This window comes from Anticarsia gemmatalis, chromosome 14 (assembly GCF_050436995.1).
Source record: "Anticarsia gemmatalis isolate Benzon Research Colony breed Stoneville strain chromosome 14, ilAntGemm2 primary, whole genome shotgun sequence".
Classification (NCBI taxonomy): Eukaryota; Metazoa; Arthropoda; class Insecta; order Lepidoptera; family Erebidae; genus Anticarsia; species Anticarsia gemmatalis.
Genome location: NC_134758.1, coordinates 4306998 through 4379086, shown reverse-complemented (window position 1 = coordinate 4379086; position 72089 = coordinate 4306998).

Below are 72089 nucleotides of genomic sequence, written 5' to 3'. Positions count from 1 at the left end.
GAGGAAGTTTGTAAGGATCGTACTGAGTGGCGTTCTATGATTGCCCCTATAAGAAAAAAATGTTAAATCTTAACAATTATAATTGTTTACTTTTAAAAGATTTCAGTTAAAAATAAATTTCAAGTTAAATACTTGAAACATTAAATATTAAATTTTATTTAATTAAGGTTTCATACAGTACAAATAGGACGATAATATAGTCCAACATTTGCAGTAAATGAATACGTATCGTTGAGAAGGATACAGGCTACGATTTCCAATTTCAACGAATATCGTACCAGTAAAAGTGACCTATTTCATTTAAAATTTAACCATTCGACTTACCTAAACGCAATAATTCCTCCTATCTTCTTCGAGAAAACAAATCTTGCAACTGCATTTTCCAACTACACCACTGAGTTCACACGTACGAATTTTATAACGAGAAAACAATAAGTTTTTAATTTCCGAACACATTGTCGTCACGTTTTCACGACCTGTGCCCGCAACGTGTGTAGAAGAGAAAATCACTTTGCAATGAAGTTAGAGGCGCGCAAATAGCACCACTGAACCGTGAAATTAGTTCTGAGTTTCCTTAGATGTACCGTATGAAATGTAAAGTGTTGCCTTTTGCGTTTTAGAATAATTTTAAAGTTGGTTCAACTTTGGGGTTAGAAATAGGCTTTTGAATAAACAGATAATCAAATAACATACATACGTCACGCCTTTTCTCCATAGAAGTAGGCAAAGACCAAAGAATCTTTATAAATTACCCTTGCCTCATTCACATCCATACAACATCTTGTCATACAGAACGGGGATATAATCCAATAACATGATTCATATGTTTATGTATTAAAAAAGGTTTCATATTTCTAGATATTAAAAAGGATTTAAGTATTTACAAATATAATTTTTAAGCGCTTATTAATAACAATACTCAAAAGTTTGGTTGTGTAAACAAATTGATGTATGAAGTAAAATATGTATATTAATTTAAAAAATAATGAATTTCGAATGAGTACCAATATAATATTTTAATATCCAAAACGATGTTTAATTCATACGCTCAAAATGTACTTTAATCAGTAAGTTAATTTAATAATTATAAATAAAACCTCAACAAGCACATTAAAGCATCAACATATTGGTACGATTAAATCCATTTAACCACATAAAGTTACATTTAGCTCGATTAACTTGGGGTTGTCGCGAATTTCAGTTGTCAACTTTTCGAAAATCACTAAGCCGTATATTGTTTTCTCCCGTAGAATGTAGTGATTAACACGTTACGTCAAAGCAGCAAGGTACTTAATAGTGACAATAATTTGACGTACGGTTGTCAACTGAGATAAGTCATAAACCCGCAGACAATTTAATATCGTCTTTTTTTGCATTAAAAATCTGATCAGCGCCTCTAGCGGGACGGTGCCATAGGAACTATTTTTACGTACGTTTTTAAATGTCAATCTCTCGATGCTGGATGGTTCCAATCGCACAGACCAATCCTTACAATCCTTTTATATAATGAAATATCGACGCAAAAATAACTCGACTCTTTCGAAATATAAGACTCACCTTACATTGGAAGAGATATTTTTTAAGAAGAAAAATTATGTGAAGGTCTGAAGTGACACAAGTACTGGGACTATTACTCAAGGTGTCATCTCGTTTCGGCCGAGGAAACGGAGTGACGCTTGTTTTCCTCCTTCAGATAGTAGATTGGTACAATATGTAAGCGAATACAGACAAACATTCGTTTCTTTATGAAGTTTTTTTTTTAGTTATTACTTCCTACTGTTGGGTACTAGTTGTTTTGCAATGTGCTATATGAATAATTACCAAATTTAAATCAGATTTTTAAGTAAATGGAAATATACCTTTAACTATTCCAGCCTCATACTGATTACGTTACTATTAACATGAAACTGTATGAGTATTTCTGCGTAAACCGCTTATTAATAAGATTTGTTACTTTTATAGTTCTGTAAATGAGATGTATTTTTTTTGTTTTATTTAAAAATCATCTCTCTTTTTCACATTATTTCCAAGGTATCTCACGTTGGATCTGACTAATGATCGAAGTCTTAAGTTTCACGTGGATATTGCACAAATTTGTTATACAAGGTACTTACTATCGCTACTCGCTTCTCTCTTAGACCCTAACTCTACCGACAAAACGAAAGTATCTTTCGAGTTGTTACTTCGATGGTACAAATTAACTGACGGAAATTTTATGACTAGAACATTTTTACGATTAAGCTTGCCCACTTTATGTTACTACCTACTTTTTTCGAATTGAGGAAAATAGAAAATGAGTATTTTTGAGTGAAGGCAAGAGTCAGAAACGTCAGCAAAGGTGTATTAATCAAAGTTATTTTTTTCCTTGGAAATAAGTTAAGACAGCGGCAGGTATTTTTGTATTGCTTCCTATTTTGGCAAGAATAAAGGGGTTATGCAAAAATATGTTGATATAATGCTTGTTATACAATTTTCACGTTAAGATCTTTCTCAAATGTCTTAGAGTAAGTGCGGCTTGTTGTTATGCAACACTTTAAATTATACTACATTAATAAATTACCGTTTTGAACGAAATATTGCGTGCGACTGAAAAACATTTATTAACACTCAAAACTTTGTGACATGAAACATCTTTTCATCTTCATGCAAAATGTCACTGACAAAGAAATTCTGTAAGACAAACTGCAACATCACTTTCAAATCTCCTCAAACCACTCATCAACAACAACAAACCTTGAAAACTGTTATCCGAGTACAACGTATGACCCGGTAACCGACTAGCAAACGTTTCAAACGTTACGGTATAACCGTTAAAGCAAGGACGCCCGTTAACTTACATTTCTGCAACCCTAGTACAGGTTAACAAGAGAACGTATATGGACCATTACGCCCTGTAAAATGGATTGTGGGTGTTCGAGGGAAGTTACGAAATATTCTATAGAACACCGTGACTTTTGGATTATGGAGGAAATTTTAATGTCTACCACGTGTAGGAAAAATATAATAATAGTAGAAAGATCGAAATATGTTGATGCTATGACAATAGAAAAGAAACGAAACTTGTGAAGTGTTTATTATTAACAAAGTTAATAATTAAGATGAATGAATGTAATTGAAGCAAAGGAAGATTGTAAATATCGAACTAAGTTCGTTCGTTCGATCGTTCTTTGATTTTTGCCTCTATGAGAAAAAAAAATTAAATCTTCATAATTATAATTGTTTACCTTTAAACGATTACAGTTAAAAATAAGTTTGAAGCTCAGTATACGCTTGAAATACTAGATATAAGATTTAATTCAATTAACTTTCCTATACTAAAAATATATAATTGTAAGGACGATTATATCGTCAAACATTTGTAGTCAAGAAAACATATCGTAAAAGGATGCAGGCTACGATTTCCAATTTCAACGAATATCGTACCAGTAAAAGTGACCTATTTCATTTAAAATTTAACCATTCGACTTACCTAAAACACGGTACAAACGGTATTCAGCAGTTGAATAGAACAAAAATTCTAACAAAACCAATAAGTAGCGACCTCTATCGGATTGAATTACAAATGAGATCTGTCAGCGCACAAAAGAATGGTCTTAGTAGCTCGCTCTCTGGTTACAATGTTCTAATTTGTAATACCTTTCAGCTAATGATTGATATACCTAGTTTTTGTTTGGTAAATGGTTTCGTAATAGAGAATTTAATTTTAGAAATTGTTTTGGAGAAAACTTATCAATTTCACTTAATTCGAGCAAGTGGCATTAACTCCGCCTTTATACAAATTTTGTATAAGAAGTTTAAAAAAATAAATAAAAATAAATAATAGTGTCTCAAGAAATGAGTAGAGAGCCTGAACATGCATAACGTATCTAGGATAATTGTTCATAATATCGTGTCACTATGAATAAAAAAGCGCAATGTCAAAGGATAATATTATGGCTTTGGCTTTCATTAAAATTTTTCAACATAATTATACCTATATAACAATCTAACGTGAATGAATTCCTAAATATTTTCAATCACCACCAGTAAACCAAAAATCCGTAAATTAATTAATACTATTCATTGCGGTCAACATTCATGATGTGTGAAATCAGTTGCTGACAATGGATTTGTATCAATTACATTATAAAATAAATAATTTGAAACGATAATACTCTAAAACACACAACATGTGACATCATAAATATGTCCACGTTATACCATTTACAATGTTAGTCCCATGGAATAGAAGGCGAGCCAATATCGGCTCAGTTGCAAAACTGATGGCTATTCTTCACAATTTTCTAATACTAGCTGAACCGCGCAACTTCGCTTGCGTCACATAAGATAGAATCGGTAAAAATTTTCCCCGATTTTGTCACATTTTTTATTGCTACTCTGCTCCTATTGGTTGTAGCGTGATGATATATAAACTATAGCCTTCCTCGATAAATGGACTATCTAACACTGAAAGAATTTTTCAAATCGGATCAGTAGTTCCTGTTTGTTTGTTCCTGAGAACAAACAAACAAACTCTTCAGCTTTATAATATTAGTATAGATAAAATTTAAAAATACTTCCTTATCATCAGCTTCGACCATGAGACTCCGTGATAAACTATTGTATGCATCACCAGAGCAGCAGAAAACTATGCCAATATGTCTTATTTTAGCCAAATACTAAACAAAACCACGCACATTTTTCTTACTACATTTTCTTCTATGATATTAAATTGTTACGTACAAGGCATTGTTTTCATCGCAATGTTTCAATATCCTACTTGAGAACATCGTAATGTCTGATAGCAATTTTACTTGATATAAAATGTAAGAGTAATTCCTTTCAGAGATGCTATAAAAGAGGACGACTTTAATGCTGCAATTGTTATTCTGAGTCTGAATTGTAGTATTATTTTTTGATGAGATGAAAAGAAAAAGGTTAAGTTTTTTATTTTGCGAACCAATTATGAAGCATTATACTTATGGAATTGGAAATGGTGGACTTATTGTTGATTAAATAAAACAAAGTTATATTGTAGCAAGATTCTCTACCACTATCGACTATTGACAACCGGCTAGCTATCGAAAAATGTATGTAAATTTGATCAGCACCTCTAGCGGGCGCTGTACTAACTATTATTGCAGTACATTTTAAATGTACAACTCTTGATACTCAAAAGTACCGACTGAAAAGAATTGCGGTAGGTACAGGCTTGGTCTAAGATAATAAAGTCAAAAGATAGTTCGAGAGTCGATTCGAGCTTACTTCACCTATTTTTTTAATAAAGTATTAAAAGTCAGTAAACGTCTTTTCTCTTCAAAGTCTTTTTCCCTACCGATTAATATTTGTACTAAATCTATTGTTTTTTATGCACGCGTTCACAATACCCACTAATTAAACAAATACATATAGCTTTTAATTTTACAACTATATCAATTAACGCTTTAAACACATGAACAAATATTGCAATATAATTGTGAGTGTATTAACAAAAGCCCTCACGTATTGTCAATGTCGATAACTCGATAACTTCCCGTTAAATAAACACGTATAACTACATCACATAACAATTCACCAACCAAATACGAAACACTAAAATGTCAACGAAAAAAGTTTATTTAAACATTAATTTAACTGCATCGGCCGCATACAGAACGATTCAATCCGGAGCTTTATCAAAACCACAATCTAAATGGACGTATTCGGGGACGCCCGTATATTATTCAAGTGACGTTTTTGCGAAATAACGTGATGAAAGCCTATAATCCCCTTCCATTAAGCACTTATTGTGTGGGTGATCCCAACGCTCTTTTACGAAATCATTTTTTCATGATTAAACATTCTGCTTTTGAAGGGAATTGTATGGAACGATTAAAAATACGATGTTCGGCAATTTGTAAATCCTTTTCGATTGCTCATTTTTGTGTGTAAGTTCGCGGATTACTGGTTTATTTTAGGTTTCAATTTGAGTGGATTTATGTAAATGTTGCTGGGTGCGGAAGTTTGTTTAAACGCGAAGCTTTCGAACATGTTTTGACAGGGACCGATATCCTGTTACAAAAATATGTGATGTTATTACACCGTTTGGTATGAATTGAACAGAAATTATATTATGATATCTGTTTCTACATGCTTTAACTGTAGTACCCTTTCCTCAGAGAAACAAAAACAAGGTCTATATTGGTATGAGATATTTTATTTTAAGATTTAGTATTTATTACGTGCATTCTTGAGTTGAGTCTTTTGTGAGATAGAATTATGCAAAACCGTTCAAGCTGCAAGTATAACTTACGAATGAGTAAATATGATAAAAAAGTACATATTGTTATTTCAATTATACATGATATTACAAATAAACAGCAAAGATGTTTTATGAATTAAACAAGAGTCATATTTCTAGAATAATGTTAACAATCTACGACATGAGCTTCATCATAAAATTGGAAATGATCTAATTAAAACTGACAATGGAAGAAAAAACCTACGTTGAAATGCTTTAATTAAAAGTAGTATTTAAGTAGTTATGAATAAAGAACGTCCATATGATCGGCTTGATGCGAGGCGAACAGTGATTTCCGTAAAACGTACCGAATCGCTATTTTAATATTCATGTTGAAGGGAAGTGACCCGTGGCTTTACATAGCTCTTTATCGACGTTAATGAATCGATATGTTGACGGTAAACGTTGCTCGCCAACTTATAGGCAAATTAACTGCTTTATTACTTTTGTAATTATGTAAAGCCCGCGTTGATTTTGACCGGTCGACTATGGAATTTGATTTCCGTCTCATTAGGGCTTGCGAGATGAGAATTTTGTTGGCTTGGTATGTACATATATGTATATGCATAGTGTTGTTCGTAGTAAAGGTAAAATATTTGGAGTGCACCTTTAGTGAGGCTTGCGATTGGTGCGACTAAACCGAAAATATTATGTGTATTTTGCTATGTTGTTAGCAAATTTTGCCGCTTAGCTTAAGCCTTACTTTCAGTGGAAGAAACATATGAAATATTAAAAATCATAAACTTTGCCACCAAGCATATAAACCGACTGGCAAAATATTACTCTTGCAAAATAGCACCTTCTAAAAGGAACATTGTTTCGCTTGTACAATCTTAAGGTTAGTCGTATTTTACGATACACATCGCAAGTTACGTGGCAGTTCATTGCTCAGCCGGCAACGGCAACCTCATAACCCCATTTCAACAAAATAAAAATTTGAGCATTCAGAACTTGTTGCCTGTTAACTTGAAAAACAGCCAGCTACATAAAAAGTAGCACTTCCCGCTGCAATTATGAATAGCAATAGTGCCTACTAGAGCAAGCAGAAACATCGTTCATCCCGTTTCTTTTCAACTGAGGAAAAAAAACTAGAGAAAAACGAGTAAAACAACTTCTTTCGGACGACCCCAAAACAAAGGAGATTCATTCGTAGCCCACTCCTTACACGGTTGGGGACAATGCTTCTTTGTTCTTCTGCCCGTGATTATTAACATGAAAATACTTGATTTCGCTCGCGTCTCCGCTTGTAGACTCTTTGCATTTTGCTATTTGAGTGGTGACTTAACAAAGTTATGACACATACATTTTCTGCCATATATGACTACAGCATAATTGACCGCGAAATAGTATATTTAATAGTTTTATGTATTGCTGGTTACGCAAATCAAGATTGCGGACCGTGTTAAATTTGCCTAATTTTATGAATGGTCTTTATAACAATAACAACAAATTACTTTATTGCGGTCTAATGAAGAAACTAAAACATCTAGGGCTACGAACTGTGAAAGTAATATTAAATTATAATAACTCAACAAAACAAATTTATTTTACCACAAAATAGGAAATACACACTTTCCGACGTACCAAAACATACCGTCCGAGTCGAAAAGTCTCCTATTAAAGACGCTTAAAAACAGCAAAACATTAACAGTTCAGAATAAACAATTGTCTTCTTCAACTCAAATAAATATACTGATAAAACATATCACTAGCACTTCATTACCAAAAGTTTTTATCAAAAGATTCCTCGCAAAGACAAACAAACCCTCTTCATAATAAAAGATAAGCGTTGCAAATTACACGTGAGAAAATATTATTGTTTAAAACATTGTATTGCGACTCCATTCAACTGTGAACTGCTTTATTTTGCATAAAGAAATATAAATTGTACGGATTTAAGGCCTGTTTTCGGTTTCGGCTTTGAATATATACAGTATTAAATTCTTTTTTGGTTTTAAGTAGGGTTAAGATATTAATGAATCATGCAGCGTTAAGTTTATTAATATACTTGATACTTGATTGAGAAGTAGAAGTTATACATTCATAGTAGTAGTTATTATAGTTCTGCCTCGATCGTGCATTTTGTAGTGTATCGGGTTTTAAACCAGGGTCAATCCAAAAAGCATTTTCTGAGGTTTCAGGTCAATAATTTTTCAGTGATTGCCCGGAAAATAAGGTAGTTGACCTACGCGCCTTGGAGAAAGCCATCACATGCTTTCCAAACATCACCATAGCAGTCTCTAGTAGCGTAGGCATACTCGAGTAGATCGACTCGAGTATGACATATTCAAAATAGGATTCACATTATTTTTTTACCATGGGTCTGGTTGTAGCTTGCGCTTGGTACTTTCAACATCTCTACATTCAGAATAAATTATTTTCATTTGATATATTTCGGAGCTGAATAATAGATATTCAGTTCAACAAACGTTACCAATTCGAGCAAACGTTTTCATCAAGCATTCTCAAATCCAAATAAATTCAGGACCAACAATCCATCCAATTTAGTATTAACGTTTAAAACAGGTAAACTCAAGGATTTGTCGTGCTCAGTATAATGTAATTAAATGTGTTATTTAAACAATTATGTAAATGAAGGCGGCAGGAATTTCTCTCGAAGGTTCTCATTATCAAACGGGGGTTCCGTAGGCACTAGACGCAAGGAGTATTAGCTACTTAGATTAGTGAAACTGCTTTGTGTTGATTTAATTAAAAATTGTATGGCGGATGTGTGATTGTGATCTGATATTGCCACCAAAATTTTAAATGCTTTTAGTTATTTTTGTTAAATTTAAGCCATTATTCGAAGCAAAGATATTATTCTAAAATAAATTTATTCAATCAATTGACCATGCAACGACCGAGAATTGCTATTTTTACGTAACTGGAAGAGCTATTTAAGTTTATAATTTTAACATGTATACATACATGTACAATACGACAAAATAACAAAGTATCAAATATTTTGTTTCAATTTTGTATGTTGATTGTAAAAAGAAATAAAACTCTAACAGAAGATCTAAGTTGTAGAACATTAAAATATTTCCTACTTTTATTCACTTAACAAGTTTCCCCTTGCAACTAAAAGTAGCGTTTGATATAATTACTTTTTAATTCGTCCGCCGCAGATCGTTGTGAACAAAAACATTAATTTTGCAAAAATATGAAAAGCGCCTTATAAACGTCTTTTGCTCCTTGATGGGAATTTAGAAGTTGAGAAATTTTATTTCACTGCAACTGAAACGATTTAAATGACGCAAAAATATGTTCTACAATCTTCTGACAAAATATTGTTATAAAATTAGCGTTACTTCTTAAAAATAAATGACACGATAACAGAAATTTTCTTCTTGGTTGAAGTATATTATAGTTTCTATATCATTATATATCTTTAATCAAGTGTAGTTTAAGATTCTTGTAATCCATACAATTGAATTTACAGACCTTAACAGTATAATTTACGGTCTACTTCGAGTATTACTCTACTACTCTACGATACCCTACTTTAGACTTCGACAAAATTTAAGAAAATCGTAACGAAAAAAACTCAGTCTCATACAACTCTTTTACTTAAAATTGCTCTAATGTCGCGGGGACTTTTACAAAGATACAAACAACGGACACAAAGTACAACCAGACCCGAAACGACTATTTCTGGATCGCAAAATAAATTCTTCCATATGGGAACCGAACTCGAAACGGAAAACGGCTTTCATACCTACATTAAACTAAACCAATCACACACACAAAAAAGGCGTCATAGTAGCAGCGTAATCTAAATCGTAACTGAAAAAAAACAAATGAGTGCCATGCATCACCTCTGTCTTGATCTTCCACCTGACTGGCTTAATGGCTGATTTTTTACGTTTCCCCTCATTTACCTGTTTGATTTATACGTAATATCACTCAATTCTACCATTTCTGAAAACCATTTGTTTCAGATATGAATGTAGACTGAAAATGGTTTGGAGTTTTCTTTTAATGAAGAAATTTGATGTAGGTTTTAAGTCTGAAAGAAGATTATGAACGAAGGTTATGTAATCTTTATGAATGATATAAAAATAATTTTTATTTAAAGAGATGAAACAAAATTCAATGCCATAGATTTTAAAAAGAAATAGAAATAAATTTGAGTCGAATTGTTTAGCTACTTAATTAATTCGTTTTTGATTTACTAGAACTAATATTTATTTTACATATATTGCTTTTGACCATTCGGTCAGGATCGTGAAGAAAAAACAGTAGCCGCAAAATTTGGCCGGCTGATCGTTTAAACAATGAAAAATGTAGGTAATCGAATTGAACAAATATAAACTATTTTATTAACATCTGTTCCTACGTAACATTCCGACAATAGTTATAGATTTGAATTGGAAGAAACCCAGCCTACGCTTGACATTTTTTCTATTTCGGATCAAGAGATTATTTAGTAGCCTTACTGGAGCTTAGTATAGAATATAAATGACAGATTTAGCTTTACCTATTTATATTTTTATAAAGATAAGAGAACATTATTTATTTAAGAAAAATAGCTGCCACCTACTTAATGGTTTATATTATTTTTCGAATAATTTATTGAAATAGATTATTGAGTGGTAGTAGCCAGTTAACGTCCGGAAAACACAAATAAACAGTGGCTAAATCCTTATCTTTAGCGCGTGTTAATTCATTTTGTTTAAACAAAATCTAAGAAAATCGTTATTATCTTATTTATGCAAAAAAGATTCGTCTACTTACAGCACAACAGTCTACGTGTTTTGCTACAAAAAATTAACTACATATTGTTCTCCTGAAAGTACCTAGTATTAACTAACCCAAAGCAAAGCCACATAATTTGAGGTCAAAACCACACTTGTTACAATCCCAATAAGGCGGCTTAAGTTAACGTGGCAATAATTCCCTCCAAGTACCTCATACATCAAGTGTAACGTCTTAAACGATGCATTGAACCCACGTCACTACGCTCCTAATTACGAAACTTTTTAATATCCCCGCCTTTTTTTATTGTCTATGCCCGCTACCCATTGTTCACAGTAGAGTAAATTTTACAATTCCTCCATCCCGACAATTATAAAAGTTTTAATTGCTCGTACTTTTCTAATTACAAAAAATACAGTCTCATGACCGAAGGGAATATTAAAGGGAAAACTTAAAAAACGCGCCGTTACCATCACGTTCGAATGAGAACTTTGATAATTTAAGGAATAAAGTTTTCAACGTTTACCCGAATAATGTATGTTGGATGTTGGAGTAAAACATTTTTACAAATATTGTTCTAATTTATGTGTGTTTTTACTAGTACTAGTATAGTATAGTAATATGCTTAACATGCGATGAGATTCCGTCTCGGGTAGACAAAAGCTGAAGTTACGGTAACATAATAGTTTTTAATTAACCGTCGCGTCGTGGTTATCTTTTACAATAATAAAGTTGTAACCACACTACTATATATATACTTAATGCAGGAAGTGATGATTATAAACGACTTCTATATCGTAAGTAGGTACCACAAAAATAAGTAGAATAAATACGTGTTGAACAATATAAATCGAAATTACTTTAAGTTAAAATACATCATAACAAAGACCCGAAAAATCATTGAATCAAGGCATAAAGTCTTAAAGCCGTGTCTTGTTTAAATTTCACGGTTTTATTCCAGCAATACATGCATCCGTAATAACGTGAGGATTTAATGATTTTAATACTTCACGTTTGTTTATACAAATAATATATTATTGGAGGCATTTCCATGAACCGCGGGATGTTGTTTCAATCATGACTTTATTTTATTTTATTTCCAGGTGTTGTTTGCTTACTGATATGAATTTAAAGTACTCGGAATAAAATTATTTGTGTAAAATTAATCATTTTTGCATCAAGTAGCTTGTAATTGCAGTAATTTAAACATGAGGAATACGGTTTGATGGTTTGTTGTTGTTATTTGTTTTGTTTAATATTATGATGAATTAACTATTTAATTTAAAGTAGTGTTATGCTAAAATTACTTACATGAATTACATTTTTGAGGATTACATTTTTCAATCACTGACCGCCGGGTTCTGAGTACATTTAGCGGTAGTATATATTTTTTGTATGAGTTTTAACGCTATCGAATAGATAAACTACCGCTAAATGTACTCAGAAACCGGGGGTGACTGAGGTTTTCATAACTATGGATTGAATAGATTTGGGTGAGTACTACACTTTTAACGCTTTTAATCATTTCACCATATACTGTGAAGGCCAGCGCAATTATTAAAAAATATATTCCTTTATCCACTGCATGACTTAGTACAGCAGTAAACTGTCACACAATTTTCTCAAGTGCTTTAAGATCTACGTTTAAAAAACGTCTAAGACGTCTTGACATTTTCTCCAGTTTGAACCCTTTTCTCACTTATAACCGAGAAAGGAACAAACAAAGAAAGAAAATAATTCAAAGAGTTGACGAAACGACTTCGAACGAAGGAAACCGCATTTAAACGCCATTTTACTTTACGATACTATTTCCATTTAAATTGAGTTATGGTAAAATAACCCCTAATTACTCCGTCCCCTAAATATTTAATTAACAATAGCGAGGTTTATGTTGAATGAAAAATGTTAATTTACGAAAATGCTTTAATTTGTTTTGCCTTTTAGTGGATTAAAGTGTTGTTTTTTATTGAAGGCTTTGAGGGTCGAATCGATGACACTATTTTTAAATTAAGCTATTGACGGTAAAAAAGAGAAACAGAATTAAAATATAATTACTGATTTACAACAAAATGTATAAATAGAAATCAAAGTGATCGTACAATTTCTTTGACGTTTAGGCACTGGTTATATTATTCTTGGTTGCAAGATAACTCAACACAGTGGTCTCAACACAGATTATTTACAAGTTATAAAAAATATGAAAACATCTTCGGATACAACAAGCGTAGACACATCAAATAAAATACATAATTATGTTTGATTGGCACTATTTAATAAAACAGTCGTATTTTTCTTTCATTCTTATAACGATTGTCATGTCATTGTGTTTAAACGCGGAAACAAACGTGGGTGTGCATAGAGCTTTCTTGACTTAATAAATGCTGAGTACAATATTAAAGTTTAAAGAATATCATACTTTTGCATTTGTTCACTCATGACTAAATAGAAAACACGTGTATTTATTTTTAACTAGCTGACCCGCGCAACTTCTATTGCGTCACATAAGAGAGAATGGGTCAATTTTCCACGTTTTTGTAACACTTTTTACTTTTACTCTGCTCCTATTGATTTTACGTCCGTAAACAATAAATGAAGGTTTAGAAAGTAAAAATAAAAATTTTCGAGCGCAGGATGCGCGTTAAGATCTTTTAATATTTTTGTTTTAAAATCGGATTATTGCGTAAAGATCCATAGATTAGTTTTGGTTTCAATAGTATTGTCTTCTCAATTAGCCTGTCTAAAAAGTCTTCGACCTTACCTTAATCTTTTTCAGTTTTATATGGTGTACGTTTGACATGATTTAACTGACACCATATTGCACAGAAAAGTTAGAAAGAACGACGCACAATTATTCCCGGTAAAGCTTCATACAAACTGGGCGTTCTAACGCTGCGTTTTATAAGCGACAAACTTTCCACCCACGGCTTTGTCCGCGTTCGCTATTTACCACCTACAGGATGGAACTTCCAAAAATCCTCTCTTCGTGCTCCTCTACACTTCCTGAGGAACCTTCATACCAAGTCTCAATTTTCTACGCTCAGTAGTTTCGGCTGTGCGTGGTCCATCAATCAGCCAGTCACTCAATAACGCAAGACTTTTATATACATACTAGCTGACACGGAAACGTTGTTTTGCCATATTATAAATAAAAAAAAATGTCACTTAGGGGTATGAAAAATAGATGTTGGCCAATCTCAGACCTATTTAATAATATATGCTCACAAAATTTCAAGCCGTTTCGGAGGAGTACGGTAACTAACATTGTGACAAGGAAATTTTAGATATAAGATATTATATTGATTGATTGATTGTAAAAGTTTATAGTTCAATTTATTTTTAACGGAAATATTTTAGTGTCAATAATAAATTAATATGATTTATTTATTTCGTAAGTATGAGTGATTTATTGTTTATTTGAATAAGAAATGAGACATAAGACGGTCGTGTGGGCGAAATTCTCCGTAGGTGTTTATAATCGTGGTATAAATATGTTGGTTTATTGCAAAAGTGTTATGTTTCGTTAAATTCGAAGAACTGTCGAATAATATGCATCAATATTTTATTAACGGGTTGATTTCGGTTGATTAATAAAACTTAATAATGCAATGAGTGTCGTAATTAACAATTAAATTAATAATTGGATAATATAAGCGTAACGATCGATGTAGTAGTAGTTGTCCCACACGACTCCGCTTGCGTACAGCAGCTCGATTCTCTATTACTATCGACTACCGACAACCGACTTGTCATCGAGAAATTTTAAACGAAAATCTAATCAGCGCCTCTGACGGGCGTCGTAGAAACTTTTTAGGCAGTACATTCTAAATGTCAAATTGTCGATATCTAGCCAGTTGTCGGTATTCGATAGTGGTAAAGAATCGAGGTACAGCATATTGTATAAACGAACTATTTTGCTTTTGACTGTACAATGAACATAAATAAATCAGTTTTATGCTTTCTTTATTTCACGATGTAAAAGTTAAGGATATAAAAATGACGTAATGTGTCAACAAAACATTTTATATTACGTCCTTAAGGGACTGTTCATTCGAGATAAAAAGTCTTCTATGATTCCTTTCCGGGAAGAAAACTTTGTTTTTAATGTCAAAGGTCGGCCCGTCGAGACATAATCGAGTCAGCTTGGTTTATGCTTGTCAGTATACTTCATAAAACATCAGATTCTACAGTTCTAAGAAATAATTATTACTGGAAGAAAAACGTGCTTATCCTACATTTTCGACTTTTTGGCGATTATATGTTTCATTTTTGGGAACAGATAGCACTAGCGTTGATCGTAGACTTGCAGGCAAAATATGGTCAAATGAAAGTTGTGTGCAATAGTGTACTAAAATTTATACTATTTTGGATAGTTCTTGTTGCACATCCCAATTCATAGAATTCTATTTCTGGCGCTATGAAAGTGTTATTAGTAATTTTAAAAGGGATGTTTCAAAAATCATTTTCTTTCGTGGTCACAGATAAACTTACTTGAAGTTAGAAGTGATTTGATAAAATAGGAAGGTTTAAGTATTATTTATAAATAGGTAAATCTTATTATGTTTTGTTGCCTGGGCCACTGGCTATTTGAAAGACGGCTTTTGAAGCTTATGTAGGTACAGGGTACCATAAGTACAAAGACAGATACAATACAAAAATATCACGCGTCCCTTAAATTAAGGTTTAATGAATTACGAGCTACTGTAAAATATTATAATTCTCTACAATTGGAACCATCGAGTATCGAGAGTTTGACATTTAAAATGCCAAAATAGTTTCTTCGATGCCCGCTAGAGGCGCTAAACCGACTATCATACAACATTTTTCGATAGCTAGCCGGTTGTCGGTAGTCGATAGTAGTAGAGAATCGTGGTACCGACTTTTGAAATATACTAACAGCGTTTCAACCGTAACATACATGTTCGCCCTTAAGCTGAAGTGAAAGAATTCTGAAAGGGTTAGCGAAGTTCTTTGAGCCGTTTTGTCACTGCGCACTAGTGAAGCGTCTTTCATTCTTAGTGACAAAGTCGCGACCTCTGTTGCACCGGTACTTTTGTTGCGAACTCAAATTGCTTGCGTCGCGAGTGATACGCGTATTTTATGCTCTCTGCATTAAACGAACGAAACGTGTTTAAATAGTAGCTGGTTTTGTTCATAGTTATCTAGTGTTTAATTACAAAGCTTAGCTACGTTTCTAAGCTAGTCATTTGTAATTTAGTTTTTCGAAGTTTACGTAACACGTGTTACGTTTCAGATTTGAGAAATGCTTTATGTATGCTTTTTTTTTATTAAAATAATTTCATTTTTCTAGTTTTTTTTTTCAAGTAACAATAACAATGTTTTTTTATCTAGTAATAAAATATATCTTATAATATTAAAATTGGTTTTATTTATATACTTTTAGCCAAAATATAACCAAGAGAAAACCAAATTTAGCCCCAAATCGTTCATCGAAAAGCAAATTAATGTTAAAATAGCAATTGTAATTTATAGAATGAGAACGTATGCTTGTGAATACTAGTCCATAGCTTGGGTGAGTCCATACAGGGTAAACTGTCGTAATAAATATAGATCTGTACTAATCCTAATTTGTAGAGATTTTCACACAAATGTGACCAAGAAAACAAAGCCAACATTATAAATGAGAGTTGTTAAACATCTGTCTCGAAAGTCAGCTTAGTTTTAACAGAAGGTACTAAGCTAACTAGCTGATCTAACTACCACATATTATAGTTTTTATATAAAAGTTCTGCACAAAATACAAATCAAAGGATAACAGTATTATCATCATTTACGGTTCATGTTTAGCCTATACAGTTTTAACCCGCACTCATAAATCACTAGTTATCAATTTACTAATTCATAACAAAATAAGTCCACTCAATTCATAGAACGAACCCTATAATTTCAAATAAAAACGCCAAAAAAGGTATGCTGTGAATTCCAATACTATCGGATTTCCCTCACTGGCCGCACATAGATTTATGAAGAAATTAGAATCGCTACGTGACCAAGTAGTTGATATTCAAGAGCCGCTCACAAAAGGCAAGATGCGTTTGCGTTCAGAATTTGAACCACGTACAAACAGAACGCTCGGGGGAGTCTATTTCCACAAATATTGGACTGCATTACTCTAGAGATTCTAATATCTATGTAGATGTATGAGTTTGTAATAGCAATCTGTTCCTGTAATATTTAACTGAGAGCGGTAATTGGATCGTTTGAAGCGATTGATAATCATGAGTGTTTGTGCTCGTTTGCGATTTGAATGTTATAATGTTTTGAATATGACTTGATTGTTGTTTACATAGCAACTAGATAGAAATTAGTTTGTGATTGTAGTTTGATAAACGGTTAATGAAATAAAAGCGGAATATTGCTGCCTTTTCAGTGCTCTCAGGCATTATAATTTAACAGATAACTAAAGCAAAATGTTTCCAAATTCACACCTTTTTAAATACTCAAAGAGCTAAACAAACTTCAAACAAATAAACTAGCAAAGCTAGACCTCCAAAAAAAGCGTTATAACAAAAATTTTCATCAGTTTCCAAACAATAAAATTAATTTAATTCTCATTTCATTACCGGGTGCGCTCCATTTAATAAAATTTACGTATATTAGTTGGCTGGGTATCGCTCTAGATTCATGTCTCGGATCTGTATAGAAGGACGGCGAATAAAAGAGAACAATAATAATTTTAATCAAAAACAATGAGATTGTGCTCGACGCAAATTGGTCTTCTTTTGCCATTAACATGATGATGAAACGCTGTGATGCCTGGCCGAGGGAGGTGTTACGGTCCTCCTGTTACACCGGACTGTAGCTTGTTCTTAGACTATTTTTACAGTAATAGTCAAAGAACTATTGTTGTTTGCAAATTTGGTGTCACGTATAATAAATGGACACTTAGGTGAATTGTATTACTAAACGTGTCGATTACTATGGTCACGGTCACAGGCTGATTAAAATCAGTAGCTACTTGTTTACTTGAAACGTCAAGCATTGATTCATCTTGTTTCGATTGCAAATGCATCTTGAATCAGTTTGCGTATAATATTGTTTCTCATTTACTTTACTTATAAGTGTGTTACAAGGTACATACCTAATATGTTTGTGGTAAGTGACCTTTGAGTAATATAATATAAATTTTGACGCCCACATAGGTCATACAGGCATTAATTACATAAGTTTAATAACCCTATGCCTTAATGCGTGTTAACAAAAGTTATATTAATATTAAATGGATTAATTATTTTAACCATTAGCGTTAATAAGACATTATTTTTGGATCATTTGATCATGATTTTTCTTTTTTTAATAAAAAACTGCGTCCTTTTATATTTATTTCTTGTCTATTGATACGCAACGGTGTAAAAGCATTTGAAGGGAACGTAGTAAATCAGGGTTTAGCATAATTCCTTTTTTATTCGACCTGACATGAAAATCGTAAACTTGTTTAGAAGTGGGTATTTTTTTAGTTATTTTCCCGTTAAAACACGGCACATCATTAACTTTTCTTGACGTAAAAATGGGAGTGAATTTATTATGTTTAGTCAAGGGGGAGTTTTCCGTTATTAAGTGTATTTTATGGGATGATTGACTGTTATATCTCGTAATTGGTATTATGCGTTGATAAAATGGTTTTATTAGTATTAATGTTTGTGTTGATTTTACGGTGTTTCGTGATTTACGAGGTGCTTATTGAAGTTAAGGTAGAGGATAGTTAATGGTATAATGACATTCACACAACAGAATCTGTTTCTTTCAAGTATTAGTTTTCTGTAAAGCTATTGCCTAGAACTTAGAAATAAGTTTTCGTAATAGAAATTAAATAGTACGAGCAATACAGAGGGTATACCAATCGGGCCTGATCTACCAATCGGGTAATCGAAGTACAATCCAAAATAGCTAATAACGAAATAATTAATTGCATATTTTGTATAAGTGTGTTATTTTTGTAAATGTTGAACTTTTTAAACTCTAATACAATTTAAACACAATAAAACAAAATAATCAAAGAAACTTAAAACAATTCGATCTACTGAAACAATAGAAAATACTACATCTTATTTAACTTCAAAACTAAAATCCCGACTCAAAGTAAAATTATTCAAATACCCACAAAATAAAATCCACATACATTTTATCAACTATTCTATTTGCAAACATTTCGCAGCTAAATACGAAACAAAAGATGTGGAGAGAAAGAAAGAAAATGACGCGTCAGTGACTACCGGTCGACCTTTTGAGTACTGTCGGCGTACTCAAGAAACGTTTGAAGTAGTAGCCTACAGGCTGTTGAGGAGAAAAACCTGTATGGATTACGTGAAACGCCACTGAGACTCCGTCAAGTTGTGTTCTTGGGCATAAGATTGTTTTGAGAAATGAATGGTATTTTTGTTCGCCCTGTATTTAGTCAAGTGAAATGTTCTTGAGATAATAATGAGGAATGTAGGTTTAAGAAATAATAGTGTGCTGTAATGTTATATTATAAATGTGATTGTTCGTTTATTTGTTCGAAATGTTATGTCGAAACTGCTGAATTGTATCGGTTTAAATTTGGCATGACAATATATTATCGGACACACATTGGCTATTACTTTCTTCCGGTGGAGTTGCATAGAAATAACATTAAATGTAGAAACTAAGACATGTCTAAAAAATAAATTGTACTTACATACAAAGAAATTACGCCTCTTTCCATAAAGATAAAACAAAGAAAAAAATGTTGTAATATAACTAAAAGTAGAAAACAATATTATTTTTATTTCATTAGCATAAAGCTTGGTTTGATTACTTTAAAAGCTTAAAATAACTCGCAACGAACAATGTGCCGTAGGTATTCCAAAGTTTCTTATATCGGATTTTTTCAATCCAAAATACTTTCGTTAAATATTTGAATATTTAAAATGGAATTCCAATGTTCACAAATATAGATAGAAGTTCACAAATTCCACTGAAAGGTTGGAGAGTTTAAAATTTAACGTTTCATTTTAACCCTTTTAAGTCGGGGACGTTTTAAAAAGACGTTCGTCTAAAAGTAAATCACCAAAATGGTACCGAAGAGAAAAATGCGCTTTTGAATTCAAGAAAGATTTACCTCCTTTCGAAGAAAAAGGACCGTAGATAAATATTATATGGAACAAAGTAAATAAAGGCACACGTGCTCTTATATTGCGAGTTTAAACATATTGTTTTAAATTTTAAACGTCTACATTTTTTTGTGTTGGATTTAAAATATTCTTTGGTTGATTGGTAACGAATAAAAATGGGTAGACATAAATAGAAACAGAAGGTGTATGTGTTGAAAATAAATAATAAAATAAAACTACTACTATACAATGAATTGGATGAAAAACCAACACTAAAATAGGCGTTACGTATTAATTTTAATTTTATCGGTTCAAGTAGAAGTTAAAAATATCTATAAAGACAATATCTCTTGCGAAGATCAAACATGTATAATAACAGTTACACTGTTACTATGATTTATCAAAATAGAGCAACAACCTCCAAAAGAAATAATAACAAATAAATACAATATCACGTTTGCAGCTGATTAATGACGAAGGGAAGTCCAGAGAAACCAATTATATCGTTATTTGTGAACCGTGAAACTAATACACCAGTGAACAAGGGGGCCCATGGGAAATGCCATGCGACAGTTATGACGACATCAGAAAAAGGTTTATCATAATAATAGAACTATTTTTGGTTCTCTCTCTTTTGTTAGCTTGAAATCCTATTGGTCAATGTGTCTGGTCAGTTAGTAATCTTATCTTTATAATAGTGTTAGTGATTGTTGTCTGTATGCGCTTAGCTTTGAAATTATCAGTCCTTTTAAATATTTTAGAAATTTAATTTCGTAAAACAACTCTCAAAAAACATTGGTGAATAAGTCTATGACAAAATTGGAGCAAGTATCGTTATCAAAACCTAAGCGTAAAAATGTTGATTGATAAATAAATCAGTTAGGTTTTTGAGATAATCCTCCAACAACTTATTTTCCTTCCCGTGTCTGGATCATAATTTTCACCGAGATCCTTGTCATCCTAAACACTTGCTCGCTCTGCAAAATTGTATCACGTAATCAATCGCCTGCCTTTCTAGAACAAACCTAAAATTCCTTCTAAATTTTGCGTTGAAAAAGAATTTGACAAAACTTTTATCACCGAACCTAAGTTACGTCTCTGGAATTCCCACATCTTCTTCTACTTTATGAATCTTGGAAAGCAATGGGCCTTACGAAATATTACCCTGTTTCCAATACTGTTAGGAATTCGAATTTGCTTTGCAGTTTTTCGCTTATTTCCATTAAAATTCTCCGAGTTACAATCTGTGTTCAATTTATTCAGTTGCGCGTTACAACTGTTTCACATTTATTCACGGTTTGTGTTCGGTTGTGAATTGTGGACGTGGCGAATTCAATGTAAACTTTACTGCGTGTAATGGACATTTTTTGTTTGATAACATTGACATTTCAGATTTTTTTTTGGTAGATAAAGCTTGTAGTGATTGTTGTTTTTGAACGACAGGAATATACGGTTTAACAGTTGCAGCATAATATTAGACTTTTATTAGTACATCAATTGTGTTGTACAAATAGAAATATAAAAAATATCTAAATCTTTACTATAGATAAAAAGTGAATTAGCTTATAAAAAACTCAAAAACGAATCAAGCAAAAGTACTGAAAACTTAGCATTAATAATCTTATAACTAGACGAATAAAGTGGCTGTTAACGGGCTTCTAGCTGTAAGCCTGCAGCAAAGATTCTTTCCAAACATAAAACGCCTGTTAACGTCTTTAATGAGGTTGTAAAAACATTCTAGTTGTTACAAGCCGGTTGGATCCCAAACCGAGAATACTCTGTAATAACAAAATTATACAATTCATGAGGAAATCGCAACCGGTGTCGCTCGTTTCTATTCATCCGCTCGTGTTGACGCACCACAATGTTTTAAGAAAGGAATTTATGAAAAGGGTCGACGTGATGCGAATGTGTTATGAAGCCAGCTCCATCCATCGCGCTGGGAAAAAATTAAAAATAATAATTTTCGTAAACGACGAAAATAAATAGCATGAGGCGTTTATATGAGCGGACATGACTGATATGGCGACAATTTACTTAAAAGGAAAACACGTTTTGTAAGCCTCGTCACTTAAGGTCGAGATTTGTCAAGATTTATGTTGCCATTTTTTTTGCAATGCAAAGCGACGTTTTGTATACTAGTTGCGGGTGTGATTATGATTTGATTGAACGTATTAACTGTATTACTTTAGAAAAGCAGTATTATAAAAATACATTCAGAGAATTTATCCGTAACAAAGGGTTAAGTTAAATTTTATAGTACCTAAAATGTATCATCAAAAGTCCCGAAAATTTACAACATACTCGCTTTTACACAGTGAAAATTTGTAAACCACTGACGCGAAAAATGTATATTGAAATTATTAGGCGCTATGTTACGACCATTATGGAAACGAAATGGTATATTCGCTTCCGTATACAAGGATAAGGATAAATTCTCGTTTGTATCCACACAATTTACGTTTACACGTACTCATACAACTTGTAACAGATAATCAGTAGAACAGCCCTGAATCTTTTCAGACACTACACTATTAACATTGGGGCAAAGAAAAAACTTTTTTCATTATACTTACGTCTTCCAAAATGGTGTATAAAAGAATACAATCCAAGTAGATTCGAATTCTAAATTGCTAAGCCTATTTATTTTTCAGGAATGGAGGAATTACAGAATCCTTTCGTGGCAAAAAGTTTAAATGGGCTCTTAATGCGATTGGGTTCCGGCAAGAATTTCGCTAATGTTAAACGGAATCTGCACAATCTGATTGCTTCAATAAGTTCCGGACAGTTTCCTTTCATGCTTTAATACTTTGGAATTCCGAACGCTCCTTGCTTTGTACGGAGATTTTACTGCTGAACTTTATAAGATTCCCTTGGAAAGTTTTTTCTTGGATGTTTATGTGGCCCATTTTGGAAATTAATTAGGATCGTATGTAAGGAAAAGTTTCAATAAAGGTTAAGTAAAGATTAGATGGTAGTTTCGATAGTGCTGTGAATATGTTCCCGAGGTGTAAATGAGCCGAATATGTTAACAAAAGGTGTAGTTACGTAGTTGCTTTATGAAACTTCTTACTGCGTAATTATGTTCATAGGTATTTTTAACCCATTACTGGGCTACTGCCGAGTATGAGTTTTGAATTGAGACCATCACGCCGGCCAAGTGCGGGTTGGGGACCTTGCGTGCTATACATTTAATCACAGGTCTATAAAGAATCATTAAATAAACAAAGCAAAATAAATTAAAAGTCCAACAAAATTTCGAGTTCAATGACCGCCGGGGATTAAATTATTAGGCAACCTCACATTAGTGCTTGAATACTGGCTGTAGGTAGACCATTCACCCATAAAATCTTTAGCGAACAGTCAAATACAGATTCATACAACACATTGGTGAACTCTAATGACGCCCACACTCAAAATACTTAGGTTCGATCTATTGTTCAATAAATTTTACGGGTCATCAAACATTACATTTGCTACAGTGGTTGAGGTAAATACCCATACTTTTCAGTGGGCGTATTATTTTATTGCGTAGGTATTTAAAACGAATGAACTCGGGCTATGTTTGAACAACAGAATGTAATCGTATGTATCGTATATTGTATGTGAAATTTGTGCTTTTGCAGAACAGAATAAACTATTTCTCACTTGTATCAGTGGTCATTTGGAATTTCTCAAAATAATAGGTTTCCTACAGTGATTAATGTAATTGATGCGCATGCTACAGATACAATATTTCCTTTAATTTTAAGTATTTAAAAAGTCTCTTCAAAATATTATGTCTACTCACGCAAAGGATTCAGGTACCTCATCTTCTTTAGCCGTGGAACTGCAACAGACAAACAAACAGAAAAATTAGTTGTCCTCATAATAGTCGTATGCATCATGTTTACTGTATTATAATCTAATCTATACTTATATTATAAAGCTGAAGAGTTTGTTTGTTTGTTTTTTTGAACGCGCTAATCTCAGTGTTGGATAGTCCATTTATCGAGGAAAGCTTTAGGCTACTTATCATCACACTACGACCAATAGGAGCAAAGTACCAGTGAAAAATGTTACATAAACGGGAAAAATTATGATTCTCTTATGTGACGCAAGCGAAGTTGCGCGGGTCAGCTAGTTCATTATAATTTGGCAAGAACTTAGAGTATAACAAGAAGTGGGTGTAACATTACACGTAGGCTTAAGTAAACACCTATTTCGATTCATTGATAGGCTTAAGTAGGTGTATATGTTGGTGTTCTTTCTTCTAACATTTACAAACATACGTATTGTATAAAGGAATTTAACGAAACACTGAGAGTCTTATCCAGTTTATTTCATCTTAGTGTTGATATTTTTAGATGCTGAGAAAGGCAGCGGGTTTTTACGCTTTTAAAAGGTTGGTTCTGTAAATAGACATGCCTGGTTTTCGCTATATTCTCACGACTGTGACGTAATATCTTGAGTATGTTTGAAACTTTTATGAGAATGATAAGACAACTAGTTTTGTTGAGTAACCAAAAAGGACTTATTGGTGAGGAGGAAGACCAGAGAAGAACACTAGAATTGATTAAAATCTGTGGAATGCTGACGAGATCCTGGCCATACACTTTTTAGTTCAGGTCATCACTTACAGAGCTAAACTACTTCCGAACAATGTGTCATAGGCTAGCGAATAATTAAAGCCTAAATAGAAATTTCCCTGTTGTCCTTTTAATTCTACAAACTGTGTCAAGGAAACCTAAAGGTCATTTAATTATTTTTTCTTGCCAGCAATATATTTCCTCTTATTAATTACCTTGCATACAAATGACCCAACTTTTAATTCCCTCAAAGTGACGTTGAAATGCGGTCTAAATGGTTTTGAGTTGGAAGACGCATAAAGACACATTCCTCACGTCCCCTTCTGAGTTAACGAATAGTGGTCATAAATTTGTGGACCATTCTTGTGGGGCATTTGTCCGGCTGACTGTTGGAATTGCCAGCTCTTTGCTGTTTGTCGGCGGTTAGCAAGCCTTTGGCAGGCGACGGTTTATATGGTGGGAAAATGTTATATAAGTTTTTGTCATAATTAGCTGTATTTGAGCTGCTTTTAATGAAATACGTGATGACGTATGTGCTCTGCAACTTTAAGTAGCAGTGTAAAAATATTTCTTGAAGTCCAATTTTGTTATTTTCTTCTTTAATGAGTAGCGTGAAAACACGTAGATAGTTGGACATTTAAAATTGTATATCTGATAAATTTCACATCCAAAATAGAACAAAATGACCATTTTCTATCCACCTCACGTAGAAATAAATTAAAATATACAGCGCTAGTGCACCGCTACGAATCTTATTTTCTATTTGCGTAAAACAACGGCCAAAGAGAGCGACAGCGCAATTACAATAGAATAAAATGTATCTCAAAACTATTTGTGAATGCAGCAGAGAAAACTCCTTTGAGTTTCTTTTTAATGGACCTAAATTAGCAGTGTTCCAACTTAGTATTTTTATGGCTTTATTTTTAGTAGCTGATTACGGGAAGCTGTCTTAAAACCGTCTTCTTGATAACGTTTAGTGATTAGTATAGACACTATTTTGGTCTTAAAAGGTTTTCTTGGGTAAAAGATGCTAACAAAAAAATAATAGTTTTTTAAATATTTTCACTTTTTTTATGTTGCTTCCAGCAACAAATAATTGTCACGAAAGCTACGCGATTGCTAAATAGATTTATTTTGTATTCTCGAAAATCGTAGTATTAATTTCAATTCCTGTCTTTAGTAATACACCGTTCTCAATCAGTTAATTTTCTAGACTCCTATTACAGATTGTAAATGGTTCTACCGACGCAACTAAGACGCTCAATGGGATTGACCGCAGGAGCTCCAATCAAATACCGTTGCGGTCGGCACGCCAGCGTCCGTCAGGTAAAGCAAGTCATTGGATGACGGTCACTCAGTCTGCTTTGTGGTGATGTTGCCACGGTTAAATAAACTAGTAGGATCGCTTTCATTGATATTTCACTTCATTTGAGACTATTACTTATCTTTGAAATGGGTTTCTCATAATGAAGTGTTATTAGTGAGTCAAAGATTGAGTGTTATGAGATTTGGCTATAAGCTACTCATAATTTCTGCCTGGACCTTTGAAACACGCGTAAAACGACTAAAGAATATATGTTTGTATTTGTGTCGTTCTCAAGAAAAGTAGTTCAAGTTTACTATATACATAGTCTGACTGAGGATAACAACTGTCAACAGTAAAAGCGACTAGCTTTCAAAGTTTAAATACCACACACTGGCCACCCATCTAAAACCTAGTCACGACGAAGTTGACTTGCTCAGTTAATAGTGGCAGAAAATTCCTTAATTACTCCTAATACTTTAAGCCTTAACCTTATTGTAATTACTTCCCCTTATTACAATCAATGGCCAAGAATGGTATCGCCTTCCAATTTGTTTCGAGAACATTCTGTTTGCAAAACGAACTGCGTCCTGCTAAACGTTCGTGGTAGTTTATTGTACAACGTGATAGGAATTCAAGCCGCGGAAAATTCGCTTGGCAATTAACGGCCACTGTTTACTTGTGAAGTCGAATGTTAATGTAATTAAAGGACTTAGGAGTTATGATGGTGTTGTAGTACTTTGTGATTCAAGGCTTAGTCGACTGCTTCGTTTGTACAGACGAAAATAGATTGGTTCTGTTTGAATTTGATTGAGCGACGTATTAATTTGATATAAGAATTTTACGGGATGGAAACATAGGTCTTTTTTTTCCCTCATACTCTACGAGAAGTTGTAAAATTACAGGTTTAGAAGCAAGATGTTAGATTTTGCATGATTATGTATTTTTTATATTTACTTACTTTAGGACTGATTAGATGAATCTCGGGAATATTTGAATATTTGCGACACGATGTAAAAAATAAGCAGCTTCTTAAGAATACTTTTGCTGTCTTGCAAGAATTCCAACAGAAACTTCTTCAGTATATCGGACCACATGCAAAATACTTGAAAGATTTTTGCATACATTGACTGTTTCACTTTTAAAACTAGGGCAATTTTCTTAAGAAATTATGCGATGCATTCTAAAAATACATACTTGGAACAGAAATTTTGATATTGTAATGCTACCTTAATTTAAAATTTGTTTGCTGGAGAATTGCATACTTTAAATTCCAGATAATAATTTCCTCCTTATATCAATATATTCAATTTTCGGAGATATATAGTACATAACATACATAAAATCACGCCTTCTTCTCATGGGTAACCAGATACCAGAAAACGGCACTTGGTACGGTGCATATAAATTTTCTTTGCCTCATTTACAGTAATATTCCACAACCCGAACACTCAGCAATCTTAAACAATAAATTAATCACATCCACAGCTATACGTCATCACAGATACAATCTAGCGATACAGAACGCACTAAATCAAATTGGGGACAGGCTGCCAGTCACCATACATCGAAACGCGGACAGACGGACGTATCAGCGGGTACAGGCCGACACAATGACACCGGCTTAGTCGGACTCTACAGATCACATTGTTTGGCAGGAACATTCCATGTACTACAATTTGTACGTAAGGTGCTTATGGTTCGGTAAATTTGTGAAACATTTAGAGCTTGAATCCAGATCGAAGTAAGCTGTGAGAGCATTGCTTGTATTTCACGTTAAATACCACAGATTTCCTACTAAGTAAGTACCTACTTGTTTTGCTAGATTTACTGTGCAGTTTTAAGTAGTATCATGCTTTATGCTGCTTGGTTCAGCGTAAAAGCATTATTTTAAAGATTTTTTATGCTAGTTTTAACAGTTTAGTAAAGTTTGAACTTATGACTTATTAAATGTCATGTAGTGTGATATCCTTAATTGAATACTAAAACTAGTAAGAATCTAACACGAACAATACATGATTGCCCCTAGTATAATCATGTATTGTACGCTAATCAGTTTTTCTTAGAAAATCCCGAAAACTAACCGGTTTTTGATCATCAACAGTGAAGGGAAATCATCTCTCAACTGAAATTTTGCTTTGAGTTCCTATATCGCCAAGAGATGCTGTGTTTCCCACACTATCAGTAAAACAACTCCGTAAACATTTTTTCCCAGAATCCCATTAATCAACCAATAACCAAATTACGAAGTAAACCTAATCAGTTACCGATATTTTCCCTCCACTATCTTGTATTATACTACAAGTAACGTACAAGTAATATTATCTCATTATAACGAAGTTTCGAGAAAACCTATCCAATTACTTGCTCTCGCGTCGTAACTAGTTAAACGAATGGGTTATTAGGTGCGGCGAGAAATAGATTCTATGTTGTAACTATGTAATTAATATGAGAAAACATGAACTTCGTTTCTTTATCGTTCCGTTCATTAAATAAACTAATTAAACTCAATCCTTACAGTGACTGCATATTGTATCGTAAATATAACAATTTCTAGAATAAAACAGAAGCGAAGAATATTTGCTACTTTGTAAAAAAAAAATACATTCGGATGCTAAGTTTACTTATTTGTCTGATAGATGGCAGTAAGTCAACAATAACAAACTAGCATTAAATGGGTAATCACATTCACGTTAGGGCTACGTCTACATCTATAGGGTAAGTAGCCTACGACGCGGTCATTTCATAGATCATGTGGGCCGCTAATTGTTAAAATAAGCTGGGCGTCTCTGTTCATTAAAACGTCAGCGTCGATTGTTGTCAATAATGATAACATTAGTAAAGCCTAAGGCTTTTAGTTGTCTCGAAAAACTTGTTTGTATTTTATCATCCAGTGAAATTAAAGTAATTCTATGAAATAAATCTCAATATATAATCCAATTTCTATCACACAAATTTACGTTCAATTTATACTTAAACAGCTATAAGCAGGTGCGACCAATATCGAGCTGCAAATCCAAATAGCCAGTATCGTCAACATACTGCGTAATAAACTCGCAGATCTTATTAGCCCGTCACCGATATGACTGATGGAGTGCCCGATGCGATAAAATAAACCGACCGTTTCCTTATATGTAGAGAAAATTCTTGTATCTGTCTGCGGTTATTGGGGTAATTGGCTCATTGATTTAAGCTCAGAATGTGTTAAAGTTAGGAAAATATGAGTTGATTTTTTTTGTGCTGGAATTCGCGTAACTAATTTTGCGGCAACTTTTGACAGACAAGCTAGTTTTACACCAATTTTTCCACTATGAGTTAGCAGTATGCTATAAACAAGATAGTTAGAAGGTTAAAGTTTAGATAAAGAAGTAACCTATGAAGGATCTATTGAAACAACTGTAATCATAACTTTTACTAACTTATTAAATCAAACTCTGGCGTTGCATGTTTAATGTATAAAATAAAAATGTAGTTTTTCCTGTGTACCAAAAATACAGTTTTCCGATAAAATAAAAAAAATAATTTGTAGACAAATCTACAAATAGCTTAATTTGGCAACAGAAATTGCATATCAAATTGTTTTTCATGACTTTTATCCTAAGCAGTTTAAATAAAAAGAGCATTTAACAACAAGCATTTTAGACGTAATCCAGGATCCAAATCCTGGATAACGTCTTCTAGTGGCCGTATAATTAATTCTTCTATTGGCCTAAGCAGACAAAGTCACGGGCTATATCTAGTCATTAATATTTAACATCTGCGCATTTTATTGCTACGGAAATAATATCAGCTAATATATTCGACGTACGAATTGCTCGATTAGGGTAATGTATCATAGTCTGAGCAGAACTCGTGAAGAAGTGATATTACAGAAGTGATATTACTCACTGCTTGCGTTAGAGTGCTTTTAAGTATTTGCCTTTTAAGCTTGAATGTACTTCTTTGATAGTCAAGTGGTGAATACGAAGGAAGGGGTATATGGGGATTAGGGGGAATGTAGTAAGGAATATATTTAAATTAGGTTTTTGTAGAAGCAAGTTACTGTAGCTCGATTCTCTACTACTATCGACTACCTCAAAAAATCTAATTAGAGCCTTTGACGAATAATGAAATTTACATTTAGAATGTACTGTAAAAAAAATTTGGGAAACTATTTTGACAGTACATTCTAAATGACAAACTTCCGATACTCGACAGTACCGACTGTACAGAATGGCGCTACTAAAATGTTATTTTTTATCAATACATACAATGTTAATATAATTACAGTATCATGATTACTAAGATTGAGATTACAAAAACAAATCTGTATAATTTTGATAGATCGTGAAAATATTTTGTTTAAACTTAAAAGATCTTAGCGTAGTTATCTTTTCGCACTTTGGGGCAACAAACGGCCAAACGACCAATTCTGATTTGTATAGTTGGTACTAAAAATAAAATTTAATACTTTCTAAATAATAAAACCTCACTAATTACATAAATCAGCAGACGAGTTTGTGAAAAGTTCACCTGGAAAGTTGAAATTAGTTCCGGATTAGTTGATCAGTGTCAGATATCGAATTCGTTTTATTATAGAAAAATGTTGAATGCTTTTTATTTCAACAAAACATCGATGGTTTTCTACGTGTCTTATAATGAGATACTAAGGTTTGTTTCTCATTTCTTAAGAAAACATGCCGAAGTATTCGGATATTGGTTTATCATTGGGTACAATCTGCAAGCTCTAAATTAATAGTTTTATAATAACGGTAGTGGAATCTCTACTTCACAGGAAGACAAAAGTAATTTTGAAATCAAATAGGTAATATTTATTTGCTGTTAACAAAAAATAAAAAAGGCTGCAAAGATAAACTTTATCGTGGTCTCAGCGCGACCCACGTGTTAACATTTATACATAGGCATTCAGTTACATCCACATTCACACAGACCTACATCATCCTAAATACTAGGTTATTAAACCCATCCAACCTCGAAATACATTTCCATCAAGACCTTCCTAGGAGACCCACAAAAAATAAATCAAAATATTTTATTACCCTACCCTTTATTTCACGGTTTGATATGTTCGTAGGATGTTAATAAATGAGTCGGTGTGTACGTGTTAATATGTGGACTGACAAAGTGTTGGAAACGCGTAAACGACAGAGATAAATTGAGAGCCATGTTCAGAGTCAAACCCGTTGAGTTCACGTCAAGATTTTTGCCAAAGAATTTTTTTGATGGCTGTGATTTCTTTGTTTTGGTATATATTCGTAAGTTTGAGGCACATGTATTTTTTTCGAAATATATTATTTTTATTTGGCTTCACTAAACTATTTATTAAGCCATCCCACCGCAGAGATAGCCTAATAAATAGTTCCCCGATGCCAGGACTGACCCTGGCACAACATACCACTTACCACGGTTTGGACTATAAACAAGCTGTTAAAAACATGTCTTTATGCATAGTATTTTTAGGATGACAAGATTTACTGCTAATTAAGGGGGCATCAGCACAGGACATCTTCTGTATGCTTCTTTTTTACTAGGACATCTTGACTCATTGTGGGGTTGTGATGGTTGGTGCTTGTTATTTAAGACTATCAAAAATGCTTTGAATTAATTCGTAGTATTTCAATTGCAAATTATGTTATCATACCCTATTTTAGCTGCGGCGTAGGCCACAGTAGTTCTGTATTACTTTCTCGAATAAAACAGTGGATATTTTGAATAAAATACACACTACGAAATTTCACAGAAAATAGTTTCGAGGTACTATATTTTCGTGTATAATAAATTAAGTTAAAATGCACCGAAATACCGAATTCCGGGGGGAGAACCGAGTCATAACAAAAGCGCTGGGTGCTTTTCAACGCAAGTTGCGACGGTGGAATGTGAAGCAAACGCACGCTTAACTTTATCATACAGTCTGCCACACATGCAGTCGGCACCTGCGTTACATTATGTTTATATGTTTCATTTAGCTTTGGTAATTGTTAGAGTAAAAACTTGCGTTCGTTGCTGTAATCCGTGGAGTTTAGAGGTCTGGTGCTAATTTTCGTAGAGACAAAAGTTTTGTTTGTGTATGGAATATGGAAACTTACTTATTTAGTTTAATGCAACCTGTAAGCTTGTTAGACGAATTAGATTAATAATTACGTTGCTGTTTGATTTCATCTTTGTATCATTGCCTATATATTGTGAAATGCAAATGTATGAATTGAAAAATGACGTCAAAGTCATTGAACATTCAGCCTTATATATAATGTAATGTAAGTAATGTAAGTTCAATTCCTTCAATGTAATTTTTATCTTAAGACTTACCAGTATACACACATATGTATGTATAACGCTGTAAATTCGTAGTTCCAAAGAATTATTTAATTACAAATTTCAATGACTTCCACAAACATTAATAAATTCATCATAAAACAATAAACATTGCAAATTGACCACTTTAAGGCAATTGTTAATCAGAATCTCTTACCCAGAAATTTTCGTATACATTGACGGACCCAATTCATTGTTGGTAACCGCCAGTTTATCTAATTATGCAAAACAACATTGGGTTCCACGTAGTTTACCGTGTACCGACCAAAACTGAGAACGAACGGTAAAATAATAAAGGAAAAGCGAGTATAGGTACGCCGTTTGAAATTTAAGATCGTAATCAATGAATATTAATGGGACCAGAATTTATTTAAAGCTTGCTGGGACCGTTCGAAGTTTCAGTACAAACACGTTTTAAACTCTAATGAATAGTTCGTTTGAATTTAAACGAAATACTGCTGGGAATCCGATTACCCATAGGAGAAGGCACATTGAAATAATATTAATTTGTTTAACCTTCTGATTGTATACGAAATATTCGCGATGAATATTAAATTATTGTTGTTAACGAGAGAACATTCTAGTTTTCCAGTGAAACTTACGATAAGGTCGAATGTATTATCGTTTAGATGAAAGATATGTGTTGTTAAAAACACAATTTAACGTTATTACATTTCCAAAAAATATAAGTAACAAAACAGTAGCACTTAAAGTCACAACAAAAACACTGACTTACAGAAAATCGAAATTGGCTCGGAAACAGTGCTTTGTCGTAACGAACAATCCGAAAAAAACAAACTTACTTCTTCAGCTAAAAGTGTTCCACTAACTTACCTTCCACCTTAATCACCAAAGACAGGATCTTAGGAGCTCAATAGTTTCTTTAATTGAAGGAATTCCCGCTGAGGCACATATAAATTACTTGGCAATTGTGTACTGCATTTGTACCGCGTTTTCACTGAAACGCCAGCGTTATTCTGCAAAATACGTTACACTAGCGTAAAATAGTGAGCTTGTTTTGTGTATAAACTTGAATTTCCGTCTGGGACGTGTCGTATCGCGGACATATTCTATTTTCTGATGCAGTTTGTAGTTTTTTGTTGGTGAGTATTATTGTATTGTTGGTGCAACTGACAATAGTGTTTTATGTCATGTTACTTGTTGAATATACTTTAAAATTAACGAACTTGGGCATAGTTTCATAGTTTATTATATTTATGGTGTAACCAACGACTATTGCGATTACTTCGATCATAGTATGAATGATAACAAACATAAAAATAATTTGTCAATAGTAACTTTAAAAAGTAAATATTTTTTTGTCTCTAAAGTTAAAAAATCGACTAACAATATTTCAATATCAAGTAAATATCGTCAAGCAAATTGCAACCACTGGAGCGACATTTTTCCTCATAAATATTATTACTTGTATATTGCTGTAGCTCAATTTAATTCTGGAATAGCCCTCGGTATATTGGCAGTATATAAACTGGAACAACGGTAGTAAAGATTGCAATGCACATGGGAAAAAACGTGGCCGAAGTACGGGCTGAATTTCAACTACGATGGAAATTTGCTTGCATTTTGCTTCTAGCTTCTTTTAAAGTCGTAGGAAATAATCTAGTTGAAAAATGTTCTCTGATGTATCCGTTCGACTATTTTATTTACCTTATGTATTATGTACCACGCGACGGTCGAGGTGCTTAAACTTTGTGGGCAAACTTGATCGTTTGCGACGTTTTCAAGTATTTGGTTGGAGCGCTTTTATTTCGAAAATGAAATGTTTTTAGTTTTACTGGTTTCAGGTGAGTGCTACCTCTGATATTGGTATTGGATTTAACGAAATCGTTTTTTATTAAGAGCACAATATTTTGTGATTAATATGCTCTTTATGTGTTATATTCAGTATTAATGAGGGGATAGTCTCTTTTTTGTTTAAAGACTAACGACAATTTGTTTCATCTGCACATTTTCAGATATTATCTTAAAATCTCATATAGATACTTTGTGGTTTATTGTTACGTTAAGTATCACACAGGTTACGTAACCACATAGTTAATTAATATACATATAAATCATAAATCAAACTAATACATCCCACATCGACCACTCGGATCGAATCCACTACACATTAAATCGGTCTCCAAGTTGCCTACGTTAAAAGCGACCAATCTCGTAAGGTACCAATCGGGCAATTATATGAATGGGGTAAGTTTCCATTCGGTTCCCACGACTCCAATACAACTTGTAACCATTATGGACACTAACTATTGTTTACTTTGAAAGCATTTGAGTATTCTCAATAGTTCGATCTACATTAAATTGCCAAGTAACTACTGGTCTAATTTGTTGTGACTTTGACGATAATTGTAGGGCAATTCTTTTGAATAATTATAATTTTATATAATGTGAATAAATAAAAAAAACCTGCTCACCTTAATGTAAAATCTCTCTCTCAGGAAGTGCAATAACGTACAAGTCGACTCTACTCACTTCCAATTTCACGATTTCTACAACTAATAAGACGGTCATTTTTGAAAATTAATAAAGAGTTTGTGAAATACTTGTGTATAATACTTGACACAAGGCTAGCAATTGAATTATTGAGTAATAATATCAATAAAATTTATTTACAGATATTAACAGCCCCCATAAAATTAATAACCAACACAAATAATGTAAAAGAACCAAATAGTTCCTACTTTTTGCCTCGAGGCCTAAAATTTTATGAGATATTAAATTTTGTTTACCGCCCTTAACGTTGCTACCCTCTGGGCTTGATCATTAATCTGTATTTTGGATAAAAACTCTCTGGATAGCTCTCGATCTTATTAATTTTAACTGGGGTGGAAAAAAAGAAAATATTTTTGGAACAAAATGGGGGCAATCCTTTTAACAATAAAAAAGTGTTTTGTATTTTGCACGTGGATTTAGAGACACGTGTACACAAGTTCTAAAGTTAAAATGCACGAAACAAGTGAAAACACGCTAATTTATTATCTTTTCTTACTAACTTTGAAATCGTGGAAGGCGTAAACAATTTTCAGATCAGTTGATCATTTTATCCAGTGGGTAGAGGCCAATCTAATGTCAATGTAATTCCACCAAGAGGTATTTGACTTTTTACTTTGATATCTACACAATTAGCGCTCAAAAATGTTCCTATTTATAAGTTTAGATCGATTACAATCTTACAACAAAACGACAATATTTATTATTGTTAACATTATACCTGTTTCTGCCTGTGCCTTTGTGAGTGATATTTTAAGGACTACTCGTGGTTCTGCTCCGTATTTCCACGCAGACGCCGCAGTATACTTTGTTAAAATCCGTTCAGTAGTTTTGCAGCAATTGAGTGCCAGCCATGCGAACAAACAAATTTTCGTGTTTGTAACATTGGTATAGAAAGTCACTTTCAGAAAAACCATTTTATATATTCACTTAATAGTTAATCGAGTATTTATATTAACAATGGAATGACTAAAAGCACCGAATTATTTTATCGTGTCCTTCCAATATCGTAAATCATTTGACGTCAAAGAGTTGATGCGTTCCAATCTCACTTTACATCGGTATTCACGGTACAAAAGCTTTTAGTGTTTTCGATAAAACAAAAGCCCAAATAGGTAGTTGAGCTATAAAATAATTTTATGATTTTACTACGACCTATAGATGTTATCTTGATATCAGAGACCGTGAAAGGGCCAGTGCTTTATATGGACAACCGTTTTTTGTGAATTATAGAATAGAATTTTATGAATTTATCAATTTTTACAACCTTTTCTACGTCTCGTGAAAAAACCCTAGCCAGGAGTAAGTCAATTATTGGTTAAATACTGTTTTTACGGATTAATTAAGTTATAATGATAATTATTATTTTGATTTTATAGCAATATAATCGCTAGTTCAGTCACATTTATGTTTTCGGATTCTATGTATATTATGCTTGCGTTCAGTCAAATTTTGGATGTTTAAGTCTTAAGCTAACAAAGTAAGTAAAATAATTGCTTATTTAACTGTGCAGAGATTGATGACAGAGAAAGCTTGCTTATTCTATGCTACGGCATACAGCTTGCTAATTCTTTGAACAACATTTCAAAATAGCTCCCAAATCTAAAGTATTTACTCGTATATATGACAAATCTGACCTCAGAATCAAGCTCCAGAAATCGAAATGAAACAAAACAGTACGCAAAACTACGGCGATACTTTGAGACAAACATTTTATGGATAGATGGGCTTTTAATGGTATTAGTTGTAATCCTACTAATGCGTTTAGTTGTGCCTCCTAATGGATTAGCTGGCCACCCTCCGCTTGCACTGTCTCACATTTTACTAACACAATTTGAAAATAATTGTTCCATATCGAGGTTTGATGGCTAATTGGCCGGGACAAACAAATTTCAACTTTATTTTTCAAACGACTAGGCTCAAATTTGAACTGCAGTGTTAGTCATTAGTTGTGCTCACCGGTTGGTAAACGATCGGTGGGTTAAGTAACCTTTTCCACAAACATTCTAAAGATGTATGGCCGTTTAGTATTTGAACTAAATGTCTTTAAACTTTGGAAGGCACATCAAAAGTCATTCGCGATTAATATTTCATGCGCAGCACGAACAACTTAAATGATACAGCAATCCATTTACGATATGATAAATAAATACTAAATATTACAAAAAATGTATAATAATAATTAAATCCAGTCAAAAATCAGCATTAATTTTCGATTAATCCGTTTTACATCCAATTTGTGTGTTATCCAAATCCGAATAAGAATTGTACATTTTATTTTAGTCCCTGAAATACATTATATTTATATTAGTATTTGTTACTTATTTATAGAATAAAACAACATCTAATTGCTTGATAATTACGCAATAATCTGTTCATTTAACTGTGAGAATTATCTCATTATTTTTAAATAAATTGTTCTCATTATATAATGAGATAATTCTCGAAATAATCAGAAACATATCAGAATCAATAATTATATTTTGACTTTCTGCACTATAATCCAACAAGTTAATAGAGTGCCCTGTATGTAAGGTTCGCGGCTTGTAGAAGTATGCAAAATTTAGAATTCAGAACATCAGTGACCCGCAAGTTTTTGCAGCAAGTATGGATTAAATAAAATGCGATGATCATAATTGCCCAGCAGTGGGACGATACAGGCTCATAATAATAAAATAATATTGTATTAGTTCCCAAATATTCTTCCTGTATGACAAGATGTATGAATGTGAATGAAGCAAAGCAATTTTGTAAAGATCGTATCAAGGCGATCTTTGGTCTCTGAACAAGTCCTGATGTTATGTATGTATTTTCCAAATACTAAGTCTATCAAACGACGATACCTAAATAGGAGTACTGAATTATAATCCTAACCTTTCAAAATGTTTAGGTAGCTGTCGAGCAGTAAACATGTGAAGTTTAGTGTTTAATAGAATATCGTTTGATCCCGCTGACCTTTGAAACGTTGTAGGTGTGAAATAATAATGAACTAATACCTAGTTTATAGCAAATCCCACCTTGTAAATTCGTAGGTTAGTTTATATTACTAGAAGAAAATTATTTTTTAACCGACTTCAAAAAAGGAGGAGTTTTCAATCCGACAGTACATTGTTGATGTTTGATACTTTATAACTTTATATCATGCAAATCTGGATCATTCTGGATCAAATCCATTCATTTTAGATTTGATCCAGATTTGATGAGTTGGTAGAAACATAACAACATCATGGTTATGTTGGTGACTTTTGTTTGACGTTCGGTTTTACAAATTATGAAGTTGTAAAGCTCATCATAATTTTATTTTTCTGTAATATAATCAACAGGCAAATAATAAAAGAACTGCCGATGCAGTAATTTTTAATTACAATTAATTAAGTATAGAAGCTCCAAAGTCATCATAAATGTATCAAATTTTTGCAGTTCAGCAACAAACAGAGACAATTATTTACAAGCCATTCTACAAACCTTCGTTATAAATAATTAAAATTTAGTACAAATAATGTACCTTCGTCAAATAAAATGTTAATAAACCACGCTCATTACAGCGACTGTTTCAGCATTTTCCAAGAATATTAAAATAAAACTATTAAATTTTCTTGCAAGTCAGCTTATTTCTTGTTTACACAGCCTCGTATATCCATAGAGACAAGTTTAGCTGAATTTATGGCACAAATTAGCCTAACGTCGACTGCAATAAATTTACATATGAAACTCATAAGTTAAAACCCTTGGCTTCTATGTTTATTACTAGAAACGGTAAGCACATGCTATAAAGCGACTACCTGAGCCAAGAGTTCTATTAAATTTAACATTCGTGCGTCAAAAATTTTAAGAGTAAAATAAAAAATATTTTATTCGAACAGTACGTGAGCCCGAAATACGCATAGTGGTAATTTGTATTTTTGCTGGGTCACGTATAATTTTTATTTATTTTAATATTTTTATAATAGTTAAAACTGGTGAGTAATCCTTAATGCCGTCGTAAAAATTATATTTGATGTAAACATTTTAAAATTTACTAGACTTGATACATATTTCTGATTTATGTAAATAAAAAAGAATTGCTGTACTCAGGCCGTTACAAACGCGCGAACTACGTCATAATCAAAATAATCATAGAAATGTCACAATGTGTTAGTGCGAGCGATAAAATGATATGACTTAGTTCGTTAGAAATGGCCCGAGTATATAAAATTCGTTTACAATTTCAGCACAAACAAAGACAACCTAACAACATATCTAGTCACTAATCTTCCAATCCAATCACTAGAAAAGGAATATTCCTCAGAAACCTATTGTTACCTTTGACATTTCTTAAAAAAACAAAGAAAAAAATGTTTTTAAATAAGAAGGCTACATTTTACGCACCTACAAGATTATTACCAAACAGAACTTGTCACTTCAACTTTGCTTAAGCCTTTTCCGTATTCTAAAAATCCATAAATATTTAGGGAGCCTGCCTCCAGATTACGAGCTTTATATCTCATTCTGTGTCGTCTTCACAATATACTGCCTCGGTTTATTTAGTCGACTGACATAATATTTCTTCAGGCCAATCAGGACCAAAAGGTTGCCTTTATCTCTTTTTATTTTGGTAAGCTTTTCAGGAATATGTAATAGGTAGGAAGTATTTTAGTACCTATTTGGATCGCTGTTTTGTATTTAGGGATTTTTTTTGAGTATTGGTGACTAATTCGACCTCTTGGTATTTAAATAAAAGTTTAGATCAAAACTATGTCAAAATAACAGCTGATTTTTGCTTTTCTCTTCTCTTTTCCTTTAAAAGCAAAGAAAATATTAATAAAGAAAATATAAATAATATAAATTTATAAAGCCAGTACAAGGCATCATAAAAGCTGAAGTAAAATTACGGATTTTTTCAAAAACATATATTTTAATAACTTCTTAGTGGCAGCCCTAAGGCGAAACCGCCAGAACGCCGTATATGTATAATATTAATAATAATATGAATCATGAAGAACCAAAGCGAAGCTGACAGAACGCGTTCGGATCCCTCGGCAACGCTCGGGCTTCGTGAGTGCGCCGCCGCGACGTCCCTGTCAACTGCTGACAGCCCGTCATTTTTGTATTGTGTTTTTGTATAATTTGTTGTAAATCTATTGTAAATTTGTATTTCTTTATTGTTGTATGTCTAGTTTTAAGTGTACAAACAATGGCAGCAACTCGGAGGTAAGCACAAGTCAACCTTCCACATCGGATGAAGGTCTAGCCGTTTGCCCTTTCTGCCCCCAAGCTCGCTCCTTTAAGGGTGTGAGGGGTTTGAAGATACATTTGGGTCGAATGCATAAATCCCAAAATGTGTTTTCAAACTCCTCCACTTTGCAGTTAAGACAATCTGATACAGATATTATCCAAATTCCCTTTTGGCAAACATTAACAAAACTAAAAAATTCCGTTCCGGTTTTAAAAAGAATTCCCCGTGGCGCGAGGCCTTCCGTGGCAAAAAATTTGGCACAATGCATTGGCCTCGTCGTTCGGGAGAATTCTGTCACAGCTTGGAAGCAGCTTCTCACTTTCCCTTATAGAATACTACATATTCCCAATTTTCGATCCAACCAAAAATCTTTAACATCCCAAATTAAAGAAAACTGTCTTTTTTCGGCCCTTGATTTTGAACCCAAACTTTCAACCTTCAGCAGTAAATCAATTTTTAGTTATGTGGAATCAAAATTAAGGGAAGGTGATATAAGGGGGCAGCTAGACTTTTATTTAGCGATGATGTGGTGGCGCCTTGCTCTCCTGAAACACTTGCTGGTTTGGAGAGCAAACACCCGGTGCCAGGGGATGGTCTTTCCTTCCCAGATCCACCAGACACTAATTCTGATTACTTAAGCATTGTAGCCAAGGACGTCATTATGGCTGTTAATTCTTTCAGGAGTGGCTCTGCCGGTGGCCTCGACGGTTTAACGCCGCAGCACTTAAAAGACCTGCTGTGTTCTACCGCCGGGGAGGCTGGCGATTCGCTGTTGAAGGAGTTAACGGCCTTAATTAATTTAATGCTCTCCGGCGGTGTGACTGATGGCATCATTGATATTTTGTATGGGGCCAATCTGTGTGCCCTACGCAAGAGCGATGGTGGCATCCGTCCCATCGCCGTAGGTTGTACATATCGGCGGATGGCAGCCAAAATAGCTTGTTATCATTATCGTGACGCTTTTTCAGATAAACTGCAGCCCCTGCAGCTCGGCTATGGATCCAGAGGGGGCTGTGAGGCTGCCATCCACGCCCTAGCGACGTACCTTGACCGCGAGGAAGGACAGGTCATCCTGAAGGTTGACGTTAAAAACGCCTTCAATTCGGTTAACCGGGACACCTTGTTGACTGAAATTAAAAAGGAAGCTCCCAAAATTTTCAGTTTTCTTTGGCAATGTTACCGACAACCATCAAAATTATTATATAAAGACCACCTTTTAGAATCAGCAGTGGGATGTCAACAAGGTGACCCACTTGGACCAGCCATTTTCAGTTTGGCAATACAACCAATCATTCGGCAGCTAAATTCAAAATTCAACGTTTGGTATTTAGATGACGGAACTCTTGGAGGTGATTTAGAAACAGTTTTAAAGGATTTGGAATTTCTAAAAATCAATTTTTCAAAAATCGGTTTAGAACTTAACACAAGCAAATGCGAAATTTATCTTTCCGACTCAGTTGATAAAGATTTGGCCCTCTCAAAATTTAATATTTTAGCTCCTAATATCAAAATTGTTAAAAAGGATTCTCTTCGCCTCCTTGGGTCTCCCATCTTTGACGATGCTTTTAATTTTTTCATAGACGAAAAAATACAAAATTTTTGTAAAGTTTCGGACCGCCTGGAAAAAATTAACATTCATTCGGCCTTTACAATTATCCGGTACTGTCTTTTTGTCCCTAAATTTACCCACGTAATTAGATCTACACATTTTTGGAAACATTTAACACTTTTAGGAAAAATAGACAAAATTATTGAAAATACAGTCAGCAAAATTTTAAATTTAGCCATGAACGACCGAGTGTGGCTTCAGGTGAGCTTACCCGTTCGCCTGGGCGGCCTCGGCGTTCGCAAAATTTCTGATGTGAGTTTACCAGCTTTTTTGGCCTCAGTCCACAGCACTGAAGTTTTAACCAGGAAGATTCTAGAACCCTTAAAACTGGTTAATTCCGAGGTGCTTTGTAAGACTGACGCCTTAAATGCCTGGAAAATGGCTTGTCCAAATATAGATGCTCCCACTAACCCTTCCTGCCAAAGACAGTGGGACGTGCCGCTCTGCGCCAAGGTAAGGCAGTCCCTTCTGGACAGCACTTCCACTGCCGCAGAGCGCGCGCGCCTTCTGGCTGTGGGTGAGTGGGAATCGGGTTTATGGCTGCAGGCTCTCCCGTCGTCCAATGTAGGGACTATGTTGGACGACGCCACCTTCCGACTTGCTGCCTGCCTCCGTGTAGGGGCACCTTGTGTATCTCCGCACCGCTGTCATTGCGGTGTACTAGTTGACAACCTCGGACATCACGGCCTCTCCTGTAGTAGGAGCGCCGGCCGCATTTCACGTCATTGCAGCTTAAATGACATAATTCGTCGTGCTCTTGTCACCGCCGGCGTGCCAGCTGTTCTTGAACCTAATGGGCTGGCACGTGACGATGGCAAGAGACCTGATGGTATGTCGTTGCTACCTTGGAAGATGGGTAGGCCTTTGGTATGGGACGCAACTTGCGTCGATACCCTTGCGCCATCACATCTTCCTAGCACGTCGATTTGCTCCGGCGCTGCTGCTGCAGCTGCAGAGTCCCTCAAACGGCGCAAATATGCAAATCTTATTGGTGATTGCATATTTGAGCCGTTCGGAGTTGAGACGATGGGGTCGTGGGGTCCGAGTGCAAAAAAAAATTTCTTTGATATCTCTCGCCGAATAGTCAGCACGACACGTGACCAGAGGGCTGGCCTTTACTTAGGGCAAAGAATAAGCATTGCCATTCAACGTGGCAATGCTGCCAGCCTTCTGGGCACGTTACCCGGGGACGGCGATGCGGAGATATTTTATGATGCCTTATTTTAGTTTTATTTATGTTTAGTTCCTTTATTATTATTTTTTTTTTTTTCGTTTGTACATATAAAATTATTATTTAATGTATTAATTTAATGTTTAGTTTTAGTTTATTTATAACAAAATTCTGTACATTGAATATATAATTCAAATTAAAATTAAAAAAAAAAAAAAAAAAAAAAAAAAATAAAAATATATGAAGTTATGAAAGGCTTAAACTATGTTGGTATCAAAATATTTTTATATTATATATTTTTTTAGAAGTAGACTGGTATAGAATACAATACAATATTGTCTCCACATTTATATATTTCTTTAGTTTATCAATGCGTCGTCGTAAAGCGACGTCGTCTTTTTCCACCGCTAGTTTTAATTTTAAAGATGATGTACACTTTTTCTTAGTCTGGTCTCAAGTGTTTAAAAATACCTTTTTGGAGGTTTTTTATGGAGTAAAGTAAACCTAAAAAAAACGGGTCTATCCCACTAGTCCCGTTGAGTTGTCCCGTGACGGGACAACTGGCACTATTTTGTCCCAGTTGTCCCGTGGCGGGACAAGTGACACTGTTTTGGTGCCAGTTGTCCCGTTACAGAAAAATCACGGGACTAATGGGACAGACGGAGGGGTCAAAACAACTGGTTCCATTGAGTTGTTGGGTGACAACAGGTACTTGGTACTTTGGTAAGATAGCAGACGTTATACGTTGTGTTGTAGTACATTTTTTCTTAATTTCTAGTAGATAAGTTGAAATGACATTAGGTACATGTTGAATTGACTTGAGTGTTTGAGCTCCAGGGGCCTGTTAACAATATATTTTTAGTTTCCTTACATTATATTTTTTCAAGTAGGGAATTTCGGATAAGCATTTTACATGTATGGTATGGAAGGTCATAGATATTTGTAGACACTCTTGTCAATTTAATTATAAAGTGAAAAGCCCAAATGGTAAAAAAAAAAACTTCTTGTGAATTTAAAGTTTACATAGATAAGCGTACAATCCATCATCTGTTATCTTACCAAAGTACCAAGTACCTGCTGTCACACAACAACTCAATGGAACCAGTGGTTTTGACCCCTCCGTCTGTCCCATTAGTCCCGTGATTTTTCTGTAACGGGACAACTGGCACCAAAACAGTGTCACTTGTCCCGCCACGGGACAACTGGGACAAAATAGTGCCAGTTGTCCCGTCACGGGACAACTCAACGGGACTAGTGGGATAGACCCAAAAAAACACTATTTTCATCTGTATAGATTACTTTGCTTGTATGTTATTGTTATGTAAAACAACGAGTAATTATGTTAAGCAAATCTCCTGGACATAATTCAAGTAGAGAACATGGCGAAGTAATCTCAAAGTTTCGGGTATTAATAATGATCCTTAAGATTGATGACCCTTTGCTAATAGAATCTGAGCTAGGTAACTAGGCTGTTCTAGGTAACTTATAGTAATCTTGGAGTAGATACTAAACAAGGTTTATTAGGTTGTTTAGTGTTTACACTTAATTTCAATAACGATCAATAGTTAATTTAAATTTGGGAGAAAAAATGATTTATGTGGTCACATAAAAAAAATATCGATGTAAAATTTGTTGAACAGATATATTATTATTATAGTGTGTTAAGTTAGTTGTTAAGTTATGAATATCAGAACAGAAATTCTTTTGATGATAGGACACCCATAACGATTAAAAGTTGTAAAAAATTACAGTTCTATTTTTATCAATGTTGCAAAAACATTCATAAAAATCCTTTATTTGTTACAAACATTACGGTTTTCATTCTAATTAGGGTGGCCAAACAGCCGAACCAACCCGTACCTTTTCACACACCTCAAATTTACGACAAGCACCATAAAAATACGAACACATTACACGGACATGCATTTCAGCAGAAACGCTCTGACATTATTAATGCACGCACCAATACACATTTCCTTTTTATGCCTCTGGGGTGTACAGCAACCGAAATATGTAACACATCCAGTAAAACATTACCTCTGCGTTACAAGCTGTACGTAATCACGTGCTTACCGTGCGAGCCATATTGCAATTTCGGTGTCGCCGGCGCATTTTCCTACGTGGCAACCCTGACGCAATATGGGCTCCTGAACACATGCGATAGTGAGGTGGACATGTCGATAAAACACATCGTTACCTGTGTTCTCAATTGTAGCTGTAGTTTTGCAGTATATAATGCTTTTACAAACGTTTCGATTCAAAATCAGAATGCTCTGTGTCTGACAAACAAATTTTGAAGACTGAAAACGATTGATTAAATAATTTTACGGTAAGTACACACGCTTATGAGTTCTTTGAAATTATTACAATTAAGACTAATTAAAACTAGTCTGGAATCTGTAATTAAAATTAAATTATTTTGTCTGCTCATTTGTGACTTTAACCCTAGAAAGATAACCTACGCCTCAGAGGCGCCCGCGTCCGTTTGAAATTGCTGTCTCTTTCTAATGAGCGCGCGTATCTACCTGTCCTTTTTAGTTAGCTTTTTAGTTAGTTGTAGTTAAGTTAGTTCATTAAAAAAAAAATATTAATATATCGTACGCCTCTAAAGCGCATGGTTATCTTTTGTGGCAGTCAAAATATGGTTATCTTTCTAGGGTTAATATCAAGGATTGAGATGTGAGCTATATTTAAATCAATTATTGTAGTCTCTGCTTTATTCTAAAAATAATATAAAAAGTTAATTATTTTTAATTTATAATATCGACACGGTCCACGACATCACTAAATGCTAATAGTTGACATGAAAGCAGGGTCCACACGTGAGTGGCTGAGCTATTAATGGCTCAATAAAACTGTATTAGTAGAGTAGCGAGCTTTATTTCTTTAATTGCATAGTTTGTGACCAGCCAGTAAACGTGAAAGGAAACGAAATAGGCCCTAACAAGTATTTGTTTAGCTTATTTGTAAAATTGGCTGTTAGGCTAAGAGGAGCTCGTGGCTTAGTTAATAGCGGCCGCGCGGATCGATCTCTTAGGTTAAGCTACGCTTGCCAAGGTGGTTTTGTGGATGGGTCATCTTATACATATCGAGTTCCTTCGTGTTTCGGAACGCACGTTAAATTGTGGGTCCCGGCTGTCATTTTCGTCCGGCTGTCGCCAGCAGTAGTTAGAAGCTTGAAAGTCTGACAACGAGTCTTACCGAAGAGCATCGTGTTATGGTAGTCGCTCCATGTAAAATATTGAAATTCAGCTGCATCCGGTTAGACTGGAAGCCGACTCCAACATAGTTTGGAAGAGAAAGGCTAAACTCAAAAAAAAATTGAAAATTTGGATGTTAGGCTTCTGTCATTGACCGGTGTCACCTTACTCCCAAGGTCGAACTAAATTAAGTTTTGGTAGATAATTGGTTAATCTTGAATAAGGGATCCGATTAACCCAGATTAAGTTTTAAATTAGGTAATTAGTTTACTCATACTCTGTGCACACGTTCCAAGAGACTTGGTTCTAATTATTTTTTAACTCTTTTTTATTATATCAACTGTTGACCTTTTTCACTAAGATCTTTTTACTAAGGTAAGTAATGTTTATCGCTAATGGTTTTGGATAGACTTCTTGAGCAATTTTATACCACTTTTGACAATCGACAACCTAGCTAGCCTATCCATCAATTTTGTATAAAAAACTGATCAGCGCCCCTAGCGGATATTGCGAGAACTAGTTTCTTCAAGTAATTTGAAACGTCAAAAGCTCTTGTGTTGACTGTAGAAAAGCGCACTATAGGTCGTATACATTAATATTATTATAACCTACCTATTATATCATATACCTTTTGTATATTTTCCGTACTATAACGTCACTGGCTGAAAGCCATTACAATAACGTCACGCCCTGTAAAGTCTTGTTTGTGTCACACAATGCAGCTTACAGTAACTATCGATAGAACTGCCCAGTGGTCGTCATTTCATCTGCCAAACTCGGAGATTTCAAGAATTTATTGCTCACTATTTCGTGCCACGGTGGTTCTGCAGCACCATTTCACTAGAAGAGGCTATGATCTTTTTGTAGGGAAGATAAATTGGGACATCTAACGATAGATTGATGGAGTTATCGACGAGCAAGGTTTAAGTTTCGAAGTTGGAAATTGCAATTTACCTATAGTTTCTTGTTTATTATTTTCGATGATTCTTTCACTTTAAAACTATGAATTATTTCAGTGTCTACCCAAGTCTCTTTTTGAACAAAAATGTGATGATATTATTATGATTTATGATATTTTTAAAGACACTATTTCTAATTTATATGCGTAATACTACAGTTAAAACACTATTATAATTACAAGACGTGATATTTACTTCGACGCTGTAAGTCGTTACTTCAACACGTATTAATATGTAATCTCAAATAACGCGTCAACATGATTAATGACTGTACATGTTACATTATATGACTTTCAAAGATTTACTCGTTTCATGTGTTTTGAAAATACACTGATTAACAAAGATTGTAGTCATAAAAGTTAACTTGTATTTAGTGGAGTAAGGTTTATTTTTTATTGGTAAATAATTTTACATAGAGGATTTTTTATTTTTGTTTGATCAGGTATCAAACAAAAATAAAAATACCTTATCAAACAAAAATAAAAATCCTATCTACGTAAGAAAAAAACATCATAGCTTCAATCACATATGCAGCATTTCCTAACTAAAAAGCTTTCTTATTACTCTAACTTTTGTTAGGGCTATGTTAAGCGGCTTGTAGCTCGATTCTCTACTACTATCGACTACCGACAACCGACCTGTCATCGAGAAATTTTGTATGAAAATCTGATCAGCGCCTCTGACGGGTGTCGTAGGAAACATTTTGGCAGTACATTCTATATGTCAAAATTTCGATAGCTAGCCGGTTGTCGGTAGTCGATAGTTGTACAGAATCGCGGTACAGTTGTATACGAGTATAACTGAAATTAAGGACTTTGGGATAACACATACATTTTGCTATTGATGAATGGATAACACATTCACTTGCAATTTGTGTTTCTATTATCAGAAATCAATCTACCCCATCAACAACCCCATTTACTTCATTGATAATACATTTCAGTTTTACGACAACTTTCGCAAACGCAGTAAAAAATATTATAAACTAATCCTTTCAATGAACTTTTATTAACTCTAAACTTTAGATACTCGCTTCAGTATATTTAACTGTAAGTAATAAAACGTCTTTATTACAATTTAACACTGCTTCTATAGTCAGATTTTGCATATTTTAGTGTTTTATAATCCCGAATGCAACTTTGTTTTGGGATAGCAACTACAAAGTTAATAACTATCTAGACATTGTGAAATTCCCATCTATTTTTAGTAGGTGTCTATTGCAAATTAAGTCCCAGAGTCCCGGAGGTTTCCTTGCTAACAGCATTTTGACCTAATATATGAAGTAAATGTTTATTATCGTCGACTTATGTAACTATTATTCAACATCTAACCGGCGCTAGTTTATAAATAAAGTGTTAGCTTAAAGAAAATTAACAATATGCATTCGATGAACAATCAATTCACGATGCGTTTCTTTAACAAATAAAAACCGTAATAATATTGATAACGATGTACCCAAAAAAATATTTTTCAAAAATAACTTTGATGATTTACATTATTAGGTGTTTTGTCAGTTTTCAATTAAAAAAGTAAATAGCCCACTCAAGATTTGTTCACCAGCAACAATTATTGGCAATCAGCGCAAAAATCATTTAAACTTCCAAACTCTTAAACTTTCAATGGATTTTATATCCTTCAATAACAGTAATAGTTTTAAATTGAAGTCTAGACCTTGTAAAAGTAATTTGTACAACAAGAACAATTGGTGTAATCAACATATTGGGTAATTTCAACAATTATAATGGCGATAGTTGTAGTGTGACGAAGTTACGTGTCCTGTTCATAGCTAGCCGCAAATTAATTAATACTCTGAGATCCCACCAACAGTAAAGGAAGCGCTTTTTTTTATAGTTGGTATTCTAGTGAACGTTTGACAGTTACAATTGCTTGTGTAAAATAGTTCTTACGAATTACGCTAGGGGCGCTGGTTGTCGATAGCCGGTTTTCAACAGTGAAAAGTGGTAGAAAATCACATAAGAAAGACTTTAATTATAGACATGTTTATATCGCCCGATACTAAAATATTTTAGATCCTTAATTCAAAAGGTTTCAAATATAAGCAATTTAAGCATTTATTATTTCATATGAATATTTTTAAGTGTTCTATTAAATTTTGTAACTCCATTGATGAAAAATGATTCATTTATATAAAAGGTCTATTGTTCAAGTTAGATACAATAGAACCCGCATTACCTTAATTATATTCATACAATAACATAGTTTATAACATCTGCATTTCGTTTAAAACACGCAGACATCTTGCACTGGGATCTCGGGCTATGATAAAGTCATAAATTTACTAGTAACGATCTTTAGCTGTTGACAAATTAGTGTACAATTAATGAATGGCTGTTGTGATGATCGTTTGACTTTGTTGAGGTCGACTAACTTATTATAATGTTATTTTTACATCAAGATAAGTGGAGATGACACAGCGATAAAGAATGTGTAGACGACCACACATACAGTTCCGGAGGCGTGACGAAGGCGGGATTTTTGTTCATCAAATTAATATGTCGCTCGCCCTTCGTAAAATGTTTAGTAATCGTTTGAGCGTAATGGTTTCTTGCAAAAAGTTATTTTATAATGGTAAGTTAAGGTCTTAGTAAGACGCTTAGTAAGTACTTAGTGCAGGTGACAGTCGTCCGCGAGATTGTCAGTGGAGTATGTATCAATTCAAATGCTTGTTACAAATGCAGTTTGTAAAAGATGCTTAATCCTAATTTCTTAACTACTTTTAACCGCTTTTTGAGCATTGCTTTCATTAACACACATGATACCAATGTCCAATACAGAGGTTTTTAAGGAGATAAACACAAAAAAATAATATCCTCAATCCTATCCTATTCCCTAATTCTTCCCGAAATCGTCAAAAAAGTCCATATAATCTGAAAGTAAAGCTTTAAATCTCTACTTACTACTCCGTCCCCGTAACGATACTTATTTCATTAATCCAGTCGGCGGTCAGTACTAACTAACTGGAGGTACTACGGGGGAACTTGGCGGAACTTTGTTTTTTGTTAGTTAATTAGTGCTAAAGACAACCAGTGGCGTTAGTTAGTGAGTTGCGCTACGTATTAAGAATGTTGATGGCCGAATGTTTTCTTATCGTTACTTTACGGGGATTTTTTTGTGATATATGTTTTTTATTACAATATCCAAGTCTTATTATATCTTCGCCTAATTTTGACTCAGATTGTTGACTTCAGACGGTATAAACTGGGCGAAAGAACAATCAAATCAATGTTAATTATATAAGTGCTTAACATTTTTTTAAATAATGTTTAAAATAGTTGTCCTACTAGACTATGATAACAATTCAAGATATATAGATATACTTAAAGGCTTGTGTGTCCACATTGATAGAGCAATGATACATGTGCAATCCTTGAAGATATAAATTAAGTTTATAAATACAAATATTATTTTGTTATGTTATAGTTAATAAAGTTACCTTAACTTACTTAAGTCTAACAATCTGTTTACTTGTTACGATATGTAACACAAAACTTATACGAGAAGTTTGTTTGTAAACATGTAGGTAATACCACGAAATGCCTCGAGATTGTGTAAAAGAAAACGAGGCATGGAAACCATCACGGAAGGTTCGCTAGTTTGTTGAAGTTTCTTTAGAGGTAAAGGTATATTTCCTGGTAGTCAGATTATTCTAAGTGGTGATTCTTTACTCTTATCGACTATCGACAACCGGCCAGCTATCGAGAAATTTGTATGAAAACCTATGATAAGCCCCTCTAGCGGGGTGCCGTAGGAACTAACTGTTCAGTGCATTTTAATTATCAAATTATCTGTGCTTGTTTGTACTGACTGTTGATAATCGCGCTACTGGTTTAATTATTCAAGTTAATAAGAATGGAGTATTATTCTAGTAAAATTGTGTACTTAACAAATTATAAATTTTAGTATTTAAATTGTTTGGTCAGATAAAGCATCGTTTACTAACCATACTATGTGGGAGTGTGGGATGCTCGTGGGCTAATATGTGTCTTTATTAACCATTCTAATGAAGAACCACAATCGAACTTTAACACTAAACTCGACACGTCTCAATAAATATTTCAAACTGCAACTGTAAAGATTTCCTCTTCAAATTTATTAATTTGCGTCGTTCAAACTTTAGTTGGGAGCGTTACCTGGTTGTTTGTCCTTAACTTGCTTCAAACTTTGATCATCAAAGAGCTCGGTGAAAATGTCTCATTGTTTACTTTTATTTAACGAAGCTGTTGTTCACTTTTGCTTTCAGTTTTGTGACTGTGCAGAAAAGTATGCAGTTAATAGAAACTTATTACGTGTATTTAGTTCTTTCTGTTTTAGTATTGGTTCAAGGCCTGTTCCAGTGTTGCGAATTGTTACAAACAACGTTTTGACAAAAAATTGTCTAAAATTATTGTTATTCCGATAGTACTAATGCTGTAATTGTATTTCGAGTCTCGTGTGTCTAAAGTGATAAGCAGTAAAGCGATTTCTACCTATTTTATTAAAAACCGTATCGATCTTGAATCATCGCATGCAGTGAATCCTGTGGGAACTATTGTTTAAATACATTTAGATATCAAACTCTATATTACCTACCGACAGTAGAAAATCACGCTACTGAATTATTTTGTTAATAGTCAATGATTGCTATATGTTGCAAACATTGCTTAAATATGTAAATATCAAAACACTCATATCTAAACTAAAACGCATGAACGTGTTTAGTGAAATTGAATTTAGATAACCGCATTGTAGATAAATATTATAGACCGGTGAAATTGTCATAACGATGATATTGTTAGAGGGCAATGCAGTCACATGAATGGTGAATGAATTTTAATTGATAAATCGTTTATGCGCACAAACAAATGTTTAATTTGTTCGTTTCTGTTTAGGAAGTTTATTTTTGTCTATTATTATTACCGACCCTCCCATGATCGAGGAGAGGAGTCTTTTGCCTTACAGTGGGATAGAAATGGGTTAAAATATATATTGCTTCAAGATTTTTATATTTGTGTATTTTAATTTATCAAATACTCGGTATGGAGGCAAAGCAGAAAGACAAAAAGAAAGTACAAGAGAAGTAATGAATAGGTAAGAGTAGGTGACTTAGATATAGCACCGAACCAGTCTGTTATTTTGAAAACTGTTATTGTAAAAGATTTGTAGAGGGGCGTATTTGTGGCTTAAGAAGTTTCCCGCAGAAATGTTTTAGTTCGCGAACACTTTTTAAAAAAGCAAACCATCGAACCAAAACTTTGCATATTCTTATACAATACTCATTGAACACGTTTGCAAAGTCTCCAAAAAATCTTGCTAGAAAATTCTCATCTTATCTTCAAAATTACACTATTATAAATCTTTAGGGAGCGTATATTTGAATTTGAGATTAAAAAGCAACATTTGCAATACATTTTAAACATTATTAACTGTTTACTCTCTTTATTGAAAGTGTAAAATAAATTGAAATAATATAATTTTCTTTTTAGCCTCAGGTAAAAAGGTTGAGTGTTTTTGAATATATTATTAAAAATTAATGTTATCTTAAGTGGTATATTATTTGAGAAAGATAATATTCATATTGAAATAAATTTTGAGACTCGAAAATCTGTGTGTTGTGTTTCTAGTATCTTTGATCAGAAACTTGTTGTAAGTAAAATATTATGTATGTATTTGGCTTTAAAAGTGGACAACTAAAAATTATTAATTGCATAAGCTAATGCTCATATGGAAATGTTATATGCGTGAGCACTCCTAGATTTCATATAGAAATATATTTTTTTGGTTAAAAGATAGAAGAAAAAATAAGAATGCATTTTGAACAGGCTTACGATGTTGTATAGTACAACCCTTAATCAACGGGTGTAAGATTACGACATAGGTTATGACATTTACGTAAAAAATACAACCAAAATTAAGTTCGTGTTGTTCTCACCAAACTTAAAGTAATTAAAATTAACAACCTGCAAATGAGAATGCATTTAAACAGCGTAATTAAAAGTCAAAACACTAACAGATGATATGACTTTTGTAATTTCCAAAAGTTCTTCTATTTAAGTTCATCTGCAAACTAATTAAAGTACTGCAAGTACCGATGGAGAGATTTAAGAAATTAAAAGCAATCAGAGCTGTCACTTAATCAACGGACTGTGATGAAATGAAACTAAAGACGTCTCAGTCTTGAAATGTCAACGACTTTTGGATTAACGTTGAAATGAAATGGTTTTGCATGCGGTAGGAGTTTTTGTCCAGAATGAGAGATTTCGAGCTTTTAAATTATAAAGATATGTATTATTCTAATCGTATGTAAGATTTTGATTTCAACGTGAAAGATATTCTTAAACTAATAGATAATATAACCAATAACTTTAGCAAAAGAATTTAAATCTAAAAAAATGCTGACAATAATACGCATTAATACAGCCATTTAAGAAAATACTTATGTCTACTAAACGTCTAAAGAGATGTTAATTCCGGAGTTGAGTGTGAAAATAAATCAGCTACAGTCATCAATATGCGTTCACGTAAAGTTTTCTTAGATATTCAGCAATAGGTGGCTACGGTCATTTTGTGAAAAAACACACCGACTTACACTTTTGAAATATAAGAGCTGAAAATTAAGGAATATAAAAGTTTTAATGTAGCATAAAATAAATCACCAAAATTCACACCCAAAACTACGACATACAAAACACGTAGATAATTATTAATTAGACGTTCGGTACCGGTAGAGGTAGTCGAAAACTTTGTACACCGTCCTTATTACGGCCCAAGTTATGCTCCCTGCAACTCTCACAACTTGTGAGTTCTGACGATATTACATTGTGCCACCTTGTTGGACAAGAGCCGGAATTGTACGAACATAGGGGAAATAGGCGTGTAATTAACCTTCGTATTCGATGCAAGGTTACCGCTTTGGTGAGAGTTTGGAGAGAGTATTCAAATTATTCTGCAAAGGTTTCGTTGTTAAGGCTTTGATATTTTAGAGGTAGTTTTGAAACTGTATCTATGACGGATGTTCAGTTTTGTAATCTATCGTTTTACCTTTTCGGTATAGCATTACAAGAAGGAAAATAATACTGTAAGTAACAATTATAAAAGATCTTCTCAAAATCGATTTCAATGTTTCTATTCTACTCTTATCTATTCTCAACCACATGTCATTGAAACGCTAAATTAAGCTACTCAAATTTGACTGGAAAGTAGAAAGTAGTGGAAAGAGTAAATAAGCCTTCCTTTTTAAATGCTAAGGTTATTATAAACCTTATCCCATCCTTAAAACAACGCCCACGAAGGTTGTTAAACTTTGTCTAAAACAATTACACTACCTATCTACGTTTAAAATATACGAACAAAACAAACACCTTCAGAACTTCGTACGAAACCACGTTGAACAAAAAGTAGAGATAAATTCCCTCCCGTTTGTCCCTTAAGTTGGCAACTCGAAGAAACTGACCGCATTCACATGCATCCACAAAGTCCTTTAGGAAACTCACTCTTGTTTACAGAACAAAGGCTCAACTTGGTCCAGTGCGGTTTATTTTGTAATTAGAGGATAAGAATCGACTTCACTCGGCTATTGGAGTTGTGTTCGAGTGAAATTCGAGAACTAGTAGTTAGTGTGTTGTAGGTTTCTTTCAGTTTTATGAGTTACCGAAGGATTACTCGATAAGGAGGTTAATAAAATGATCCTTCATGTATAATCTGTTTATAATTCTGTTTTTTTTATTCTAGCAGTTACTTCCGTCAATTTAAAAGAACAATACGAACAAAAGTTATGAAAAAAATATAACATTAATGCACTTAGTTAAATTGAACAATTTATAGGACAGGCCAATAGGAGGTGTCGGTTCTATATAGTTGGAAAACGAACCCGGCTGCAACAAAAGCGACCTAAAAACATAATAATTTTAAATGGTAAAATAATTACAATCTAACAAAAACAAATCTGTGTGACTAAAATCGGACTAGGTATGATTCAAAAAACGACACAAAACATTTCTGACATAAACCGAACAATTGAGTGATCAGAAAAATATGATTCGAACATTTGACCTAACGTTTTTGGTACACGTATCAAACGTCAGTCTAAAAATAATAATTGACATGTGACTAGGTAACTTTTTGCAGCACAAACAATATTCTTTTGTTTTATATTTTTTTACTATGCTCCAGCCAGTTCATTGATACTGGCAGTTTGTAATTTCAATCGTTCATGTCAGTTTTTTTAATCCAATTTTAAAATGCTATTTGAAATTGGAATAGTTTGTTACAGCTTACGTTTAGATTTGCTAGTTGTATTTAGCAGTGCTATTTTAATACTCGTTGTATCCATTCCATATTTTGATAAAATTTGCATAGGCACGTAAAAGTAATTCTAACGTTTCATTTTTGTCGCAGTCAAAGCTAACCTGCTGATTTTATACTAAAGTTGATCGATATGGAACATAATGTATATATGTACTTTCGAAAAAAGTTACATATTGCATAAACCCAAGGGATTATTCCATACTTTACTATGAACAGAAAACGTTGAAACTAAGTATTTACAAATATTAATTGTAGTTTTTATTGAATACTAAAATCAAGACATGTTTTGTTGGATCCGGAGCTTATTTAATAAATATACCATATATTTTATTATATTATATTAGGATTATAGTACTTTCATAAAATAAAATAATCTTTATTCGCAAAGGTTTTTATACATAGGTAGTTACATTTTGTACTAAAAAAACATATTTTATTGTTACAAGACATCTAGGGTTTACTGAAATCCTATTACGTGTAGACACATAAGAGATGTCTGGAGGTTTTAGACTAACGTTTTATTACCTACTGCTACCTGTCTTCATAACAGACAATCACTTTCTAGCTCTGCTTTCATATGTTTGTTCTCACAAAACGTAATCTTAACTTTGTTCCTGTTCGCCTTAAAGTTAAGCTGTACCTTAAGATATATTTTATTTTAATTTTGGATAAAACATATGAAATGAACCAAATAAAAATGAGCATGTTACTAAACGTAAAGCTAACAATTTCTTAAAAAAAGATTTCTAAACACACATTTACTCCTTTACATTATTCCGATCTTAGAATCGTCCGTAGAATAACGTCATCTATAGTTTTTTACATTGTTTATTACAATTTCGACTTGATGTAATACACAGAATTAATCTCAAACAAAATCTAAATTTAGTTCCACAATAGTCAAGAAAAAGCAAGCAGTTTCACCGTGATGGATTGTTCAAATAATGTCCAAAATACTCTGTTTTATTACAATGGGATTGATACAAATGCCTCACACGCGAAGGTCGAGAGCCTTTTCCGCATATTTATAGCCAATTTATTCAGTGCTCGAATAATATTGCATTTTTTTTTTCAAATTATCGACTCCTTGTTCTAGCTCTTCAGTCGATTCACGTATCGGTATTATGTCATCAAGCTTCGATAATAGGTGATAAATATTTTATGGGTTTAAGCTTGGTTAATCTGTTTGAATGATAATGATGTGAAATGTTTTCTGTTGTGTTTTGGAACATACCATCACGTTATAGACAAAGATTCGCGGCTATATTTATCATTGTTAGTCAATGATAAATATAGCCGCGAATCTTGCACACGGTTGCAATTTTCCTGTTATTTCTATCAAAGTTGGTGCTCTATGCAAGTTCAAACTAAATATTTGGAATTTAATGGGGCTTCTACAACTTTTCATGTGATTTGAATGCGTAAAAGCTCATTCACCTTCAGGAAGGTTTTGTTTTTCTATCATTGACAGTTACTTTCTTAGAACTAACACCGGTAATATTATATTTACAATTTTTTCATCATAAGTATGCGTATATTGTAAAATTTTTTATGAACATTCAGACCTTTAAAAGGCATACATGCATACCAGAATTGTATAAAATTTGTTAGTCCATATATTTCCACATGAATGATATAAACCAAAAATAGTCGCAAACAGAAACTTTTAGCCCTTATAACATTATGTAATAAGTATGTATGTTAATAAAACCACCCACGTCTTATGTTCCCAATCAACTCACTCACATTACTGTTATATTTATCTATTTCCTCTCTTTATTTAAACATCCCGCTATTTATAGCATCATTATTTACCTAATTATATCAAAGAGAATTCCAAGTAACGTATGCTAACGAACATCCAATATTTATAAACGTTCACACATAAATCAGTTGGTTATTTCCAAATTCGTTGTCATTTGAACGACACGTGGTGAAGTTACAGTCATAATATTTGAATAATATATTGATTAAAATGTTATTTTTAATGAGATAAGACAGATACTGATAATGTATGGGCTTCGAAGTATGTCAATTAGTTTATGTTTGTAGAATTCCAATTCATTTGGGTATGGCCCAATCTTTGGCCGCAACCCGCGCAACCTCGCAACGTCTTGGTACAAAATAATTGTCTGTGTAGAGTTGTTGTTAGAAACATAAAACATATTTTTTATTTACATTTATGATACACACAAGTGCAAGATATTTAATTTTCATACATTATTAGATCGTACAATTAGGAATATTCATGCATTTAATACTTAATTAGATACGCAAGAGTACGTGATTACAATTTAACATACCTACGAGTATGTGATTACATGCCAAACATATATTTGAAAAACGCCTTTAAACTAAACAATTGTTTAATTTTCATTTTTCAATATTAAAACTTCCGACAACTGTTCTTCATTGCTATCATGATATTTTAATATTAACCATACCACAGAACACTAAACTTGTAATAATATCGCAAGGATCCTTCAAATTAAATCCCACTTCAAGAGTTCCTTCACACCCGCCATTCGTTAACTATAACAGGCACGATCAATCTTGCGCTGAACTTCAGAATTACATCCCATATATAAAAGACGAAACGGCTATTACAAAGGAAAAACTATCAAAGCGTCTGGAATACTAATCTAGAAACGTTTAGAAACCATTAAAACGATTGAACGAAAGATTGATTGCGTATCACTTCAAATAGTAATGAATTTATTGTTCAGTTTTCGTTCCAAAAAATCTAGGATGCTTTTTTTCTTTGTTGTTTAAAGGCTATCACTAAATTAAACGTGAAGATCTCGTTTTATGCGTAATTTGGGACCACAGACTTCACACTGCTTTGCAGATACCTTTTTTTCCATCGACTCAATATTATTCGCACGGAAGAAACCAAAAGACATAACGTATCATTAATTCGTGATATTCGTATCATACATATTTAAAGTGACTATATTGACATTTTTAAATAGAGCATGACACTATACGCCTAAAAACATTGCGATATTGAATGGTAAAAATTACAGACAACGCAACTTAACAAAAGTTGATAAAAAAAATACTGCTTGAAACTCAAAATTCTAAAATATTCTAAAATATATTATATAATGCTGGCTTTTGTTTTGTTACAATTAGGGCATAGAAACCGAACTAGACAAAAACCGATCAATTTGTATCATAAAATAAACATTTAACAATTTGACTGTCATATCGCTAACAATAAATTATTGAACATGAGTCATATAAACTTGTTCAACAAATACAACGACTCGTCTACATGACCCAGCTGTCATTATGGGCTATATACTAATCAGACGGTCTAGTACTGTGTGACGTGGCCGAACGTCTTAAAACTTCTTGATATAAAAGTAGAACTTATCGTAGGTATATAAAATATATGATCTTCTCTTATATTTCTTTTTCAGGTATAAACTAATTTATTTCATTTATTGTGCAAAATAAACAAGGTTTAATAAATTAGGTTTAGTTAAGTACGCAGAAGTATTTTCTGCATTCAGGACCATAATATCGGTCCTAATGTCGCGTATCAACATCTAAAATATCGTCATAAACAAATAATTTCAATTGAATTACCTTTATAGAATATTTTGGTAGCTAGTTTGCTGTTGGTAATTTTTTTTTATAAATATGAATTACGAACTTAGAACATTCAATTTAAAATCATTATGTGGGAATACTCATTTGTGGGCTCAAAATGTAATACCTCCTCTCGAACTGCTTACACGACTTGAAATATACCGGGAATTCCTTTATGAATGTGATCTCTATTTATTTCCCTTTAATTCCTTCATCACTTTTTCAGGTTATTGATAACACTTTGTCTGAACCAACATTAAATTGCTTTATGATCTGAAGATCTTCCACTAGACCTCGTATACGCTGCTTATATCACTGTTCACACACAATCAATTAAGTGGTTTAATTGAATTAGGATACAATACGTAATTATTGGCTTACTTGATCCTAATCTAATAATAACATCGATTGAGCTCTGATTACCTAGGTCAATATAATTGTTGCTTGGATAAATAATGTATAGTATTGTTTTGATGATTGCTCCATAATGACTTCATCGCACTATACAGGCCCTCTTAACGTCAAACTTTAGTGTTTCCGTTTCAAATTATTTGACCTGTAGCGCGAATTCCTACAGTTAGTACTATCGAGTAACGAGCGTTTGTCATTTAAAATAACTTGGAAAAAAATATCTTGCGGTATAACGGTAATCAGTTTTACTTAGAGTTTCTCGATATTATAAGAGTCAAAGAACATGGATGGCTGGTGTAAATGAAAGGAGACGTAAGTCTTGCAGCCTTGGGGAAATCTGGGAATCATCTGAATCATTAACAATGGTTGTCCATTGTTAATGATTCTGTGATAATGAACTATGCTGTATTGCACTTGCTAATAATGACCACTCCACTGAAGCAAAACTATGTCCGACAAAAATATAACAGGAACATTTACGATCTGATTTAATAATAAAATACATTATCAAAATGAAGCATCGATATTCTCATCTTATTAATGCCATTCTATTTTGGGACTCCAGACTATTTGTCCCAAATACTAAAGCTTTGATTAATGTTGATATTTCGACCTAATTTTATTAATTTCCTTTGATATGAAATACTGTTTACTGGTTGTTCCCGTTAATTTTGTCATTTGCGATACTTCGATATTACAAAGACTTCTATTGTCATTGCTTCAACAATATCGAATTACATTTTATTTTTCCCGTTTTCTTTATTGGTGAAAGTTTTTATTACAGTAGTATTATTTTTCGGTGTGTTTTTGTTTGAAAGAAGTAGATATAAAATTGTGTCGTATCGTCCGGTTATTTGAAAATGGGAAAGATAATAATAAGTTTAAGAAATATTAGTTTTTCTAAACTCTGCCAAGATCAATGAACTTTCTTTTATAGTTTATTTTGACGCCGCTTGTTGTACATTTATAGGATTATGATAATTTATGAATAGTAGACAGTGTTCATAGTAAAAATAACTTTATTTTAGCTCATATTAGACCATGTACAACAGACATTTATACTTACAAAAAGGTTTTAACAATAAATTAAGTAAAATTTACGAAATTGAGCTACGAACAAATATTGTCATTTTAACTACTGCAATCGAGGCTACCTTCAAATACAAATACATATATTATCAAAAGAATACAACAACACACTAATTGTGTTATTACACCGTTTATGTAATTCGGTAGCCATTATAATAATAGTCTCATTGACAAGGCGATTGATGTGGTGATTGACAAGTTTATTGATGTAATTGATCCCATCATTCTTATGATGTCATTTCCTTTGTAACTTTTTGGAAGGTACTTGTATTGTGTGATTGACCCTTATGAGTCACTATTCGACCAACTTTGGTTGCGTCATTACTGGATTCACTTATAAATAACATGAAAAATGTTTTTGATAGCAATATATATTATTATAATTATATAACCCCGCATTACGTTGCGTTGTTACGTCAACTAAAGGCTATTAATTTAATATCCAAAGAAAAGTGGCATCATTTTGTCTCTGTCCACCTATATCTATAGGAAAATCTATAGGAAATAGAGGTAATTTTATCAATGCATGTGTCAAATAGAAATATTTGTCAAAACTCTACTCGCAGTCCCAAATAGATAGATACTTAGGTATTAGTTATGAAATAATTTTTGTGAGCCGAAATGTGTAATTGTATACATCTCTTTATTTCTTGAAAAAGCCATTAACAAATTGTTGGTCCACTTCTATCTACTACTTACTACAGCAAATGTCATGTACACACTTTTACGGTAAATTCTTTAGTGAAACCTGTCTAAAAAAATACCTGAACCATCCTTACAAACTAAATTTACATTTCCGTAACGAGTGTATTACAGTGACCTAGCCCTAGGCATACACATACTTTACACTAGAATTCCAGGTACTAATATAAATTTACCACTCCGTTACCGCCTAACGAATATACGAAGTGTTTTACCGGTGCACAACACACCTGAAAATTAGCATAAGCAATAAAACTTTATGTTGAAACATCGTGGGTAACGTGGAATATTTTGGAGAATATGGCTTTACCTTACCGTGTGTGTACTTCCAGGAATTTGAGTTATGTATGTGTATTAAATTATGTATGTTTGTGGCAGGTCAATCTTGGGATTAACTAGATGTAGAAGTATCATTAGTTAATTGAATATGTTGCTTTAACTTTTTTGGCTCGGCATATAATGTAGATTTGAATTTGCAGGAACGGTTGTCGTCGGGCAAACGCTCAGTTGTAAAAATATTGAACTAAATTCCTTTTGCTGCAAGTTTTTGAAAAAAGACATGTTGTACTAAGCCCACCTAACGTGAGATTAGAACAAAGAAGAGAAGGATCGTAGGTTGGATAATTATGATCTTACTTATGCATCAATGTTTTTGAAAACAAAGTATGTCTAATAGGTTATAACATTTTTTTTTTGTACAATCAATAACAACTTTTGTACAGTTTTGCTTCAATGATTCATGTTGAATAATTTAATTAATTTCTTCGTGACCCAAATTTTACGTGCAAAATGTTTTTCAGAGGTGACATGTAATTTCCTTTAGAATTTGACGTGAATATAAATAAATTAGTTGAACGGAAGTTGGTTTTTGGCAATTAGTGTTCCATTTTACGACTAATATACATTTTTTCTACTGATATTATTTACAGTTTTACGTGAATCGTTTTTAATATAATATCAAATCTGCAATGTCTAATGGTTTTAAATAAAAAAATACATTTATATTTTATCTATTGGATAAGTTATTTAACACTTAGTATTTCCACTGAATAACCGACACTATAAATACTTGTTACCTAATTATTTTACGACTAAATTAAACTTTAGTATAATTGATGACTTCATGAACTCCCTGGTACAGTCAGTAGCAAAAATCTTTAAAGAATTCGATTTTCACGCGGAATACTGCACAATATACTTACACATGTACCTATGTACCTACAACATACTTATTCCACACGTAAATAGTAGAATATTATTTAAATCAACATTTCATAGTAACTGTAATTAAACAGTTACTTTAAAACCACAACCGAATTATCAAAGAAACCAAGCAAGTGAAACAAATCACGAAATTCTGTGTCGTTAACTTTTCTGAATAAATTAATTCCTACGAGTATCGCTAGGGGCACTGATCAGTATTTTTTCATGCTACCTATTGATAGCTTCTTGCTTGTTGATAACAGTCGATAGAAATAGGAAATAGTTTTACACATTACCACTAGTTAACTTAGACCTTCAGTGACAATTCAAACCAATATGTATTTATGTTCTTTCAAGTACCTATGGGAAGAAGGCGTTTTGTGTATGTATGTTGTTTCAAATTTGACAGAGTTCAAAGATTTTCGATGTTAACTGTACCTCGATTCTCTACCACTATCGACTACCGACAACCGGCTAGCTATCGAATTTTGACATTTAGAATGTACTTCCAAAATGTTTCCGACGACACCCGTCAGAGGCGCTGCTCAGATTTTCATACAAAATTTCTCGATGACAGTTCGGTTGTCGGTAGTCGATAGTAGAAGAGAATCGAGGCACTGTACATTGTACGCAATATTTATACTATGATGTCATATATTACAACTGTGTCGCATTTTATTGTACTTGACTCATAAAGTTTGTGGTTCCTTGCTATTTGTACTTCAGGATAATTTTATTCGAAGAAACTGTTGTAAGAAATATTAATATAACAATGACATTGAACTATTAAGGATTAAAGTTGTAATTAAAATTATGACTACCTCAATTTACGTCATCATTAAGTTTACCTATAGTTGTGAGTATCGTCTTTAATAATACATATATATTATGTTATTAATATTTCAATTAATTTGAGTAAATTATATCGTTTTATCCATGACTATTTTGGCCAATCATTATAAACAGTTAAAATATTTATCGATGTTTTAGCCCTGAGTTTGGCAACGTACTCGGAAAAGGGCAATAGGCTCGCCCTATTTTATATGGGATTAATATTATAAATGGTGAAATGCCTACACTTTGCAAACATTGACAAACTTATTTTCTAGGAAACGTCAATTTGTCATATCTCAAAAATACCCTTACAATTTTTTTTTAAGGCATTTCGTTACTCTTTAATTACAATAATTTTGATACCTGTACTGACTAAGACTAGCAGTTTACTAAGAAGCACCAATTTCAAAGCATTCGATCAACTTTGTAAATAATATAGCTCATTCGATCACAGTACAACCGACACGACCGTCACAAAAATAGAACTCTTCTTGAAAACTTAGTTGCATTTTATGCTACAAGTTCATCACTAAAGTGATAGGTACTCAACCGTTTATTCTATCAAGCTTTATGACTATTCTAGAATAATGAAACACCTGGCACTCTGCGATAGATTACTTGATCATCTTGATAAAGAAGTTATGTTTGCACTTAAACAAGAAAAAGTACGTTCCCAGCTTTCAGCGTAAGTTTAGTGCAGGCTTTCAATTTACATAAATTATTTTGTGTACAATATTAAGTTTGTAATTCTTCTTTACTATTACTTCGGAATCATTTTGTCATGCTATTTTTCTGTTTACGTTACATCAACAAAGTCAAGAACGTGAATTTTCTGGCAACGAAGCTAAATTTAATAAGTACGTAAAAATTAGTTTCTACTGCACTCGCTAGGGTTATTATCAGTTTTTTATACGATACCTGTCGATAGCTGACAGTCATAGTAAATTGCGGTACAGTAACACGATTTTCTACATTGAGTAATGTCGAGTATCGAACATTTTAAATTTTAAATGTACTGCTTAAATATTTCCTACCACGCCCGTTAGAGGCGCTGATCAGATTTTCATACAAAATTTATCGATAGTTAGCCGGTTGCTGGTAGTCAATAGTGGTAGAGAATCGCGATACTCTTTATTCAACTTTTACTTTGGCTACAGCTTAAACTCAAAAGTTATCTACGGAGCAAATGTTTAGATTATTAAAATTTATTTTTTTAAGAACACCTTAACATACAGAGGAATCAGAATTAATTTACTAATTTACCTTTTAGCTTTTGCATAAACACACATTATACTATCGTCAAAACGACGCCTCTATGCTTGTATTAATTTTTTCATGTCTCAATACTATGAGACAAATAGCTATAAAGTATGTCAGACAGTCTACTGCAATAAATTTGATACGGTCATTAAAATACATTTTATGTTTTAATTGTTTCTTTATACTAAATAGATGTTGTATATGGGGCAGATACAAAAGATGACAGAGAAAAATTAGACGGCTAATGATTGACGGCGTCTACCGAAAATAAATTGAAATGGAGTATGTACTTGTTTAGAAATGATTTGTCAGTATTAAAGAATGGAATTATGTCGCGACTGTGGTGTTAAAAACTAAACTAAAGTACTAAATCCAAGTCCTGTAAAACAACTTAAAACTTGGCTTTACTATGTATAAGTAAAAATGTAGCTGAGTAAGAACGTGTAATGTTTGCAGTTTACAGTTTCAATGCAATTGTGCAAATCGTGATCTTTAAAGCAGCTAAATTTTGCGATGTAGCCACCGAACAACGTTCAGGTATACATTCGATATCCATTTCTTTGCCTGAATATTTAGATCGCTGTTTTCCAGAAGCAAAGTTTCCAAATATTAACTTATGAGTATAATACAACATTACATATTAGAAATGTCTTTTATCAAGGTTTGAGGTTCCATATTGGCCCTTTAACCAATATTTTTCCGTCTCAATTGCATTAACAACACAAATGCACTTCGTTCCTAATATAAAGCTCGTTATACATTCAGGTCAAAGTCGTGAACACACAATAAATAATATTAGCACCGTCCTTATTGTGATACTTATGTCGAGAAGTTATTACTGCAAGCAATTGAAGTACTGCTAATAGGTCTCTGGAAACTATATAATTTTATTACAGATTTTACTAACAAGAAAAACAGTGACGCATGTTAAGTGTATGAATCATAGCTTTATTTTACGGCTCAATTCCTAGGTTTTATAGTGATGACTTGATTATATCATAAATGTATGATTATTCAGGGTTGTTTAATATAAAACTCACTCATTTTTTTTGTAGTTTCAACAGGTTAAATAATAGCTTTTGTAGCTAGCTATTTGCACCTCATTTTATTACGCATACCCTTGATCAAAATAAAATACGTTTGATCAAACATAATAATAAGTTGAATCTTTTACAAGCAACAATTTGTTATATCCAGACGTTTTTCAGGCAGAAAAAAAACAACAACTTGGAGGCCTAAACGGAGTAGGACGATATAGACACATTTCGAGAAAGATTGCTAGACAAAGCAAGCGACTGATGGGTTTCAAACTTGGGAGAGGTCATTGCCTAGCCGAGGAAACTCCAAAAAGAAAAACCCAGATCGAATCAACTTTTTAGTCCAAATTTTGTGCACTAAAATAATACTCATCTCAAATCCCTACAGGTCATTGAACCTTTATTCTACAAGGTATGTTCACCAGCTAATAGCGACCGCCATTAATGCATTATCACTTCCGGTGTGCTGGACTTGTATCCACGTTATTTGCTTCGCCCGCACGCTTTAATTCTCCAACTAAAGTTTGTCCACTGAAAATAGGACAATACTGTTTTCACTGCATTTGTTTATCTTAATTCTGTTATTGTGAAAATGTTTTATGAAACGGTATTGTTATAACTAATATTTAGTGCAATGATGAGTGTTTCTCTGTTTAAATTAAGCTGTTTTAGCTGAGTAATTTTCGTTTGGTGTTAGCTTGCTAGTTTGTTAGCTTAATATTATGAACAAAATATGTTATAACATACGAATACGTTATTAAAACTGTGAATTTTATTAACTTCGCAAACGCATGTGAACATATGATTGTACGACTGGTCAGAGCCTCTAACACAATCGTAAGGAACAATTATTTAAGCAATCTTTAAATTTTACGTGCTCTTTACATGGCAGTATTGAGCAAATCGCGCGACAACCAGAAAAATACTGTCTAAAACATCAATAATATTTTTATTATCATCGAATATTTATTACTATTTCCAATGCTCTAACTAAACATTCCAAAAACATTACTTTGACTGAACTCTATAACAAAGTAAGAACAATGCACGACTATTTCAACTAAATAATTATAAACATGGTATTTTGTATAACGATGCTCTCTTTGATCATGTTCGAGGAACCGCTTAAGAGGACACTAATACTGTACATTAGGTAACGTTTTCGGGAATTACTTTGTCATGAATATCAGTGACAGTGGGAATCATTGTTTGAGACAATACTTAGAAGTAAACTATCTAAATCGTATCAGTCATACGACGACCCAGGGTGTATATAAATATGTAATGTATTTGTCAATTTTTGGACTGTTTTTTTCTGAATCTTTAGTGTAGTTTGTAGGCTCTGATCAGCCAAAAAGTGGTTCCTGTTTCGCGATTATTCAATATATTATGAAAGTCACGGTCACTGTCCCCGTGCTTGGTAAATAGCATGTATAACTATGTATTTACTTACTATTATTGGCACTGGTCAAACAAAATAAAAAAAGAGAATTTTCGTTCATTCGATTAAATTTCCCATTTGGGAATTTATTGAATTTAGCCAACTTAATTAAAAATATACATATGACTAAAACTACAGACTCATTTTCAAGTTACCAAATTCGATAAATCATTTTGAACTGTACTAAATAATTATAAAAACTAAGTATACAAAAAATCCACTGAAAAACTTTTCAACGAGACTCATTACATAATTTTTAACATTACCCTATTTATTAAATTACCTTTCTTTGCGTCACGCTGTCGGATAAAAACAGCTAACTAACGCGGAGATTTCAAGGTATTTTCGTAAATTTTGTCATAAAACGAAATAAATAAGGTATAATAGCTAAGAATATCCTGGTTGTGGTTAAACCTAACCTCAATATCGGAGCATCAACGCTCAGCGATCATTACTAATTCACTCTTGTTCCGTAGAGTTTGATGTACTACTGTGTACTCTGATTTATAGCCTTGAAACTAGATACATTTTGTAAAACTACGGCTAACGGTGAACTGAACGTAATGAATACTGAAAGACTCACTCACGAATTTGAAACTTATTTTTTTGTACGAGTACATTGTTTTGTATTGACTTTTGCTTATTACTTTTAACTGTCATAACATAATTTATTAAATTTAAAACCACTTTTTTTCGCCCGCAATTACTGCTTTCAGAATCTGCCAAAAGATCTTCCATTATTATTTCAGGCACTGATAAAAACAATGTTAAAGTTTGCTACAAAAATTAATGTCACACAAAACTAAAACTAAGGATTCTAACAATATCCATTACTTAGATAATAACTGTTTTTATAAAACTAAAGTAATAAGCTCTATTAATATTTCAAGCTAATTTAATTGAAACACACCACATAAGAGACACATGATACGAATTTCTGAAACACATCTGCGTTCTATAAAAGTCAAATCCATAAAAACGAATGGCGTTATTTTATTCAACCATTATTAATATTATAACACTTAATATTAACTTTACTGAGTATAAACAAGATTAACAAATCTTAAGAGCCTCTTAAAACTTTTCAACGGCCCGTTATAATAATTATTAAGGGCTTCTATATGTTGCAGTCAAAACTCATAACTAGTCAAAAGTACGTTTGACTTAGCAGACTGGTCAACATGTGTAGGTTAGACTAGAAGGCTAAGGGAGGGTTCATATCTGACGGAAGATGCAGCGGGCGTAACTTAATTTGTATTGACTTCGCACCCACGCATCATCGGTTGAATGTGAACGGTCGAGTTTTTCTATAAATTTTCTATTCTGGCGTTGCGCGACCGATAATACGCGACGTATGTGCCGTCAGATATGAACGTTACCTAAAGCGGGAACCCTGTGCAGTCGCTTAGCCTCAGACCACATGATGTACGAGTATTATCAAAAGATACAAAAATTCAATTAAAGACAGATTCAAGATGTGTCGCCAGAGCCCCGCTTTATAAGTATCATTGATTGTATCATAGTCAAAAGTACTTTTGTCTAGTTAACAGTTTTGACTGCAACATATACAAAAGGTGACGGCTAAGATTGGTCGATCAACACTTTAAGATATTTATAACATACAAACGATCAGATAAACATTTCACTCAATATATCGCCGTAAATATTTGTTCTATACAAATACGAAGAATGTGAACTTTTTCATGGAACGTTGAGCAAACATCCCATCAATCATATAGTGTTATAATTTATATTATATTTACATAGAAAAATATCATCAAAGGTTTGTTTACAAACGTGTTTTTCTGATGGATGTCATGTATTAGTTTGTAATTTAAATTAGCAGAATTATAAGTCAAAAACAAGTTAAAATAAATGGTTTCAAGTTACATTTTAAACCTAGTGTTGACATATCTTATTAGTGGCGGTGAAACCCAGTGCATAATTATCGTTTACCGTATTTATGTACCGAGCGTTTATTCGTTTAAAGAATGATTTTTATATTTTTTTACGATGTATAAAATTTTTGTACTTACTCTGTTTCATTGTATTGTTTTCGTACCGATAGTTTGACAGTCAATATTTCCTTTGCAACACGTTAATGAAGATTTCCTACCAAATTCCTTGATTTCAATTATTCAGTTGTCAAAAATTATTACCTAATATGATTAAAGTGGTAACAAAAGGAGCTAAACTTGACACTGAAGTTAAATACAATTGACTGTCTCCGTGGCGCAGTGGTTCAGATCACCACGCCAATACTCGTGGGTTCAATTCCTACACGTTTCGGGTTTGGTCGTGCTTTGTGTCCGTTATTTGTATGTTTGTAAAAGTCCCCGCGACACAAGATGAAATCTTAATGCGGGAGTGGTCTTTTAAAAAAAAATACAAGCAATAAAATGGTCTTAAAATAACTTTCATAGTGCTAGCAATATCTAACAATACGCAAATGGGCGGACATTTGCTTTTACAACTTACACTCCATTGATATTAATGATTTTACAACTAGACCATTTGTCTTTGTGACTACGATGAAGATTTGTTAGTCGTTAGCAAAAAGCACTATTAATTAACCCCTATTATGCATTTAGAGGAGTGATTAAGAACAGCTGTCGAGTAGCTAACGAAAAGTTCATAGGAAATATTGGTCAGCAACGCACTGCAAACTCTTGATATTTTTGGAGATTTTAGGACAAGAGTTTTCTATATAAAATTACCAATTATTAAATATCGATTTGATCAATCAGTGCAAAGCTCAAAGGTGCATAAGATGTTTAGTGCAAGTTTTTAGAATTTTTCTGTGAAATGAGTATATGTAGAATGATAATACGAAAGATAAGTTTATCGTTATAAGTTTTGATTAAGTCACAATCGAGACGGCAATCAACTTACTATTATGTTTTTAGGGAAAATTGACAAGCGCTAGCGTGTTTTGATGGGAAATGTATTAAATATTATAAAATATCGAATGTTCGAAACAAAGTCTATAAGATAGTTTACTTCAGAATTGTGTTACGTCACGTAATTAGGGTTGTCTTATATGTTTTCTTCGAATTTTTTTGAGTCTTTTTCCGGGTTGGATACAAAATCCTTTATTGCTTGATATCTGTCAGTGACGTTTTGTAAATTGTTTATTTGTTTTCCTGATACAAAATTAGAGGTACTTTGCTGGTGCCGTTTCAGATCTTTATTTTTTTATATTTTATTTGTTATGTTAAAGAATTTATTTTGAAGATAAAGTTAACCTTACCTATATTTTTAATTTTTCTTGTAACATCCAGAAACGCGTGATGATCTAGATGCTTTTGATAGAAAAATACAGTATGCAAATTAGTCATAATAAAATGGGAGAGGCCTTTGTCCAGCAGTGGTACAGTATAGGACAACAAAGAGGAAACATGTCGTAATATAAGATCAATTTGTCTCCACTAACTAAGAACTAAAATATTTTGGAAACAGATTTATACGTAACAGAAATCACAAAAAATTTACAGTCAACTGGGTATCTTTGAATCATTTGGGTAACATTTACAGTGGGAATATGAACTAGTTTCGATTATTTTTTCATATGAAACCAACACAATTGACAAAGGTTTATTTTAATTTTGCAAACTTACTGTATAAATCTGTTTCCAAAATATTTTAGTTTAAATTTAATGGAGTTCTCGTAAACACGGTGTAGTGTATTTTATGTAACTTTAAAGTAGTTAACTCGGTCAAGTTCTAATGTGTTGAGTTTAACTTAAAGTTGCACTCCAAGCCACTGTTTTTGTTAGTCTCGTTGCTTCACGTACAGTCCGCTTCAAAAGTCGCTTAACTACTTCGTATTTCCAAAACCTTTTAACTACGAAATATTAATAATCTGAATAAAATCAGGTGCAATTAATTGGTATTAAATATCCAAATTTTAAATGCAAGTTTTAGATTATAGGGTTTAGAAAGATAAAATATGTTGCGATAATATAAGACTTTGGAGCTGATTGTACATACGAAATATAACGTAAGATTAAAGTGGAATCGGACTGAGTCGAATTTTCTCTTCCAAACACCAAAATCAAAACTTTTTAACACTCAAATTGTACGCTTACTGTCTAATATTGCAGGGAAATTAGAACGAATATATCTTGCTTGGAATTTATAACCCCCGGTGTCTGAGAAACATTTAGCGATAGTTTATCCATTCAGTAGCGTTTTTCTATGAGGTTAAACGCTATTGAACAGATAAATTACCGTTTGTATCGGGAAAACAAATAAACGAATTAACTCAGAAACTGGGCATAAGTCACTTTGTGTCGCACTGACCGTAACCGTAAACTGGCATAATTAATTCTGACATACGAATTAGAATAATACATAAAAAGATTTAAAATGTATTATACAAGTAACTAGAACAATTTTAAACCTTAAAAAAAATATCGCGACGAATTGAGAACCTCCTCCTTTTTTGAAGTCGGTTAAAAACATCTTACAACGATTGATAAAAAGTAAACGAGAAAATTCAAAGATCCTTTGAAATTGACAAGTTGACGTCACATTCAACAAAAGAAGGAACACTTTTGCATTCGTCCAAAGTCGAGAGTTCGCAAATCCTCAGAATACATACGATTTACTATAAATTTTATTACAAGCGAGAAAGGGATAGCATATACAAATCATAGGAGTAGAAAAAGGATGGAAGATAAGGATTTCGATTGCGCCACCTGAGATGCCAAGCAATTGCGAACTAAGATTTTAGCAGAGGTTACAAGTTGCAGTTGCTTCAATGTAACATATTATACGGAACAAATATATTATTTAAGGAATTATATTATCTTGTCTTAAATACTACTAATATTATAAATGTGAAAATTTGTAGTATGGACAGTTGTATGATGTTTATTACTCTTTGAGAAAAAAATGCAAGACGAGTTTTAATAACATTTATTATGTTGATACCTTATTAAATTTTTGCCCTGGAAAATCTTGTCACGCAGATAAAGAAAGACAGAAACTAGTTATTGAATGAAAACACTGGTTTTCCCTATATTTGTCAGTACATAATAATATCAATCATGATGTAGGTATGTAAAATTTTAAACAATCAAATGCTTTTAACAATGTATTATTATTGTATTTGCCTGGAATTCCCTTCATAAATTTACTTAAATTGTTCCTGAGGAAATATCCGATGTATATTAAGGAACTCGTCTTATTACAGATTTGTTTTTTCTTAGAAATCAGGTATTTCCAACCTCGTCTGCGGTGACCCTATTAATTAGTATAATGAAGCACGAAATATCCCGAACGTATGTAAGATTAATTATGACAGACCTGTATT